At 38.2% G+C, this 53,901-nt stretch overlaps 3 protein-coding genes, 1 long non-coding RNA gene and 1 other non-coding gene across 9 annotated transcripts; 2 read left to right on the top strand and 3 right to left on the bottom strand.

Annotated features, from left to right (window-relative positions):
• The first annotated feature begins 281 nt into the window (after positions 1-281).
• On the top strand, positions 282-9,033 carry LOC131320729 (uncharacterized). Of its 4 annotated transcripts, none has more exons than XM_058351557.1 (13): positions 282-502; positions 646-760; positions 1,046-1,135; positions 1,615-1,692; positions 2,459-2,533; positions 3,077-3,129; positions 3,903-4,053; positions 4,668-4,778; positions 5,929-6,055; positions 6,188-6,285; positions 7,646-7,784; positions 8,511-8,563; positions 8,654-9,033. In XM_058351557.1, exons 1-13 carry the CDS (start codon positions 399-401, stop codon positions 8,732-8,734), a joined length of 1,275 nt encoding a protein of 424 aa, XP_058207540.1. In that variant the 5' UTR covers positions 282-398; the 3' UTR covers positions 8,735-9,033. The 4 variants fall into 4 exon arrangements, with proteins under 4 accessions (XP_058207540.1, XP_058207530.1, XP_058207557.1 ...); XM_058351547.1 differs by having other exon boundaries at positions 309-502; positions 1,043-1,135; XM_058351574.1 differs by having other exon boundaries at positions 358-525.
• Positions 6,916-7,639, bottom strand: LOC131320748 (uncharacterized). Its single transcript, XR_009198332.1, has 2 exons — positions 7,292-7,639; positions 6,916-7,174 (listed from the first exon to the last, which is right to left on the bottom strand). It is a non-coding gene; the product is annotated as an uncharacterized LOC131320748 (long non-coding RNA).
• Positions 9,034-9,825: 792 nt separating the features above from the next.
• LOC131320720 (FT-interacting protein 4) lies at positions 9,826-15,074 on the bottom strand. The gene is made up of 2 exons (XM_058351534.1): positions 14,325-15,074; positions 9,826-12,422 (listed from the first exon to the last, which is right to left on the bottom strand). The coding sequence occupies exons 1-2, from the start codon at positions 14,923-14,925 to the stop codon at positions 10,003-10,005; spliced, it is 3,021 nt and encodes a 1,006-aa protein (XP_058207517.1). The 5' UTR covers positions 14,926-15,074; the 3' UTR covers positions 9,826-10,002.
• An 8,819-nt stretch (positions 15,075-23,893) lies between these two features.
• Positions 23,894-24,001, bottom strand: LOC131308734 (small nucleolar RNA snoR100). Its single transcript, XR_009194556.1, has one exon. It is a non-coding gene; the product is annotated as a small nucleolar RNA snoR100 (small nucleolar RNA).
• A 9,902-nt stretch (positions 24,002-33,903) lies between these two features.
• LOC131320710 (myosin-6-like) lies at positions 33,904-51,457 on the top strand. Of its 2 annotated transcripts, none has more exons than XM_058351521.1 (39): positions 33,904-34,383; positions 35,193-35,321; positions 35,448-35,591; positions 35,671-35,816; positions 35,913-36,069; positions 36,216-36,274; positions 36,379-36,538; positions 37,323-37,472; positions 37,571-37,707; positions 37,807-37,953; positions 38,062-38,163; positions 38,782-38,839; positions 38,920-39,021; positions 40,536-40,573; positions 40,721-40,847; positions 40,966-41,136; positions 41,228-41,359; positions 41,484-41,593; positions 41,745-41,805; positions 43,187-43,364; positions 43,481-43,686; positions 43,827-43,946; positions 44,389-44,487; positions 44,881-45,093; positions 45,221-45,360; positions 45,487-45,601; positions 45,765-45,809; positions 45,896-45,979; positions 46,092-46,262; positions 47,236-47,391; positions 47,514-47,702; positions 49,031-49,159; positions 49,245-49,315; positions 49,401-49,500; positions 49,812-49,868; positions 50,061-50,117; positions 50,345-50,425; positions 50,531-50,613; positions 50,839-51,457. In XM_058351521.1, the coding sequence occupies exons 1-39, from the start codon at positions 34,381-34,383 to the stop codon at positions 50,951-50,953; spliced, it is 4,542 nt and encodes a 1,513-aa protein (XP_058207504.1). In that variant the 5' UTR covers positions 33,904-34,380; the 3' UTR covers positions 50,954-51,457. The 2 variants fall into 2 exon arrangements, with proteins under 2 accessions (XP_058207504.1, XP_058207496.1); XM_058351513.1 differs by having other exon boundaries at positions 45,487-45,607.
• The last annotated feature ends 2,444 nt before the right edge of the window (positions 51,458-53,901 follow it).

Raw genomic sequence — 53,901 nt, 5'->3', positions numbered from 1 at the left:
GAGTTTTACTCAAAACCTTTACTCAAATTTTTGGAGGCAAATTTCACACCTTTAAATTTACAATATTGTTATTAATGAAATTTTTACTCAAATTTGTAATACATATTTATGCTTGGGTTTGAGTTTGTCCACACAATACCAAATGAAACTTTTACTCATATTTTTATTCAAATTTGAGTAGTGAAGAGGCCGAAAGGGTTCCTTTGGGGTAACTTTTCAAAGACTTTTTTTGCACTAGCTTTCGATTGTTTTCTAAGAATTTGAGTACGATATTGCCATCTGTGTGTTTGTGTGTGGTCAAAATTGGGAAAAGGCAATCCTTCTCCCTCTCTCTCTCTCTCTCTCTCTCTCACTCTCTTGTTTGGCATCCAAGACAAAGAGTCACCGTGCCTCCAAAAATGTCTCCTCTCTGTTCACCTCCCACCGCAATCACTCCAAACTCTCCAGTCTCTCTCTACTCTCGCTCCAATTTACTATCTCTCTTCGCCTCCTCCACTACCAGGTCACTTCATCCACCACTCTAACGTACGATGCTAGCTTTTACTCGTCGTTCATTCAATTTCTCTTTCTTTTCATCCTTATATTACTATTGTCCAATATTTGTAATGACAGAATTTATATGCACACAAATCCATTATCATGTAGGAATAAGACTGATAATAGTTGGAGAAATTTCAAGGCGAAAATGTCGTCTCCTTCCACTCAGGCTCCCTCCGATTCCTCCCCACCGCTTCCTCCTCTCCCTGAAAATCCCACCGTCGTACGTTATAAACTCCCTCCGTCCCATTTTGATAGTCTTGAAAAAGTGCAATTTTTGATATAAAAAAATAAAAGTATTTCTGTGCATAACTAATCGAGATCTTTAATTCAGTGCAAAGAGACTTGAAAAATCATGTACGGAAGTCTGAAAATTTCATCTTTTTCGCAGAGAACTATCATTTGGTGACGGAGGAAGTATGTGGATATATACGTATATAGTATATGTATATATGTTTTGTATGTATATACGGAAGTGTGTTTGATTGAGTGTTTTGTATGTTAGCAGCTAGGATGTGGAGGATTGACAATGGACTTGTTAGCAGCAGTGGAAGCTTATCCAAAGCCAGATGACAAGATCAGAAGCACTAGCTTGAAGGTAATTAAACTCTTTACGCCTTGAAACTAAAAAAGAAAAACTGGTTCTTTACTTAACTGTGTATGGTCTGTTTCCCCTCAATTTAACATCATGAAGATTATTGTCTTTGAATCTTTGTATTGAATCTCATTTCTTGAATCTTACTTCACTACGCAAAATGCCCACGAACTGAATTCCCCTGAATTGGAATTGAATTGCTTTTTCCAGTCAAGTTGAAATTTTGAAGGGATCAAAGTCTTTTCTCTTTTTTTGTTCCTCCTGTTTTTGTACAGAAATTTGAAGGCAGTTATGGTTGTATTTATGAACTAGCTTACGTAATCGCGGTGCTTGTTCATTACAAACTTTGTGACAAAATGATATGCTTGTTTAAAGGTTTAATTTTCTTGTACCTTAAAGTAGAATTGCGTTCACACTCACTCTGGAGAGGAGTACCCCGAAGGGATTTAATAGTATTATTATGGTGTTTTTGAGAATTGCAGATTCAGGGAGGTGGGAATGTAGGGAATGCTTTGACCTGCGCGGCTCGTCTGGGCTTGAACCCAAGGCTAATTTCGAAGGTTTGTTAACCAAACTGCAACAATCGTAGGTTGAAAACTTAAAGCTCCTATTAGTTGGACACTTGGACGTACGTGTTATAATTAGCCTAAATTATTGCAACAATCATAGGTTGTATAAATTATTGTAACCATGTGGAATGATGTTTTGGTCTTACATTTGCATTATGATGCATCCCTTCAGATGAATGGAGGACTAAGTGCTGCTCAGAATATGTTGTGGTCCTTGTTGTTCTTCTCATTCAAATGATTTATGACATGTAAATGGGCTGCTTTCTGCAATTTAGCATCCTTCCGTGATTTCCATGTCATAACTCTGCATTAGCTAGGCCATCGAATAGGTGGTAAACACCACTTCGACCTCACTACATGTGCTATGCCTTTTTTTTCTAGAGAATGACGCCTCCACTCAGGAAGAAGGCTACCATTCGGTGCCAAAAGCATGTCTGTATGATTAGAAACCGAAACGCCTTTATTCCGAGACTCGAACGTGTACTCTTCTCTAATTGTGATATTATGCAATTACTCCATTAAAGTTTTCGTAAATTTTACGGACTGTCGTTGAAATGTCTAGAGAACAAAGGGAACAATATAACAAAACCAATACATCAGCAATTCAGCATCTAATATTAGTTTTTAAGTTATTTGTCACAGTGTCATTGCCAGATAATTTTACTCGCTGATTCCTGTTATGGGTGTAATTTCTTTTGCTAGAGTTAACACTAGGAAAAATGTATTATTGCCTTCATGCGGGAATTATTATTGCTAGATTGCAGATGATGCTCAAGGTAGAGGGATACTGAAGGAGCTAGAAGCCGATGGCATAGATACTTCTTTTCTTGTGGTAACGTGGAAATCTATGAGCCATTTGTGTTTTTTAAGCCTTTCTGTTCATGGCTTGAAACTTGTTGAACTAATCCAGTTGTGTTGTTTTACCTTTATACTGATTGAATGCTAAAGGACACCTATTCTATGGTTTAAATGTATAGCGTTTTGAAGAGAAATTGCAGAGAGATACAGTATTATTTCAATCTTGAATCTTTTCTAAGTCCCCTCCCCAAAGCCAACTAATAACGAGGCTCCCCCACTTTGCAATTAATAGCCTATTTTGCAACATATCCTATGATACTGCTTTACCTCTTCACTAGTATAGCATTTGAATCAAATGATCACATTGAACCAAATCTCATCGTACTCTTTTGCTCGCCCCTAATAACATGCTTTTCAACCATAATTTGTAATCTTATTTAGAGCTTCTGGATACACTACTTTTTCAAATGACATAAAGATATGCTACTTTTTTTCTGGGCCGTCATTGATAGCACTGCATGATCTTACTCATTTGTCTTCTTTTTGACTTTCCTGACCCACTTTTTCTTCATTCTAGGTCTCCAAGGAGGGCAATTCACCATTTACCTACGTAATCGTTGACAACCAGACGTAAGGGTCATTTTTTCCTCCATTGTTATCAGCATCAATTTGGTAGAAACAGTTTTATTCTTCGTTATTTTATTTTATTTTATTTTTAGATGCTTCGGAATAGCTGTTCTTCATTATTTCACAAGTCTTGGTCTAGTGAAAAAAATGTAAAAAAATTGTGATCATGATTCTTGCTCAGCAGCATGTTTCTTCTGATTAGCCATTCTCTATACTTTCTGTCTTTTACTTGCAATACTGTGTTTTGTACAAATCTATTTTTCCATGATTAGCAGATGTATGTGACTTGTGCATTCTTTTTCTGTTTGAATTTTCATTGAAAAACTGAAATCTGTTTTTTGGAAAATTTTATAAAGTATCTGAGGGTATCATCTCTTCTATCCAGTCGAAGATCACTCTTTTAAATACTTTGATGTCTTGTTTTGATTGAGACTTTTGGAGATTCAGTACCACCACCACACTACCATCCCCCACACAAGCTCCGTAATAGTCAAAAAGGTGTGCCTATGACATCCCACAACTCTATGCCAACATTTATCAGTTATACATCCCTTTGGTACACTTTTGTAGCATGACAATCAGTTTTGTTTTTCCTCTGCCACTAAACCAGCAGGAGGCGGGAAACTGGATGAAGTTGTGGTTTGCTTTGTCAGCAATTTCCTTGATGTTTTTACTCTATAGCCTTCAGTAAACTTTTTACGTTTGGTTTGCAATCTTCAGCCATCCAGCAAGGCTGGGTTTTATGTTGGATACTAAACCTGCAATGGCCTTTACAGGAAAACTCGCACTTGTATTCACACTCCAGGATTCCCTCCAATGATACCTGATGACATTTCCAAATCAAGTTTGTTTTCTGCACTGGATGGAGTGAGACTCGCCTATTTTGATGCAAGATTGCCCGCAACTGCTTTAGTTTTTGGACATGAGGTAATTATCTTTTTCTTTTTTTTCTCTTTTAGTAGTTTGGGAAAAGGGTGAATTTTTTCTTAAAATTGATTATTGTAGATGAAGTAAACTGAGCTTGCCAATCCATTCTCACTTTGCTAACAGGTTGTAGTTATAGAGTGTGCATGTGATTGACTTCTACGCAATGATACAAGCTGATTAGGCATGCATAATCATTGTGTTTTATTTTTTTCTTTTTGGCCTCAGCAAAAGAAACCTTTTATTCATCAGAGGAGTTTTTTTTTTTCCCTTCCTTTTCTGATGTAAAGAGGAAGGAGAATGCGTCACTCACAGAGATACAAAACATACAAAGAAGAAGTGCAAAAAGAAACATCTAGTTGGTATTAGCTTTGGAACACAATCCATCACCCAGAATAAGTAGCCTAAGGGGGCTAGAAGTTACCTTGGAAGTGCTGATGCATCCTGACCCCTCTTTCTCATTTGTTTCTTATCCCTGCAGTTTATTTCTCATTTGTTTTCTTGAGTTATGTATTTTGGATGCAATGGGCAACAAGTATTAGTACAAACAAAGTGATAGCATTTTTTTAGTTGCTAAAGAAAAAGTTAACAGCATCTCTTCAGCTCTTCCAATCCAGGCAAGGCGCAGGAGTATACCGATCTTAATTGATGCAGAAAAAAAGAGAGAAGGCTTGGACGATCTACTCCATTTATCAGACTATATCGTCTGCGCGGCAAAATTTCCGCAGGCAAGCAAGCTGAACCATTCTAATAAACTGCTGCCTGTTCAACCATGAATTTTCGAAAATATCATATTGCAAGGATCTGCCTTTGTTTTCTTCACATAGATATCTAGTACTTCAGACTAAACACTCTAATTTTCTTTTCTGATTTCACAACAGTAAAATGATGTATAATCGGAACATCCAGCATGTTAAAGTGAATTAACTGAAAATCGCGGTCTACAAGCTCGTTACTAGAGTACAGTTTTCCGTATCAAAATGAAAACACACCTACTTATGGTCTCACTGTTAATCTTCCTTGGTTTATGTCTTCAACTAGTGCTGTTAAAGGCGATGAGCCTTGATGGAAGTAATGGGAAGGATACTATGGACTATCTGATTCTATCTTTTTCTATATTCTCCCCTTCTAGGTGATTATCCCTGTATGATAGACTATTGATGTCGTGTCCCTAGGCACTTGTTAGAATATACAAAAAGCTCTTCACCCTGGATACAAGTCTTCCTGTTGGGCTATGTATAAATGGTCACCTATCAAGAATTTGGGCAATCGCGACATAGTCTGTGGTATCCCAATATTTGGGCATTTGGTTGGTATGTAACCGAAGTTTGGGCAATCATGAATTAGTATGGAACCTATTACAATCCAAATTGCATGTCAGAATTTAGCATTGCAAAAACATTTACAAGAGGATGTTAGATGTGCAAATATGGTTTGCCGCATATTGATTATTACAGTCGATCACCTTCGTTTAGTTTTTATTCTCTCAGTGTTTTAACTTTCGACTTGGGTGCATGCGCACTATTTTTGGCTTCATATCCTGCAGAAGATGCATATATAGTCCCAGGTAGACTGTCGCAGAAATAGGATATGTTCAACCCATGGCAGACAACAATTAAAAAACCATGCATAATTACAGTTTGCTATCCTATCGAAGCTGTTCTCTTTTTTTTATTTATTTAAATCCTTGGATATGCCATCATCAAAACATAAGAAATTGTGCATATTGATTATTTCTGCCAATTATCCTTTTCTCTCAAATATGAGGTGAAATTGGTCTTCCTACATTTCTATCCCACACTATTGGTACAACTAAGCTCTGCTCAATTCCAATCTTTTATCTAAAATTGGACATTTTTGTCTGTCATTGCCTAGCAGGCATGGACTGAGGCATCATCTGTTCCGAGTGCACTTTTGTCGATGCTTTTGAAGCTGCCAAATGTTAAGTTTGTAATTGTGACCTTAGGCGGAGATGGTTGCATAATGCTTCAGAGAATTGTAACTGGTTTGTATATGGTTCCCTCTTATTGTACGTTTAGAAGTGAAAATTTGAAAGCATGGACCTGAACTAGGGAAGAACTATCTCTATACTTGCTTTGTTTTCACAGCTTCTAACATGGAACTCTACCACTGGCAGAGGGTGATCAGTCTGAAGAAATGGACATTGACAATTTATTAGAATCGTTGAATCAAAGAAAGGACAGTAACACAGCCATCCCCACATGTATTTCATCGGTAATCCCTTTCTTCCAAGAGGGTAACCTTCTTTCTTGTTTGTATACATCAACTGCATGGGCAAATTGCCATTGACTAATAATTTGAGAGAAATACTATGCTTGATGCTTGCCCTTAAAATACAGTAATGGGAAGTATAACCAATTGCCTGGATCCCCTACTCCTCTAACCCTACAGAGATGCAGCCTTTTGGGTAGGGAATAATTGGAGTAGGAGAGGATATGTTGGTTTCCCTGCTGTCTGTACGATTCCCAGTAAGGTCACTACTATACGAGCCGTTGATGCTTGAGGGTTCTAGATTTAGACTCTTTGTCACCGTGAACCAGTATCAAAGATCAACCCAAACTGTCATTACTTCTCTTTCTGCAGGTGTGTTGTAATTTTCTATGAATCAATCATCTGTGTATTTGTATTTATGAAACCAAAAGTTTTTTGTTTAGGTACAAGAGTGCGTTACATACAGCTGTACATACACATAGAAAAGGGATTTTGAAAACAAAGTTGCCAATCTACTCTTCGGAGGGATATCATGTGTTGAATAATTGCACAATATATGCTAGAAAATCTGCTCTGATGGCCCTACAAAATCAGTTCATGGATCCACTTTTACTAAGGGGGGAAGAGGTGGGGGCGGGGTCTAGTAGGGTCCTAGGAGAGGACAGAGGCGGGATCCAGGGAGGGGACTCCAGAAGCACTTTCCAATAACTGACCTGATCATGCATAAGCATATTCGTGCTTGGGTGGGCATAGCTAGAACTCGATTGTCTCCGAATAATGCCACTTATACCTAGTGCATCCCCAACTCCACTTACAGTCTCCGAACCATCAATTGGGATAACCTTGCTCCCAGATTACCGTAAATGCTGAAGTATATGGTCACTGAAAAACCCTTGTAGTTATTTTGATGTGAAGTTAAGAGATCGAAGAAGATTGTTTAGGAAAATCTATTGCATTCGTATCTGTGACAACTATTTGAATTTGAGGAAGGAATGCAATGAAAGAACACTCAGTGTCCTGGATTTAGTTTGCATAATCATCCTTGGACTTTTTCAAGCGATTATTGACTCAGAATTCACGTCAATTTAGTTTTAAAGGCTATCTTGAAGATTGGCGGGAAGCTTTTTGTCATTTCCAAACCCAGCCTGGATGACAGAGCAATATTGAACAATGGCAAAACTTTTTCTCGCTGTTTTACAAAAGGAATTTGTAGTTATAATCTATTAACATATAAAGCAAGAAGGAGAACATGGTTTCATGAGATTGTCTCTTACATTACCCGTACGAGCCGTACAGCATTGATGGTGTTAAAGTACGATCATAATTTGACGGTTTTCTTTTATTTCTGATTTGAATCCCCCAGGCAGAGACAAAATTGAGGGCTAATGGCATAGGGACAGTGCCTGGGCGGTTGTTTATTGGAACAGCCGAAAAGATACCACCTTCAGAACTTGTCGATACAACCGGTGCTGGAGATGCCTTTATTGGAGCCATTCTTTATGGTACGTGAAACATATAATATGACGTCCTCTTTTATGCCTTCTGCAGTTGTCTTCTTTGAAATGAGGTCGTCTTCTTTTTGGTCAAACGGAATAGGAAATGACGTCTTCAGCTCTTCCTGCTTTCTCAAATTCTTCATGTGACAGTCCATTATTGTATGCGCTGGTGAATTGTGGCATTCCATTAATATATGCTCTGGTGAAGCAGTCTTGTTTTCTTTCAGAAATCATTGGTTGCGATAAACTAAGAGAGAATTTCATGTTCTATATTAGGTTTATCTTGAATGATTGTTGGCACTAATTTTTTGATTACATGGAAACACCTTCGACCAAGAGGAAAGGAAGTGGTTCTGCCCATTCTGTTTTTTGCCGTGTCCTAAATTTCGGGCACACTAACTTTGATTTAGTTCTTGACCAATTGAGTTTACGTTTCCATGACGGTGATGTTCTTAAGGGTTTGGCATCACAAATTAAGGATATGCTTTGTTTGGTTTTTCTGGAAACCAATGAGTGAACTCACTTGAGAAGCACAAAGGATTTGCAGAACCACAGTACAAATGAGCTTATATCAAATGGTTCTCAATTTTCTGTCTGCAAGTAGTTTTTGGGTTGTCTTGTTTATAGTATCGTAGGATATCAGGTTACTTTCCACCATCGGATTCAATATTTTTAATTACAGCCATTTTCCCACGAAAGGGACTGATACTTGTTTCTGCATTTTATCTGTAGCTATTTGCGCTGGCATGCAACCAGAAAAAATGCTGCCATTTGCCACCCAAGTGGTTAGTAATTGTTCAATCCAAGTATTTGAAGTGACAAAGTTAAATGTGAAGAGCAAGAAAGCTTATTCACAATTTTGTGGTTGATTGCAGGCAGCTGCTAGTTGTAGAGCATTAGGAGCTCGAACTGGTCTTCCTCATCGCACAGATCCACGACTGGCCCCTTTTTTATGACAAACGTCCTGAGTAATGAGCCGGGCCACTGGTGCAACTTGGGAGAGAAATGGCATCAGGTTCTATAACTTGGTGCTTTTTTTTCTTCTCATTCGTCTGTAGTAGGATCTCGTGTTGTGTTCTTGACGGAGGATGGTGGTGGAATGGTCAATCCTATGTTGGATTTTCAACGTCCTCTTTGTTAGTGTACATACTGGAGTATATGTATCCATTGGTTTTGATCCAGTCCTCATCAAGAAATTTCTGTTGTATTTTCCACCCTCAATTAAATGTTTATTTTTCACTTTAGGAGTCTGAAATCTCTCTCTCTCTCTCTCTCTCTCTCTCTCTCTCTCTCTCTCTCTCTCTCTCTCTCTCTCTCTCTCTCTCTCTCTCTCTCTCTCTCTCTCTCCAAAAAGGTAAGAATCCTGCCTCCTTCAATCCTCCATTCTGAAACCTTCTGCAAGACATTTTTTTGCACGTTATTGTTATCCTATGAGTCATTGTTTGTAAGAGCTGTTCCTTCTTAAATTGAAAAGTACAGTTCATAAAGGGAGAAGATTTGTCATTTCTTTTTTTGTTAACGCCACTTCCCTGCAAGTATTTGCACCAAAAATACACTTGCAGGGAAGTGACGTTAATAAAAAAGAAAATAGCAAAATCAATAGCCTTCATAAAACCATTTGCCACTGTATTATCGGCAAACTTGAGACGTGTGTCAAGTGATAATTTAACTTTTTTTTCTTCGAGCTAACATGAGGACTGAAGAGTAGGAGTGTGCACGGATCGAGTTGGATTTGGCCCCAGCTACGCCGGAATTTTCTTATGCCGATGTTTCAATACACCCCCTAGCCATTGGATCATGAAGGAATTCCGAACACACAACTCTCAAAGACATCATCCAATTAATTGCTACGAGTGAATCGAAAAATACATGAATAACGGAGTATTTGTTGCCTACTGAGCCCCTGTTTCGGTAAGTTTTTTATTTTATTCTTAAGTATTTATTTTTTATTTTATGAGACATTATTCTTTCACAATACTTATTGTAGTTAGTAGAACGCATCCTGATTATTTGACAACTACGTAATTAGAAACTATAGAGGGCTGGATTCCACAACACTAGGGGGAAACATAAAAGATATTCAAAAGAAGTATCCTAGACATAGATTACAAGACTGAATTGAGGCAAACCACAACAAAAACATTAAAGGGCATCCAAAACTACCAACAAAAAAAAGGTACCTCCTGAGTCCCTAACTATTCAAACCCTAAATTGTAACTAAGCCCTACAACATGCTGTCAGCCTTGGTGGGCAGCCTCTTGAAAAATGTCACCACTTTAGAAGGCAGCTTGCTCCTGAACTTAGGTGGCCTCAGGAAATACAAACCCCAGAGTGCAATTACCCACCTGATAGGCACCAAATAGAACCCAAATGCAGCAACAATGCAAAGGATCACAAACAGAAACGTCGCCCGAGGATCGCGCCAACTCAGCAGCGCCTGGAACCTCTCGCCCTGTGTCGCCATGTCACCGATCACCGTCTGAATCCTCCCCGCCACGCTCCTCAGCCTGTCATACCTCATCCGAACGATCTCCGCGCTCCGGCTAGTGGGAAACGAGTCGAATTCCTCGTCCAGCTCGTCTGGGTGGACCCCCTCCGCGTACGATAGTCTTGTATCCATGTGAGGCGGGTTCCTAGGTCGTGATTTAAACCGCCAAATCCCAGCTAAAGCCATGAAAATCAACACGAACGGGATTATGATCTCCGGAACAAAAACAAGAATGACGAAACAAATCACAAACAAGGCTGAATAAACCGGTTTTTGCCAACTCTGAATAGCCTCCACAAACCTCCCAATGGCAAACACACTAGATAGAACATTCATGAGCCGGAAAAAGTTAGCCTTGCTTTTCCTCATACTCCACATGTGAGAGTCGTGATCGAGCATGTATTCCACCACCTCCCGCCCCAATGGTGGCTCAGCTCGACTGAGCCTTGCCGCCACCACGTTCATCGCTTGGTGCCTCAAGTTGTCCAATTGGTTCACCGACAAGGGATGGACATAATTCATCTTGGGTAGCAACGGCCTTGCATAACTATGAAGCACATTCATCATATTAGCACACGAGAAACGCACCGCCAAATGAAGCTCCCCCATTTTCTTCACACCAGAGGCATGCAACATTAGGAGGGGATAGGAATGGGTGTAAACCCGATCAAATTCAAGGGTTGAAAGCCGGATCCTAACTTTTCCAATCCTAGAGTCTCTACCTGTGGCGTTGTTGGCACTTTTGTCAACCCTTGAATTATCAAACACCCCAATTGTTATCACAGTGCACGGGTCAAACACTTCCCAAGTGTACTGCTCATTCCATTTGGGTGACAAGCTATCAACCACGGTCCGGGTCCTGACCCATTTCTGCCCGTATTTCGCCACACAATAAGCATCAGTGGCTCCTCCTTTCCCTTCCTTCACCTTCATCGGCATCAGATTAGTAGCACCCAAAATCCCCATTTCAAGAACCCCAATATGGGGCTTCCAAAGCTGTTTCGCAGTGGGCCTAAGATCACTGCTGTACAAAGTCGATTCGTCAAGCACATGGTAACCCCCATCAAGTGAAACCCGGATATGAATCCGAGACCCGAACCTCGTCACAGATTTCACATCCGACCCATTGTTGAACTGATGGATATCCAGATTGTACCACCTGGAATTCACCGGTTTATCATCCAATCTCCTCTCAATCGATGTCACTGGAAGAAGCATTCTGCCAAGAACTTCCTCCCGGGTTGGGGCAACCCGGTCCTCAACTGAAACCAACAAGTAATCCTCAAACGGTTCTGCTACCACAAACACCAAATCCTCATTCCATAAAGGGTTAGAAAAGGTCCGGTTCGATGTTGTGGAGGCAATTCTAGTCCTCAAAACCTGATTCCCAACTTGGATTTTCACAGAAAGTTCCGGGTACTTCACCATTGACGACCCAAAAACAATATCTTGAGCTTCAATGATTGAGACCCTCAAATACCATAACTTCGGTGACAGATAAACTTTTGATTTAATAGAACATAGCCCATCAAAATGCACATTGGCTGCTTTTGAATGCCAAGCTTCAGCAAAAGCTTCATCTGCCTGAGTCCCGAACCAAATCGAAACCATAACCTCTCCCCCCTTCGATTTCTCCCCTTTCTTATCCTCCATTCTGTACCATTGCGGAGCCAACTGACTATCGGGTGGAACCCGTTTCGGAACCTCATTTAAATCAAACCAAACGCGGCCCAAGTCGTCATCTTTATTATTCTCCTTCACAAAGATCTCCACTATCGATGATTGTACGGAGTCTTTCGAAAAGGCGAAAACTTGGTCCCATTGAGGATGATTTGAACCGACTCTTTTCGTGATTCCTCTATAGTTCCCCAATTTCACCTCCGCCACCAGTTCACCGCCACCGAACACCGAGATATCGCGGGCTTTAACCACACGGATATAGAGATACTGCATTTGCTCCACAAGGTCATAGGTTGAGTCCTTGTTTGAGGGACCCCCGCCGAGGTGGGGACTTGTTTCCTTCAGGGAAAACTCGGTTGACCCAGTTGAGAAAACACCGAGGCCACCACCGGCTGAGCCACGCATGATGCCGCCGCCACCAGCGGTGGGGATAACAGGACCATGGCCACTGGTGATGATAACAGGCTTGATATCACCTGAAGAGATGGGAGCAGAATTTAGAGAAACATATAGTGCTTGTTAACAAAATTTCGGTAAGAGACTATGGACAACAAAATTGATTTCTACCAATATTATAGTGCTACATACACAACAATCCAAACACAACACCATCCCAACTCCTCATATACATGTGGAGCCCACACACACACAACAATCCAAACACAACACCATCAACAACCACACATACATGTGGGGCCCAGTTGTGTGCGCTTAGACCCCACATGTATGTGAGGGTTTTGGATGATGTTATGTTTGGATTGTTGTGTACCTTCCAAAGAGACTGTTCACTATACAAAATGAGAATTTAAAGAGAACCCATATTTATTTATTTTTAAAAATCAAACTCTTTCCATGGAAAGCTACTAGATATGAACAAATTTGTTAATTTTTCTATTTATTATTTCAGTTCTAAGAAATTATTTATGGGACGAGGGGTACTAATTACTGCAAAAACATCTCCAGGAACAAAATATGGACAGAGCCTATAGCAGTTGCTGAAGCTAAAAAAAAAAAAAAGCACAAAAATCAAACTTCATAGAACTTTTTAATTTTTGGGTTTTCTCGTTTTCTTTTCAACGTATCTTTTACCCATAAGCGAAAAGTAAAAAATTTGTGTCGAAAGATTAGCGCTGTGATTAAATAAGACAGAAAAACCATTTTCAAAGCTACCCTTTAAAATGACAACTATTAACAGCAAGCAGAAGCTTAAAAAGCACAAAAATCAACCTTCATAAATGGAGTATTAATTTTTGGGGGTTTTCCATTTAAATTTCAACTTATACAAAAATCACTATGTTTGACTCTAGAGTCGCAACAAATAAACAGTGTGGTCCCCGCTAAGTGGGTTGCCCGACCCGACCTCAAGCCTGGTTGTCCAGTCACTGTTTAACCACAAAAATATATACGCCCTCCATCCCATAATGTTTGTCCGGTGAGGACGTAAAAATAATATATTTTTTGTAAAAAAAATTTAAATTTTTTTCAACAATTTACTAGATATCGATGAGTTCTTTTAATTTACGAAAAAAGTTTGGATTTTTTCTCGAAAGAAATGCATTATTTTTAAGTCTTCATTTTGCGGACCGGACAAAATATTTTGAGACGGATGAAGTATATAAAAATATAATACAAGTCGAAGATCCGAGTTCGAATGGCATGGAGTCGTAGACAAGGGAAGGGTTTTATGTTCCCTCTTGCTAGTTTTGGCAGGGGCTTTTTGGGTTCCCAGATTTTTTTTTTTCTCATGGCGGGGTTTGACCAAACTCGAGGGGTTTATCCCGGGCTGGCTCTGCAAACGAACATCGTGTCCTTTAATGACAGTAACAAACCGAAACAGTCGAGGTTCGTCCCTTTGACGAGACCGGGGAATAGTCGAGGCACGTATAAGTGTAAGTACGCAGGCCGGACACCCTGACGGTCAAACCAAAACAAATACTAACAGAAACAGACTCAAACAGTAGATGGAGTACCAAAAAAACCCATTTTTTTTACAGTCCTGCTACGAGCAGGGACAGACAACAAATGCGGTTGGTCCTATTTAGATCCAGAGCGCAGGAACAAATGCGTTTGGTCCCATTTAGATCCCGAAAAAATCTAAAAAAATATTCATAAATTTTTGAATATTATTTTATGAGGCCCTGTAAAAAATCAGCTCCAGTGGATATCGGTACTTATCCAAAAGTAATACTTACCGATATCCACTGAAACTGATTTTTTACAGGACCTCATAAAATAATATTCAAAAATTTATGAATATTTTTTTAAATTTTTTCGGGATCCAAATGGGGCCAAACGCGTTTGTCCCTGCGAATTGTCCCTGCTCTTTGTTTTTTTTGTTTTTTTTACCCAAGGGGAAAAAAAAAATTTACTGTACCTACCTGGGTTTTGCTCTCCTTGTTTGAGAATCTGCTGATTCAGATTCTGATTGCCCATTTTACCCTCCATCCCCAAATGATGCTGGTTGCTCACCCCCATCCCCTTCTTGCTCTTCTTCGCCGAGAAAACCAGGTTACTACTACTCACCCCCCCACCATTATTCCCCATCAAAACCTCCTTCACCACCTCCTCCCTGCTCGACAGATACAGCTTCAAGCTCAGCTCCCCCCTCACGTGCGAGAACAAGCTCCTCTTGTCCAGCCCGAACAGCTGCGCCGGCGCCGCCTCCTCCCCTTCCCTCCCCACGCTCGACCCCGGCACCCTCACCTTGCCCAGGAAGTTCCGGCTGTTGCTCGACCTCCGCTCGTTGAACACGTTGGCCTCTATGGTCCGGTAAGGGAGGTCCTCGGCGGAGTTTATGTGGAACACCAGCTTCTCGTTCCAGATGGGGTTCAGGTCCTTGTACTTGACCTGGGTGCGCTGTCTCTGGTTCTCGAACTCGATTTCGACGAACGGGGAGGAGGAGCCCTCCCCGTCTTTCTGCATCAGGTTGTGGGCCGCCACCACCTCCACCACCAGCTTTTCTTTGCCGGTGGTGTTCATGGCTGAGAAAGAGAGAGAGGACAGGGGAATGTGGTTTGAGAACAGGGGAAGAGAGGGGAAATGGAGACAAACGGGTTGCTCGAGAGAGATGCAGAGCAGCAGAGAGTGGTCAAACAGATGAGAGAGAGAGAGAGAGTACACTACTGCTACAGAACAGTGAATGTTGAATATACGGGGAGAGGACTTTGGATTTGGATTTTTCCCCCTTTTGAAAGGAAAAATTACATTTGTAGTCAAGTAGTTTTAGTGGGTTTTGACTTGGTACACGTGGTTTTAATTTCATCACTTTGAACAATGTTGAACTCCCAATTTTATTTCAATGTGTGCATCTGGAGCTGAACTAGGAGGCCCTACGGCGTGTAGTGCTGTCGATCCGACTGCCCATTTCAGTACGGACAGGTCAAGTTTAATCCGAGCTCCTAAAAATTTGAACCGTCCATTGTTAGAATTAAAATCCAAGTCATTCATTGCCAAAATGGATGGATCGGTCATTGTACACGTTGTAAGGTAAGAGTTCCCTATGGCATGCCCAAGTCCACTGAATTCATGAAGATAATTAGCTATTGTAAAGTTAAAATCAAAGACATGCAAAACAGTCTTATCTCCCTAATAATAAGTCTAATCTCCTCGAATTTTAAACTTTTTTTATCGTAAGAAAACGAAAGATTATTGAAATGGTTGTGGTACCAAACCCACACCAACCGCCTCTAAGATTGTCTTTCCATCATCTTCGTTAATGTTTCAAAAGAAAATGAGAGTAAAATTATCAGGACTAAAACAACAATGTAGGTGCAGGTGAAAATAGAAGGATTAATAATTCATCTTTTTCGCCATAGGGCTAGTCTTCTTGTGAAATTTGATCATGTGATTCGTACGTGTTGTTTCTTCCCCAAACGTGTGAACTATATTGGGAAGGATATGAAAAATTAGGATTTCAATTGATAAATTTTAGAATTGCAGGAACCACTGTAAAACCATTATGAAACTACAGGGACCGTGGTGGAATTTGGCGTTTAGAAACACAGAGCGGTCCGCGGATTTTGGCGTTTAGAAACGCAAAGCGGTCCACGGATAGAGAGAGAGGGATAGAGAGAGAGGGACAGAGAGGAGAGAGAAGGAGATATGGATGGATTAAATGGGGATTAGTATAAATGATAATTAATGCGCAATTAATTCTCTGCGCGTGTGCTTCACGTAACAATTATGGTGCTATAATCCATTTGCCGAATTTAATTATGCGGCCCCTTCTTTAGATTTTACCGACATGTAAGTAAATGTGACAGAATCTGAGTTTTTGTTCGCTTCTAAAATAGTATTTAATTAATGTTGATTTGTCGGGAAACGGTAATGTCAAACCGATTTTTGTTAATACGGAGTATTAAAATTTTCACTGCATAAGAGCTTCGTACCTTGCACAGTACAAAAAAAATTATGTATAAAGATTTTGACATTAACAAAAACAACAATGACATTAACATTTTTTCAATTTGTTTATGTAAGCAAAAATAAACTCAAGCATATACTTGCAATTCGTTGAATTTTTTACAAATGAATTGCAAAAGTAAACTTCGATTTTACAAAAATAAACTTAAGTTTGAACAAACTACTCTACGATCCGTTTTGCTTGTGATATTTTAAGAAGTTAAGATTGTTGGATCGTTCAACTTTAATTTACAACGGGTTAAATTCCTCTTAGTAATGGTCTCGGACAACTTACTAATTTTCGAGTGATTATGTGGCACCCCTGGGGTAGGGTGAGTGGGTGCCCAACTCCTTCCTCACCACACATTTCGGTGGCTCTATACACTTTTATTGTTAACTTCACACAAATATGTGCTCAGGACGAAAATTATGCTCCCCTACCATAACCCACAGGCATTAAATAATTTTTCATATTTTTCACAATGAAATAATATTTTCCAGGAAAATACTCTCTGAAGGCTCGTACATAACCACATTAATTGTCGAGGGTACTTGTCAAAGAGAAATTACTAGACATCTGATTATCAAAGAAAAGATTAGTCTAATATCCGTTCAAAGAATGTAAGATAATAGGTAAAACTTGTATTAATATCCAATAGAAATGTATGTACTCCATCCGTCTCATTTTTATTGTTCATTATTCCTTTTGTTATTTTTGTGTCTATTGCGTATATTTTTCAATTTATAATATTTTCGTGATTTGACATCTTTGTATTATAGAACAAATTTAAATATATCAAATAAGATATATATTACATATTTTTTAAGATTTATATTAGAAGATATAAGTGATTAAAAATTGATACGAACATCAAAAAGAGACAATGAAAATGGGACAGAAGGAGTAATAATATTCGTCAGATTTGCAATACTATTATTCGAATTTGTTAGCAAGGCCGATAAAAAGAAAATTACTAACAATAACAACCGTGCTACTTGCACATACCTTCTTACACAGATTTTGCACATATATTTTTATGGGGCCCATATCGGGTCCCATTAATATGATCCGAACCGCTCATTATTTTTAAAAAATTTTTTAACAGTATTTGTAAAAAATCAACTCGATAAGATATTGGTAAGGGTTTTTTCAGAAATAGCAGAGCGAATCAAGCTGTTTCACCCTATTATTTCTGAAAAACCCCTTACCGATATCTTATCGAGTTAATTTTTTACAAAAACTCTAAAAAAATTATTTTAAAAATAATAAGCGGTTCAGATCATATTAGTGAAATCTGAGATGGGCCTCATAAAAATATATGTGTAAATTTTTTGTAAAAATGCATGTGTCCTTAGATTTATTGAAACACTAATTGACCAAAATAATTAGTGGAGGAGTACTACTGTAAAGTAAATTGCTACTCACCCCTGACACACGCCCCCCCTTCCACCCCCCCCCCCCGGCCCCCCGGCCCCACCTCTGTTTCCCGAACTACCCTCCCGCTCTCTCTCTCTCTCCCTTTTCTTTTTTTCTTCCCTTACAGTTTCTTTTTTTTTTTTTCCTTTTTTTTTCAGTTTGGTTTTTTTTTTTCATTTTATTTCCTTTTCTTTCTTTCCGGTTTGATTGTTTTTCTCTTTAATAATAGTTTCAAGTCTAATTCTAGGCTTTGTAAAGTAATTAAGAGAAAAAAAGTGTTTCAATTGATCATGTTTATACGACTGCTTTTTTTATTTTTTTTGTCCTTTATAGATTAAAAAATATAGTTACGAAAATAAGTGTTACAATTTTCAATTCGTTTGAACCAGTGTAAAGATGTTATTTTTCTGATCATTTCATCCTAAATGGTTGTAATAAATTTTTGGCTTCAAGGTCTTTCAATGGATACCCTAAGAGAGTCTTGAAACTAAATAATGAGTCTTAGGGTGTTTGTTGAAAGACCTTAAACCAAAAAATTCATTATGACCATTTAAAATAAAAATATATATAAACGATATTTGCTCTGATTTAACTGAATTGAAAATTAAAGTACTTAATTCTTGAATTATATTTTTAAATATACAAAGGGTGTATTTATAGAAATTAAATAAATAAGCTATAAGTAATTAAATTAAAAAATTAATTAAAAATTAGGGGGGATCCGAGGGCTCTACTGTTCCCATTGGCACAGTAGCTCCTACGAAGCCCCTGAAACGTTTCCGTTTTAGTTTAAAAAAAATAGAAACCAGCCATTTGCAATCCTATGAAGTAAAAACGTGATTTGAAGTAACATACTACAGAATCAGTTAAGAGGATCTATGCTAAATAATGGTTAACAAATTTATTAAATTGTACTATAGTTAAAAAAATAATCCTAAATATAATATTTGTATTCTGGATTAATACGTCGTTTGCAAAATACATTTCATAATTAGTTCTCGAACACTAATTGTAATCTTAATGAATTTTTTGCTTCATGACCTTTCAACGAGCACCCTAAGACTCATTATTTAGTTTCAGGACTCTTTTAGGGTTAGGATGTTCATTGAAAGGCTTTGGAGCCAAAAATTTATTACGACAATTTATGATGAAATGATCAAAAAAATAACATCTTTGCACTGGTTTAAACGGATTGAAAATTGAAACACTTATTTTCGTAACTATATTTTTGAATCTATAAATGACAAAAAAAAGAAAAATAAAACAGTCGTATAAATATGATCAATTGAAACACTTTTTTTCTTTTAATTATTTTACAAAGTCTAGAATTAGACTTGAACCTATTATTAAAGAGAAAAAAAATCAAACCGGAAAAAAAGAAAAGGAAATAAAATGAAAAAAAAAATCAAACTGAAAAGAAAAGGGAAAAAAAAAATTGTAAGGAAAGAAAGAAAGAAAAGAAAGGAACAGAGAGAGAGAGAGAGAGAGGGCGGGGGAGGGTAGTTCGGGAAAACCGAGGTGGGGCCGGGGGAGGGGGGGGGGGGGAATACCAGCTCTCTACTGTAAATCCCATCTAGCGTGCAAATATTGGGATTGGGACATGTACGGTCGGGGTGTAGCGTGGGAGGTTGGATTTTGACAGGAGCTTTGCTTTGGGGCAAGGAGCGCGTGCAGAATCTCTTCAGAGTATCAGAGGAGAGAGAGAGAGAGAGAGAGAGAGAGAGACTCGAAGTCCGAGGTCGAAGTGGAGAGAGCTGTGTTTTCCTTTCTTCTTTGTTCTGGTTTTGAGAATGTTTTTGGCATTCGCACAACCGAGGCGCGTGAATTGCGGACTAGCTTGTGGGGTTGCGAGCTGGACCCCACTGTTCTTTATGGATACTATTTCCTTCCTTCCTTCCGAGTAAATGCGAGTATTATTAGGAGTTAATTGATTTCTATATTCTTTTTTTAGCAACTTTTTTTTTTATCTTTATTTATTTGAATTTACTATTTTGCCTTTGAGGCTCCGTTCCGAAAACCAAAATAAGTTTTTATTTTATAAGAAGGTAATTTCAAGCTAAAAAATTATGGTCTTATTAAAATCTAAAAATATGCAATTTGATCTTGTTTGGAAGATCTCGATGAAATATTTTATACAATACAAAAAAATTTGAAAAATTATTTTTCATTTTCTTTATTTTTGAGTTTGAAAATGTAAAATCAACTGCTTATTTTTTAAGAACGTTTCTGGAACGGGGCCTGAATGTGTAAAGAAGTGTATTTGACTATTTTACACCTTTTTATACATTCAAGGGCAAAATAGTAAATTTAAATGGATAAAGACAAAAAATAATATGAATGGCTACCGATCCCGTGTGGGGTCCACTCCGGGTCCCGCACGAATGATCCAAGCTGCTCAATAATTTTTTTAAAAAAAACTGAGTGGGCCATCTGAGAAATAAGCTCAATCCGATGGGTGTACGTGCTCGATCCGAGCTGTTCCAAAATCAGATGATCCAAGCCGTTCCAAAATAAAAGTTTGGAACGAGCACGTACATACATCGGATTGAGCTTATTTCTCATGTTGCCCACTCGGTTTTTTTTTTAAATTATTGAGCGGCTCGGATCATTCGTGCGGGGCCCCGAGTGAACCCCACACGCAGTCGGTGGCCGGGGGTCGGTGATTGTAGCACTGCTGTATTATTAGAGTTCAAGAAAAAAGAAAGTGGGTGTCCTTTACTACAAATTTGCTAAACTTAAACAATTTATCTTCCAACTACGGAACTAAAAGTGGTATAAAATGCTCGAAGGGGGATGCTCTTATTCAGTGTTGAATAACTCCCACGCTCCGTTCCGGAAACTTTTTTAAAAAATAAGTACTTATTTTGAAATTTCTTATTAAAAAATAACAAGTGTTATTCCACAAAATCGAAATAAAAAGTTTCTTTCACATTTTCAAACTCAAAAATAATGTAAATGAAAAAAAAAATTTGAAAATTTTCTACACTGTATAAAAAATCTCAATGAGATCTATCAAATAAGATCCATAGTGATAAGAAAATTATTTGCGTAAACACATGATTTTTGAGCTTGAAGTTGCTTTATACGAAAAATAAGACTGTTGCTATGAGAATGAGCGCCGGCAGAGGGAAATCGTACTGACGGCCGCGCCGGGCCGTCTCCGGCCACCAGACGGCGGATCTGAGCCGTCCAAAAATTCTAAAAAAAAAAACCGAGGAGGCCCTAAGCGGGAATTAATGGCATCCGAGGTGTGTAGGGTGCTTGATCCCAGCACCCCTTTTTCGTATATATGATTTCACACAAAAAAGGGGTGCTTGGATCAAACACCCTACACACCTCGGATGCCGTTGATTCTCACAAAAGCCCCCTCGGTTTTTTTTTTAGAGTTTTTGGACGGCTCGGATCGGCCTGCCGGTGGCCGAAGACGGCCCGGCGTGGCCATCGGTACGATTTCCCTCCCCGGCCGGTCGATACCTATATAAATTCTTCCAAAATAAATATCAACTTTCTTATTTTCCGGAACAAGGCTTCTTATTAGACAAAAAATAAGTTTTTATTTCGGTTCTGGAACTGGCCCTTAATATTCGCCTAACACTCATCATAAAAAATGACTTGAAAAGTAGGGTTTTTTTTTTTTTTTTTAAAGGATGTCAGTTTGACAATCATCGTATTCTTAGATCATGGGAGAGAGCGATAGAGAATTTGCTTCCTTTTTTTTTTTTAGTGATATTTCTTCACACGTTGGACATGACAATTGAACTATAGTTGCTAACTATCAAAGATTTTACCGAATGAGTGATCCAACAATAGCCAATAAATACCCAAAATTCGATACCCAATGTTAAATTCATTCGTGATTTACTATAAAACAGCAGGGCCCAAAACTGCAGTGTACAATTCCTGCACAAGAGGGGATAAGCCATTTTTGTGTAGTAGTAATAGTATTTGTTTTTAAATTTTCCGTTTGACCCAAAAAAAAATAGTATTTGTTTTTTACACTTTTTTTTTCTTCCAATATTGTATGCGTCAGCGGGTTAATAGGATATTAGAGCCCGTTCCAGAAACGAAATAAGAACTTATTTTTTGTGTAATAAGAAGGCTTGTTCTTGAAAATAAGAAGGCTGCTACTTATTTTGGAAGAATTTATATAGGTACCGACCGACCAGGGAGGGAAATCATACCGGCAGCCGCGCCCGGCCGTCTCCGGCCATCCGAGGTGTGTAGGGTGCTTGATCTGAGCACCCATTTTCCGTGTATATATGATCAAGCACCCTACAAGGAAAAAGAGTGCTCGGATCAAGCACCCTACACACCTCGGATGCCGTTGATTCTCGCGAAGGCCCCCTCGTTTTTTTTATAGAATTTTTGGACGGCTCGGATCGGCCGTTCGGTGGCCGGATACGGCCCGGCGTGGCCGCCGGTACGATTTCCCTCCGCCGGCGCCCATTATCATAGCAACAGTCTTATTTTTTGTATGAGGCAACTTCAAACTCAAAAATTATATGTTTACGCAAATAATTTTCCTATCACTATGAATCTTGTTTGATAGATCTCATTGACATCTTTAATACGATGCAAAAAAAATTGAACTTTTTTTTTTCATTTGCATTATTTTTGAATTTAAAAATGTGAAAGAAACTTTTTATTTGAATTTTGTGGAATGACCCTTCTTGTTTTTGAATGAGAAATGACAAAATAAGTACTTATTTTTTAAGAAGGTTTCTGGAACGGAGCCTTAGTATGTTAGTCAAAAGGGGATTTAAAGGCTGTCTATAGCCCTGAACCCCAAATTCGCCTCCCGTGGGGCTTGAATAGGAATGGCAAGGGGCGGGGCGGGTTTTGCACACCCCGACCTGAAAAGTTAGCCCCTCCCCAAACCCGGACCGGGTAATTTATGGGTACCTCAGCCCTGCCCCCACTTATTTTTTTTCAATTGAGAAAATGTCATAGATTCTAAAATAAGTGGGTACAAACAATAAAAGTTTTAGAGGTAATGCCAAAATTATTTTTATTGGTGTCAAAACTTTAATGTATAAAAAAATTGTACATTCTACATGGTACAAACCTTTTGTGCATTAGAATTTTGACACTAACAAAAACAGTTTTGGTATTATCATTTTCATATGAAATAACTATTACTACTATAATTTAACCAAAATCTATTATCTAAAATTAAAATGGAAGAAATAGTTAGAGCCATGCTATTCGCAAGCAAGATTTGCAGAGAATCATGTAAGGAAAAATGCGTTTGAGCAGTTTCGCCTCAACGAATTTAAAAGTAATACTTACCGATATTCGTTGGAGCTGATTTTTTTACAGGATTTCATAAAATAATATTTAAAAATTTATGAAAATTTTTCTCAATTTTTATGAGATCCAAAATGAGCTCAAATACATTTTCTTTGTATAGTTTCCTACCAATCTTTCTTGTGATTAGAATTTCTGCCGTCGTCCCTTGACCTCCAAAAATATAATAAAAATCCGCCACGATCGTAACGGAACGGGTTGAATTGCCATTTCTAGCCGCTTTGAACCTCTTTGCCTCCGCTGTGGAGGGAAACTTCAATAGGAAGTGTTTATCTTGTACTGTACTTGGGGGACTGCGACATACATAAGACAGACAGACAGACAGACAGACAGACAGGCGACCTCTGTTGTTGTGCAGGTTCGGGCAGGTGTGGGACCCCCAACACGGCCTTTTAAATTGGAGTTGTAGTAGAATATTTCTTTTTTTTAACGTTATTCCCATTCTTTTAGGCGCGTGTCTCTATTCGTGGCTCCTCCCGAGTCCCATCGCAAACACCAAATCGAGGAGGCCGAGGGGGAATAGTATACTACTAATAAAAAGACCCGCCCGCTCACGAGTATAGGCTGTATAGCCCATAAGTCAAGGCTACGGCCCAATAGTTTCTCCCTTCATTGCCCTTTTGGGTTCCAACAGGCGTGTTCTGCCATGACCAAAAAGAAGGGGGGCCTGGGCCTGATACAACAACAACAACATAATATAACTCATCTAGTCCTCAATTATTGGAGGTATGGACTGAGATGATTGGAGTCAGACTTAACCTTTGTCAATACCATTAAAACAGTGGCCCCCCTAAACCTCCAAGAATTGAGGAGCTACAAGGACGTTTTGTTGTAAAATCATGCCCGCAAATCAAAGTCAAATGACATCAGAGATAACAGACCTAGAGGCTCAAATCAATTTATGTGCACATTACAATACTTTCTTTATTGATAGTTTAGAACATCGGTATGCACAAAATAAAAAAAAAGAATGCATAGGCTTTAAAACTCTTTTCGGGTTTGTTCGTTTGGGGTCTCAAAATTTCTGCGCATGATTTTCAATAAATTTTCTTATTCTATCTCTCATCATTCATTACTTTTAAAAACCTTTCTCAAAATCCAAAACGAGTAGTGTCGACTCAAAACTTGAAATAAAAAACTAGTACTGTTGTGTTTCTACTAAACTAAAACACTTGGTACATTTTTTTTACAATTTTTAATGTAGTATAACAAAAATGCTAGAGGCACATCGGTGTGGCACACCTCAGCCACATCTCTCTCACATACTGGAACAGACCCCACCTGTATGTGAGAGGAATGTGGCTGAGGTGTGTTTTTTTGGTCTATTGACATACGTAGTACTATACAGAGTATTTTCTGTTAAAAAAAAAAAGACATACATTTTCTTTGGACAAGACAAATCCTAACTTACTAGTTTAGGAGAAAGGGGATGAGACTACTCTCGAGTTTGAACCTTCACTTGATGCAAGGAGTACGAGACGAAAACAACTAACTTCCACTCTATTAATGATATAACTTTGAAAAATGATTTTTACACCCTCTCTTTAATCATTTACACACCTTTTTTTTCATTTCTTCTGCATACACTTTTTTACATGCGAGGGACGATATGAGAATTTAGGGCTTGTTTGGACAAAAAAATCATTGGCTTTCCCGCAAAAAATAAGCCAAACAAATCCACATAAAAACAAAAATAAGCCAATAAGCCACTTTTTTCGTCTTTATTCAAAAAATATTGGATTTCGATCAAATTTTTATATTTTTTAGATTTCTCTCGTCATGAAGATGCAATAATTCCTAAAAAAAATGAGAATAAATCAAGTGATACGAAAAAAAATTTGAATAATGACGAAAAATAAGCCACTTTGGCTTATTTGTTCGAACACCCCAAAGTTCCAGGTAATCATCGTAGATATGCATGCTTGGAAATGGGTTTCAATAAGATCCCGTTTCGAAATGATAAATAAGTACTTATTTTTCGATCACTATGGATCTTGTTTGATAGATCTCATTGAGATATTTTATATAGTGCAAAAAAAAATTGAAAAATTATTTTTCATTTACATTATTTTTGAGTTTAAAAATGTGAAATAAGTATTTATTTTTTAAGAAGGTGTTCTGAAAGGGGCCTAAGAGCCGCGTCAAAAGGCGGTTGTTAATTTTTGCGGCTCGAAATTGACAAGCTAAACCTCCCTTTCGATTGGCCGCTCAGAGGGCGGTTGCCGGGAATTCCGGCGGCCATCAAAATGATTTTTCGGCTGCGGCCTTCACCTGCTCTCACAGCCCGTGTCAGACTTATCACCACTTGCAATTAAAGGCAATGGTTGTGAGTCTTGTGACCCCACCATTCCCAAGTAATTACTCCATCATTCCCATTTTTCTCCATTCCAAAAGTTTGCTGTCTATGTCTGCCAAAGAAATCAATTAGGCCCGTTTCAGAAATTTTTTTAAAAAATAAATAATTTATTTTATATATTTAAACTTAAAAATAAAATAAATAAATAATAATTTTTTAATTTTTTTTACATTGTATAAAAAATTTCATCAAAATCTTTCAAACAAGATCCATATTGCATATTTTTAAATTTCAATAAATTTATAATTTTTTAAGGAAAATTCTAAAATCAGCCCAATGGGCTGACAATAATGAATGTGTGAATGTGTATTAAAGGGTGTATAAAGTACACAGAAATACGTGTTTTCCTTGTCTTTTAGTGTGTTTATTGTCAGCCCAGTGGGCTGACAATAGCAAGACCGATTTTTTAATTTAAAATTGCCATCATAAAAAATAAATTTTTTTTTTAAGTTCCGGAACGGAGCCGGCTGGGAGACTACCTAAACAAGAGAAAATGGAAGGATGAATCCATTGTGCACGAGCACGAATCAAATTTTTTCCTTTTTATTAAAAAAAGAAAAGTGCCCAGCTAAGCTTGCGACTCTTACGAGAATCTCAACCAAGTTTGGAGAGCTGATGATCTTTCATGGGTTGAAAAGAGTTGATTTCACCTTTTCAAATCGAAAACCTTGAGAGAAAGTAAAATACTACTCCAGTAAGTAAGTAGGGCTGCAAACGAGTCAAGTCGAGCTTTACAGTATTTAAGCTTGTTTATTAATTTTTTAACGAACCCGAGCTCGAGCTTAGTAAAAACTTAATGAGTCGAGCCCGAGCCGAGCGGGCCTTAGCTTGACTCAAACTCGAGCTTGTTCACGAACTAACGAAAAATTTATATATATATATATATATATATATATATATATATATATATATATATATATCCTCACATAGGCCTAATACAACCAAAAATATTTTAATTGTGAAGGTATATATCTTTCATTTTCCTATGGAGCGGGGGTGCACTGGTGTGCGTGTGCTCTCGCCTCCTTTTGTTGACTGAAAAGTAAAAACGAAAAGAACAAATTAAGAAATAACAATAAAAATCATAAACTAAGTATATATACCTGGCTCATGAGCCAACTCGAGCCGAGCTTATCCTAACTCGAGCTCGGCTCATTTACAAAACGAACTGAAAAAATCGACTCGAGCTCGTTCGTTTAACTTCTGCGCCGAGCTTGAACGAGTCACTAACGAGCCGAGCGGCTCGGCTCGTTTGCAGGCCTACTAGTCTCATGTCTTGATAACCACGCAGTAGCAGTAATAATAACGGGACAAAACTCTTCTTTTGGTCGGAAATTGACAAGCTGAGCAGACCGAAAGCACGCTTTAACTGTTGAGAAAAACGGTTGTTAAATTTCTTTTGTGGAGGCAAGCATTCTAAAAATCTCTTTGGTTCAAACGCAAATCACTTTGGATATCCCGTGATAAAACTAAAGCTCGGAAGTCTCAAACGCAAATCACTTTGGCTATAAACACGGTCTCTGCATCACAATTAAAATGTAATCTTCGTCGAAGAATTTCCAAGAGGTTTTTTTTTCCCCTGCTGAAAATTTGATTATTTTTCAAATTTTTTGGGTGGAAGTAAAAAAAAAAAAAAAACTTATATAATTCATCTCATCGAGACGAATAAATAATTCAAAACAGAACGGAACCTTAATAAATGAACCAGGTTCGGCTCGTTTGCACCCCTAGCCCTCCGGATGTAGATTCCAAATGAAACCTGGTGAGCCCAATCCCTTTTGCGAATTGTTCAGTTGTGAAAGTCCAAAGGGCTGCTCACGTCAAACCAGCGACTTCCTTTTTACATAGGCCCATCTAATTGTACTGATTATAAGAGTCCAAAGTTCTTTCCCTTTTAGACCAACCAAAAACAAAAACCCCAAAACGGGCCAACCAAAGAAAAGCCCAATGCCAATCACCTTTCCTCGGCTTTTGGAGACGTACTTTCCCTCTTCCGCACCCCCCCGGGCCCCCCTCTCTCTCTCTCTTCTTTTGTTTTTTTCCCACTCGATAAATATCTAGTCTATTCCTAAGTGTACGTAGAAGGGATACCGTAAGCCCCAATCGGCATATGGGTTAGACGAGTCCAAAAAGTATCAATCATCACACCAAGTACTCGCGCTCCTAACGAGAATCAAATTATCACCTTTCATATGGAAGAGGCGAGAAAATGTCATTGGACTACAAATTGTCGGCTCACTTTTTCTCTCACTTACGTCAACACGTGAACTCCTTTTCTTTTTTCTTTTTTTGGGTACATTCCTTTTCTTTTCTTTTTTTTTGTGTGTGTAGTTGATCTTGAACACACGTGAACTCCATTCGTTTTAGATTCCCGTCTGTTACGGCGGTGTTACGGACAAAATGTTTTCCATGCATCCAACGCCCGGGATTGCACCGAACAACTCTCCTCGGATCTCAACCGTCGATATTGATCCCGTGAGACGTGCCTCTTCTAAACATTGCTTCCAAATATCCCGACGACTATGCGCCACGTAAGCAAGCAGGTTTTATTTAAGATTTATTTTTTCTTTTGAGCAAAATTGATCCTGTGACTCACCTCACATGGGAACTTTTGTACTTTTTTTTTTTTTTTTGGATCTTGGGAAAATTTGTACTTGCTCCTGGATAAGTACTCCCCGCTAGAGTGGGGGATCCCACAGAGCCTAGCTATAGATCCACCATTGGTATAGATTTGACTCATTTTGGAGTCTCAGACTAATGATGTGGGTCGTTTAATTGTCTTAAACGTTATTTCAAGATTTTTTGCAAAAAAAAAATTTAGCTTGATCAATTTTTGTTCCGGAATTCTCGAAGATAAACATTGAATGAATAATCCTTGCTGATATTCGAATGAGGTAATTTTTTAGAAAATGACTATTAGAAGCATATTTTGAACGGCTGATTTACGGTTATGACAATGTCTCATTTTTAGAAATTTTCTACCCTAGATATAGATGTTCTCATTCAGCTGGTTTGAGTTGCTCCGCTGATGTTAAGGAATAAACAAAAATAAATAAATAATTATTAGTGAATTTCATTTTTCAAGTAAATTTCCACGTATGCCCCGTGGAGCCAATAAAGACGAGTTCACGTTATGTATAGACGATATTTTCGGCATTTTTAGTCCATAAATACCCACTATGGAAAACAACTCATTTTTCTTATGTTTGTTGTCGAAATAGTATTTTTGATAATTGCCATTGACGTCTATGGACGGATGAGAAAAATATTATATGCACTAAACCTAAAATAATGATGAGACTTACCAAGTAGTCAAGCCTCCTATATGAGATGGTGGGTTACAAAATGGGAGGCGGGGGGCTGCTGCCCCGGCTTTTCGGGCCCGCTCCGGTCTCGCTCCGATGATTTGAAACGTTCACTTTATATAACTCGTCGAGTAGAATAACTATGTAAAAAATCAGCTTAATTGGATATCATTAAATGCCTGATCGGAATCTTTTTATCTTAAAAAGAATGAATCCGAAACACTGAATCAAATCCATTGTAACCCATAGACCGAGAGTTATATGGGCTCCGATCAGTCACTTAATGATATTCAATTAAGTTGATTTTTTGCATAGTTATTCTACTCGACGAGCTCTACAAAATGAACGTTTCAGATCATCGGAGCGAGACCGGAGCGGGCCCGGAAAGCCGGGACAGCAGCACGCTGCTGCCCCCTTGGGGCAGCAGCCCCCCGCCTCCGTTACAAAATAGGAGTAATACCTAACCCAAAAGGAAATATTGAAATGATTTTAGATGATGAAATTATGTGACAGGAAATGGTCAGATGAATAAGAACCATTGACACGTTCTAAAGAAGTGGTCAAGCCACTGCTTGTTTGGCTGCAAATTGTAGTAAAAAAAAATTAACCGTACGTGTTTCTTACTTCTAACTTTTAGTGAAAATCGGACGACAGCAACATCTGAAAGTAGGTAAAATAATATTATTTTATTTTTGGTCTTGCTATTGTCAGCTCACTGGGCTGACGATAAGCACATTAGAAGACAAAGAAAATATGTATTTATGTTATTTTTTATACTCTTTAATACACATTCACACAATTATTATTATCAGCCCATTGAGCAAATTTTAGAAATTTCTCTTATTTTATACACTTAAAAAGCACCAGTTAAGAGACAATTCTACCACTGGTACAAATTTCCGGGACGCAGGGGCTTTGCTGTGCCTCCTAGCATAGTACCCCCTACCCACACCCAAATTTTGAAGGAAAATTTTTTTTTGGCCTGCCTATTTGTAATATTATGGAGCAGAAACGTGATTATAAGAGCCTTAGAGATAAAATTTAATTATGTCTCTTTAGAATAATATGATCTTCACACCGGTTCAAACGGATTGAAAATTGGAGTAGATAATTTTTCAACTGTATTTTTAATATATAAACAGCCTACAAAAATTAAGTGCTCCAATTTTTAATCCGTTTGAATAAATGCGAATATCTTATTATTCTAAACATATTATTCTAAAAAGACATAATTAACTTTTGCATTTAAGGCTCTAATAATCATATTTATGTTCCACAGGATCCTAAATAAAGAGCAGATTATGAGAGTTCTAGAGACAAAAGTTAATTATGATCATTTTGAATAATATGTTCAGAATAATAAGATATTCGCACTTGTTCAAACGGGTTAAAAATTGGAGCACTTAATTTTTGTAGGCTGTTTATATATTAAAAATACAGTTAAAAAATTATTTGCTCCAATTTTCAATTCGTTTGAACCAGTGTGAAGTCTTATTATTCTGATCATATCATTCTAAAGAGATATAATTAAATTTTATTTCTAAGACTTTTATAATTACATTTTCTGCTCTATTTGATTGCAAATAGGAAGGCTAAAATATTTTTTCCTTCAAAACAATACCGTTTTGGGTGTGGGTAGGAGGTACTATGCCATGAGGCACAGCAGAGCCCCGCGTCCAAATTTCCAACAATTGCCATTGACTTCCAATTTGCATATAATCCGACTACAAAAAATTAAATAAAATGCCCATTGTCACAGATCTCGTATATAATATTACTCCTATTTTGCCTCTAGTTACACCAAATAAGCAAGGGGAATGCTTCTTCCGTAGGTCAATTACTCTAGCGCCACAGTTCGACATCTCAAAAATATCTCTTACGCACCATGATCGTCTCTTGACCACGCAATGACCTTCCAAGAATGGGCGATAATGGACGCCGAGTCCCTACAGTGCCCAAAAAGGACTGGAAACTGCAGTCCCTCAAAACGACGTCATTTTGGGGGCAAGTTACACTCGGCCAAGGCAGGAGGAGGAAGAGTGAAAAACGTGAGGGGGAGAAAAATTATACAATGCTTTTGCCTTTTCCAATTCTTGTAAGCCCGCATCTTTTTTTATCCTTAAATCTCTCTCTCCCCCAAACGCATGCATTTCCCTGAAACCCAATCACCAAACCCACAAAAATCCATCTGTTTTCTCATTCCCCTCTGTTCCTCTTTTAATTTCTCAACTCCCAAGTTTCAAGAATGGCATCTAAGAAACGGAGTGAAAAACCCATTCTCTCAATCTCTCTCTCTCTCTCTCTCTCTCTTTGCAAATCATGTGCAGTATCAACAAAATAACCTCACAAAACATCCAATCATATAATTACAAATTCTTCCAACAATCAATCTAGACTACTCTTTGACCGATCAAATGTGGACGATTCAGTTTTTTTTGGATGAATTTGTTCCTTATTCCTATGTTCTAACTTGATGTAGCCAAAAATAGACGAAAATCGTTTTCAAGGTCTTAAAAATGGACACAATTGGTGAACTATTTTCTGGAGGGGGGAGCTTTGAGAGAATAATGGAGAAAGAAAGAAAGAGGAAGCGGGTTTGGGAGAGAGATTGATTGTTGGGAACACAAAATAAGATGCGGGCTTATAAGAATTGATGGAGGCAAAAGCACTGAATAATTTTCCTCCCCCTCAGGTTCTCCACTTTTCCTTCTCTTGCCTTGGCCCCGTGTAACTTGCCCCCAAAACAACGTCGTTTTGGGAGGCTGCAGTTTCCAGCCCTTTTTGGACACTGCAGGGACTCGGCGTCCGAGCGATAATACCCTCTTGGCCTTGGATTCCTTTTGTCCATATTGTCTGTTCCTGTTCAAAATCACGGTCCGTTTCCTGCCAAGTCTTTGGCGCTCTTGGGATAGGAGCAGTCTTCTTCTTCTTTATGAATTGGCATAAAGATTTGCAAAATAGTAGAGTATGTGATAGGACTTTTGATTGACGAGTGGAATATCCCACCCTACAAGCTAGCTAGGGACTTTCCAGATTGAAATAGGAAGAAACCGACCCTCCTTCTAACGTGCTGGGGTCATATTAAGGTACAATAATAATAGTAAGTTTTTTATTTTATTTTATTTTATTTGCAATGTTATACTATACATCATTGGAAATTAGCCGAAAAATTAGTAAGTTAATGCACATGAGGTTCATAAATTATTCATAATTCTGAATCTCAAACACCTAAAACAGACTCGAACTCTGATCTCTTTTGTGAGAGAGCTAAGAGATAACCGTTTAGCTACAATCTTTGATTTAATAAGGCGAGGGGGGCCACGAAGTCGCTTTTAGATTAGTAAATTCGCTTAAAAGCCAACAGGTCCAATCCGCCAGGATAATTACCCGTATTGCCCTCTTCTTGTATACTGTTCTTTTGTTATACATAATTACCTGTATTGCCCTCTTCTTGTATACATATACTCTTCTTCTTCTTCTTTTTTTGTACAAAGGAAATTAGGAAAGTACCCATATACTTTTGTTATTCCATTAAAAAGCCAACAGGTCCAGTCCAATTCTCCATTGTCAAGGAGCTCAGTTTTTTTTCTTCGTGCCTGCCCCACGAATGAAAGTCGGAAAGGGAAGTTTAGAGTTTTTTTTTGTTTTTTTTTATTTTATCTGCGTTGAGTTTAGAGTTAGGTTGCGTTATTTTAAACTTAACTTAAAATGGGTTGGGTTGTCATTATTTGAATTTTTTTCGCATTTATTAATTTTACGCCAAACTTTTGTGGATTATTATTTCGTCTCGGCGAGAGAAATCGGAAAAGTAACTTACTTTTTCTTTTTGTCGTCGTTTATGTAAAATTGTGAGATTATTCTTTCACGTGTAAAAAAGGTCTAATTAAAAAAATACTACGTGGAAGATGGTTGTGTATTAGTAATTTTCTAGGACAAAGCTCCGTTCCGGAACGTAAAATAAGTACTTATTTTTTAAGAAGACAATTTCAAGCTAAAAAATAATGTGTTTACGCAAATAATTTTCCTATCAATATGGATCTTATTTAATAAATCTCATCAAGATCTATAATACGGTGCGAAAAAAATTAAAAAATTATTTTTTTATTTACATTATTTTTAAGTTTAAAAATAAAAAATAAACTGTTTATTTTTTAAGAAGGTTTCTGGAACGGGGCCTAGAATTGGCCTAAACTTTAACGTTTTAAGGAAACTTTAGCCCAAAGGGGGAAACTTTATTTACCGGCAATAAAAGAAACGATGCCGTACGGGGCTCCAGTTAATAAATAAGCTGGGCCCGCCCATTACCGCGCTCGCCTTTCAAATGGGTCGATTCAGGACAACGTTAAAAAAAAAAGAGGACAACGTTGTCCGAATTTTAGCTGAGCTGTAAACGCGCGTTCAGACTCCCTCAGTAATTACGCCTAATAAACGAGGGCACTCTCGGAATCTAACTTCATTTAACAGAGCGTTTAAAATTAAGTACTACGAGTGGTTTTCTTTAATTTTACTACTCCTTAATACTACAATTTTCTTCAATTAACCAAAAGCTTAATCACATATTGTCCCCTTGGACTATCACACATTTTCAAATTACCCCTAACCAACAAGGCCTTACACTTGACCACCCTAATCTTTGGCCACTTAACGACCGTAAAATATCATCGAATAAATTTTAAATATTAATTTTCTCCAAATACAACGAGAATATCGAGAATGATATACATAGGACTGTATATTTATCAAAACAAGGGACTAGACATTTGTATAATTTTTTATTGAACTCTATTTGATATCTTGATAGATGATGCAATGCTATAGAGATGATGTTAATGAAAATACAATAGAGGGATGGGGATGAATGAGAAAAGATGCCTCACGCAAAGATTTGGTCTTTGATTTTATTAGACATGTAAAGTTATATGCATATTATTTTGGGCATTTAAACGCAGTTTGAGCTACATTATGGGCTTTTTGATGGTTGTCGCAAGAATGAAAACTAATAAAGGGTCAAGTTGCAAGAATTATGTAGTTTAAGACGGTCAAGTGTCATAACTATTTTTAGTTAAGGAAGCAATTTGAAAAAGTGTAATAGTTCAGGGGGCAAGATGCAATTAAGCCTTAATTGAACAAGTGGCGAGCATGTGAATGAGGATACAATTAACTTTGACTACCGGCCTAAACACGGCAGAAGAAGGGGAGAAGAAAACACAAAGAAAAACCCAAAACAAGTAAAAACGCTGCCAGAAAAAGAAAAGAAAATCCTCCTAGATCTTTGGTTTTAGCAGAAGCTAAAAAGGGTTTCTTCAGTTTTCTTTCCATATCTCTTCCCACCGATTTCTCAGCCGAAAATCGGACTGTTGAAGGGTCCAAAAGCTTATTGCGGCTTCTGGGTTTTCTTGGGTGTTTTTGCTTCTTGAAGACGTTTTCTGAAAAGTAGAAGTTGTACCGAAGACAACCCAGGAGGAAAAAGTTCGTTTCGGTTGTTGGGTTTGATCTTGAACGGAGGTTCAAGAGAAGTGGGCCCAAGAAGAGGAAAGGAATTGCAAATTAGGAAAATCAGTGTGTACTTGGATCTCTGGTGGCTGAGCTGTTCTTGGCTTTGAAAGAATCGGAAGCCGAGGTTTCCGATTCGGATTAAGCCAATCAAGATGGTATGGGATTACAACGTTATACATTTTTGGTGGTGAATTTTTTTCAGTCTTGGTCTCGCCAATGTGCTTGAGTTGTTGTTATGTTTCTGTTTATTTCTGATCTGTTCTGATTGGATTAAAAAGACTTTGGAATTTGGGTTGTTTTAAGATTTGTAGTATGTCATGTACTAGTAGACAGTCCATACAAATATTGTAGTGTAGACTCAAATCTGATGATTGATTTACAAATGCAGCTTGTTATATTCACGAATTGTGACATGGTTTTGATGACTAGGTCAAACACTTGTAATGAACTACCTTAAATTCTAACAATGAGCAGCTCAAGCTAATTAGTTACGTGTTCCGCTCCCTTTCCCATTTGTTCATGGATTAAATAACCTCTTTTTGATCCCGGCTATGGTTGCAATGTCAAGCCACAAATAGTTGAAGAAACTAGCTTGTTATTCGTCTTAGATTTGTCACCTGTATTCTATGGGAAGTAAATAAAGCTATGCTTAAGAGACTTCAATGCAAGTTATTAATTGTTTTGTATTCTCATGTTATTTGTGCTCAAGTGTCAAAACCTCCCATTTTTCGTTTCTTGTTCTGTTCCACCTCCCTCCTGATCCTTTTACATCTCTAGAGTACAGGTCCTTAAACTGCTTCCATTGACGTGGTTTTGTTTACCTACTAATATGATGCATTCCTTTTGTTTATCTTGTGACTGATGCTTTGGCATCTCGTAGTCATCATGTTGTTTTGTTCCTCATTTTTCCGCGAAGTTTAATGGGTTATGGTTGGTTTAATTGCTGTGTCTCTTGGTTTTGTAGGCTAGCTCAGTCAGTTTAGGCAATGGATCTCTTGTTTGGGTGGAGGATCTTGATGCAGCTTGGATAGATGGGGAAATTGTTGAAGTCAAAGGTGAAGAGATCAGGGTTCTTTGTACTTCAGGGAAGACAGTAAGTGTTCTCCACCTCTTTTGTGTATGGACATCTATTGTTTAGAAATGCGCAACGTTCTGTTGTTTCCGCTTCCCTCTTTTTTGCTTGCTTGTTTGTTGGTTGATGTTAAGTTTTAAATTGCAGGTTGTTGTCAAGGCTTCTAATGTCTATCCCAAGGATTCTGAAGCACCACCATGTGGAGTTGATGATATGACAAAGCTGGCCTATTTGCACGAACCAGGAGTTCTACAAAATTTAAAATCCAGATATGATATAAATGAAATATATGTAAGTCTGCTTAATTTTTTTTGCATAACACTAGCATTTACTCCCAGATGGAGGCTAATTGACATAATGGTGTCCCCAGACGTACACAGGAAGTATTTTAATCGCTGTGAACCCTTTTAGAAGATTACCACATTTGTATGATAGCCATATGATGGCACAGTATAAGGGGGCAGCTTTTGGTGAACTGAGTCCGCATCCTTTTGCTGTTGCAGATGCTGCATACAGGTACTCTTAACACAATCTCTGCTTTCGACTATAAGTTGAAATGTTGAACCTCTTCAGTTCAGCTCGTGACGTAACTGATTATTTCTGTGGGTGCAGACAGATGATTAATGAGGGAATAAGTCAGTCAATTTTGGTTAGTGGTGAAAGTGGTGCTGGTAAAACAGAAAGCACGAAGCAGCTTATGCGCTATCTGGCTTACATGGGAGGAAGAGCTGCAGCTGAGGGAAGGACTGTTGAGCAGAAAGTCCTGGAGGTAATAATTCATTTTGTTCCGTGTATCCGACTAGCTGATTGGAGAATTTGAAAACTCAAATTTTCTATTATGCACTTCCCAGCATGAGTTTTTTTTCAGTTAGCCTATCACAATTTTCTTCTTGGTCTATTCCCACACCTTTGCAGTCCAATCCTGTTCTAGAAGCATTTGGTAATGCAAAAACCGTCAGAAACAATAACTCAAGGTGGGGAAGTCTTTTCAGTAAATTATCTTTTCAATTTCGGGCAAGCTTTGTCATATCTCTGTGTTCCTGTGTATGTCTTTATCTGCATGCTTTGAATATTGCAGTCGTTTTGGTAAGTTTGTGGAGATTCAATTTGACAAGAATGGAAGGATTTCTGGAGCTGCTATCAGAACTTATCTGCTTGAGAGATCTCGTGTTTGCCAAGTGTCTGATCCTGAGAGAAATTACCATTGTTTCTACATGCTTTGTGCTGCACCACCGGAGGTTAGAGATCTCTGCTTCAACAAGAGTTAATTCATGCCTTATATTCCACTGTGTCCGTAAAGTATTTCAGTTTCCAAATATACATGCATTTGTTTACCCCTGGTTCGACTTTTTGTTTTAGAGCAACTGCTTCTTTTTTTTTTATACAAAAACGCAATACAGAAAATCTGTAGCCATCCACAATGTTAAGGAATGCATTCTGATGATAATGTCTATATGACTATATCTATATCCCCTTCTTCTTCATCCCTTTCTTGTCTACTTTTTTGATATTCTGTTTAGAATATTTAGTATCCCAATGTTGGTCTCACATTGGTTAGAAGAAGTTTCAATGAAATATAATGGACCAGCCCTACTACTGAACAACTCGGGCTTAAGCACTTTGGGCCATGTCATTAGGCTCCCACAAATTATTGGGCCAGTAAAGGGTGGGTCGTTACAGAGTATAGCTGGGACTTTTGCTGAAATTCAGGGATGATTTTACATGTTGCCCTTGACATACTTATACCTAGTGAGTTTTTAGAGAGTCCTTGGAAGATTTTGAATCCTAAAAGTAATACAAATTTTTAAAAGCAAGGGGTACAGTAAGAAGACTCTGCTGAGAAGAGAGATGAAATTCAAGACCCATACTTCTCTATACAGAACATTTTGGTTGTGAACAAAAAATGGAAGAATCGCGTCCTTTTATAACTTGCAGCATGTGGGTCACTGGTTTTGGCTCTTGTAATTGTCTATATTTGTATTTTCTTATTTCAAGAGGAATTGTCCTTTTCTCTTCTGCCAGGATATTAAAAGATACAAAATGGCAAATCCAAGATCATTTCATTATCTAAATCAAACAAATTGCTACGAGTTAGATGGGATTGATGATGCTAAAGATTACATCGCAACAAGGAGTGCGATGGATGTCGTTGGAATAAGTCCTGAGGAGCAGGTATAGTTGTTGGAAGTTATTTCACACAACCAATGCAAATTGTTTTGTGTATTGAATAGACCGACTAAATTTTCTTGCGATTTCTTGTTCCTTTGCAGGATGGAATTTTTCGAGTTGTGGCTGCAATTCTGCATTTGGGAAATATTGATTTTGTGAAGGGGAAGGAAATGGACTCGTCTATGCCCAAAGATGAAAAATCTTGGTTCCATCTGAGAACTGCTGCAGAGTTGTTCATGTAAACGATTCACTTAATCTATGCATGCACACACACGAAAAGTGTATCCTCAAAACGCTATGTTTAAAATGTGAATTTCTAAGTGAAAGTTTTGTTCAGGTGTGATCCGAAAGCCTTAGAGGATTCCCTTTGCAAACGCGTAATTGTAACTCGCGATGAAACCATCACGAAATGGCTGGATCCAGAAGCAGCAGCTGTCAGTAGAGATGCATTGGCGAAAGTTGTTTACTCAAGGCTGTTTGACTGGTATGCTTAACTGTCAAGTTTGTTCGGAATTGACCTTGCACATGGTTTATGTAAAGTAGTAAATCTGGTTTTTAGTTTCTCTTCGTAAATGGCTGCTTGTTTCTGCAGGCTTGTGGATAAGATTAATTGTTCAATTGGTCAAGACCCAAACTCAAAGTCTCTAATTGGAGTGTTGGATATCTATGGATTTGAGAGTTTCAAGACAAACAGGTGCTTAACTGGTACGCCTTTGTTTTCATTGATGAACAGGAATTGAAAACTAACAGTGAAATGGGTAAAATTGTCATGTAAGGTGAAAGGAAATCGTACTTAAAGGGTAAGCGGTGGGGTCATGTTCTATCTTTTTATTCACAGATAAGCAGAAATGTTGAAGGCCTCCTGGTTGTCTGTAGACTGTAATAAAGAAGTCACTTATTTCTTATTTGCCAACAGTGTACACATATTACGCATTTGATGATTTTACGAGCCAAAGTTTCTGCGATTAGTTCATTTTAACATTTACAAACCCCAGATGGATGTGAGATTGAAAATGAATTTTCCCCAATTTCTTCTATCTTTGGCCGCTGATTGAGTTTATGCATAGGTTGAAGATTGTGACCTTCTAATGTGGAATAATTGAGCGTAAGAAGTTGTGGCCATCTGGTTCATGATAGTTTTCCCTTTGGATAATTATTAATGCATAACTCTATAGAAAGCGAGAATTGTTAAGCATGGCAGCTATATAGAACTCCAGAAACCAGAAAATCCAGATTTTGTTCACCTAAATGCTTTGCTGAAGCTGCGTGTTGGACCATTTCTCTCATGTTTTGCCTTTGTGGGCTTGTGCAGCTTTGAGCAATTTTGCATCAATTTAACAAATGAGAAGCTTCAGCAACACTTCAATCAGGTTTTTGTTGGCTTCATTTTAACAGTTTCTAAATATATGTGTTGGACGTCTTTATGATCTATGGGTATCTTGTTGGACAGCACGTTTTCAAAATGGAGCAAGAAGAATATACCAAAGAAGAAATTAATTGGAGCTACATCGAATTCATTGATAACCAAGACGTCTTAGACCTCATTGAAAAGGTCCGTGGTATCTGCCTCCTCTGAAGATTTTGATTGGCATCTCATAATTTTTTTTCCAGTCACGACTGTTTCCATTAGGGCATAAATTACTGCTTTTCATTCCATAGACAAGCATCCAAAATGCTATTGCCGTAAATAGACTTCCTTTTCTCCAATATGATTCCAGTGTTCCATCCATTATTTGTTCCTTCGTTTTCAGTTTTTATATGTACATCTTTATTCTCTAAGGTTTGCTATGTTCACTAAATTGATGGATTAAGTGCTACTGAATGGCATCAGTTAGATCTCACTTCATGAATGCAAGATGAGGTCGTGGAGAAAGTTGTGGGGAACTATAATCTTAAAAGTACATGAAAATCTGTATATTCTCATAGCAAGGTCCTGAGATAAAGGTTTATGGAGTTGAGTTGTGTAGTGAAATTGCGTAGAGTATTTTGTCGGAAAGCACAAAGTGGCCTGTACAAGAACTGTGTGCAAACATTTCATTCGTTTATGTATCTTTGTGTTCCCGTCCGGATGTCAGACAGGTATATTTTATGCAATCTTGATTGAGGAAAAGATACACCACAAATCCTGATTAAGAATTGGTTGACGAATTGGGAAGCAAAGTGGTCAATCTTGATGAATTCAATTTTCTTTCAAGCATAGTGGTTGTGTACTAGATGGGTTTCTTCCCCAAAATACTGATGCTTTTGAAGTGCTTATGGTGCGAATAATGTTTTTTGACGGTGCATATCTTTCCATGTTCTCATTTTATATTCAACTATTATAAGTCTGAATATTCACTCTTGAGCGTAGATATGAATTTTGTGGTTTAACCTTAAAGAGGTGTCATGGGCATTCATGCATGGTACTAGCGATTGGAAACTTATAGTGAAGATTAATAGAAAAAAACTAGGAGATTGGAATGACACCAATGCAGGTGACAGTAACGCAGAGATAGACAATGAAGTTTGAAAGTTTGTGACCATGCTTTTGGTTTAAGATAAAATGGGAAGGTTAAGAAGTACAATTTGAATCTACTAAATAATAATCCATCTGTCCCACAATATTGGTCCCTTTTGGGGTTTCCAACTTTTTTAAGGGGAAAGCATTAAATGCATGTCTCCTTTCAAAATGAGCATTGATTTCCACTACTACCCCTGGAGTCTCACTTAGCAGCTTATTTATGAAGGGTAAATTTTAGAAATCTACACTTTCTTAGTTGACTTTTCAAATAGGACTAATATTTTGGGACATCCCAAAATGGAATAGAGTACCAACATTATGGGACGGTGAGTACTTGTTATGATTTCTGTTTGCTTGTTGGTGTGGTGGACCAAAAGTGGAGAGAGACTTGATCATTCATGTGGACTTTCATCTTTAGGCTTCACTCAAGTGTTTCATTGTTTATGATTGTTTTTCGTTTGTGGTTCGTTGCTGGTAACTTCCTTTCGAATCTGGGTATTATGATTAGGCAGGTCATTTGATATTTTTTGCTTTTCTAAGATGTTATTTCTTTTTCTAATGTTCAGAAACCTGGTGGCATAATATCTCTTCTGGATGAAGCTTGGTAAGTGGTGTACTGCTGTAAGATTTTTCTTTGGTTTCACATAAGTAATGACTTAACTTCCATATAATTTATGTCATTTAACCATTACATGTTTACATTTGATGGTTCTCCTTGTGAGATTGATGACGGGGTTCGTTTTTCTTGCAGTATGTTCCCAAGATCAACTTATGAAACCTTTGCCAACAAGCTGTACCAGACATTCACAAACCACAAACGTTTCACTAAGCCAAAGTTATCACGGTCTGATTTCACTATTTGTCACTATGCTGGGGATGTAAGTCTATTTTTTTGCGTTATGATATATTCAGCTCTAGACTAGACACCTTTGAACAAGAATTGGCAACACCTTTTGAGATTAATTTGATGGATAAACATTTGAACTTATCCTTTAGGTTACCTACCAAACGGAATTGTTTCTGGACAAAAACAAAGATTATGTTATTGCCGAACATCAAGCGCTCCTGAATGATTCCAAATGTTCCTTCGTGTCGGGTTTGTTTCCACCTTCAACTGAGGAGTCCTCTAAGCAATCAAAGTTCTCTTCAATAGGTGCACGGTTCAAGGTCTGATGGCTCTCTTTCTCTCTTTGTGAATTGTCTATCTTTTTTGGTTTAACACGATGACTTAATGAAGTTCCTCTTGTACTTGTTGCAGCAACAATTACAAGCGTTGCTTGAAACTCTTAGTTCAAGTGAACCTCATTATATTCGGTGTGTGAAGCCCAATAATCTTCTTAAGCCAGCTATTTTTGAGAATAGCAATGTTCTACAACAACTACGCTGTGGGGTAAGGAGGGCTCCTTTTTACATGATTGTGTTGGGAATGAAGCTGTCGTCTCTCTCTCTCTCTCTCTCTCTCTCTCTCTCTCTCTCTCTCTTTATGTCAGTTGCTGGTATGTGTCTTCTTTTAGGGGGTCATGGAGGCAATCCGGATAAGTTGCGCGGGTTATCCTACAAGAAAACCTTTCCTTGAATTTGTAGATCGATTTGGTATCCTTGCACCTGAAGTTTTGGACGGAAGGTAGTTTGATTGGCTTTTGATAGTTTCTTTCTAGTATTTCTTAATCATATAAGATCTTTTGTCATTTGTATAATGTGTTGATGTAGATAAGTATACAGGTTTAGACAAACTGTTACCGTTCCTGATGAATATTACACTTAATTTATGATAGTACGGATGAGGTTGCTGCTTGCAAAAGGCTTCTTGAGAAAGTGGGAATGGAAGGGTATCAGGTAATGATATTTTTCATAATTTGGGCAAAATCTGGTTCTGAAACGGGTTTTTATTAGAACTTGCAGAGATGCAGTCAAATTTCAAATCTTATGCTCTTTCATGTTCTCTTGGTCACAAACCGATGCATGGGTTGTTGAGCATCTTTGTAGTGTCCTTTCAATTTTGCATCCATGCTAATTTGAGTTATGTAGTTGTCTATTAGTGCAGTGGTGGCTCCACGTTGAAGCTTGGGTATGCAATTGAACACCCTAGAAATTTTCTAGGGTACATTGAGTAGCATGTATTTTCATTCTACCCCTACTTTGAACACTCAACCAAACAAAGTTTGAACACTCATCAACTTGAGAGAGTCACAAATCAACTCAGATTTGAACACTTTCTTCGGCTTTAATTGGGCTCTTTGCAAGTGGGCGGTGAAATTGAACCACATGATTAATCGAGGTGCGCATAAGCTGACTAGACACCTGAGTTATCAAAAAATATTCACATTTGAACACATACTAATATTTCAGTCTGGTTAAACAGAGTTAGCGGGGATTATGATTTTTTGAACACCCTACCGAATATTTATAGAGCCGCCAATGTATTAGTGTGGTGGCTTCTATCTGTCAACTTTTTTGATGATTGTTAGGACCTACACTAGCCTACATCTACAGTGACTGGGAACTGGGATCACCCCCAACAGCTCCAGTGGGGCATGAATTCACAACCTCCACAATAGGAAAGTTGGGAGCACCTTAATGGAGCAAGGTTTGAACTCAAGACCTCCTGAAGGGAAGTCTGAGTTCTCACCACTTGGGCTTGCCCCAAGTGGTTTATCTGTCATTTCAATTCCTCAATTTTAAGGCCTTCTTTGCTGTAGAAAAATCCCTAGATAACTGTTTTTTCATAATGTTTAAGGTAGTGTTACGATAATCTTGCTTTAGGCATAACAATATTCATTTAGCTCCAGTTGCTATGTAACCTCAATCAATTAATGCAAACTCAGATATTGGGGTTTCTATGAGATAAAGAATTTTGCAGTAACTTTGTGCAAATAATGCCGAAGGTTGGGTCAACCCCCACCCACCCCCACCCACCCGCACACAATAATCCATTAAATCAATGCTAAGCTGGTGTACTTTCACTCTTAACTTTGAAGGGGTAGCAATACAGAATACTGTCAGTTGCAAATAAATTAGCTTGTGTACCTTCACTCTTAACTTTGAAGAGGTAGCAATACAGAATACTGCCAGTTGCAAATAAATTCCAGCATGTCTGCTTACCTGACCTTGAGTAGTAGTCACAGGCATTGCAATTTTCTGAAACAAAATTTTCCTTTTGTTGGTGTGTTTTGCTAAATCCTAGATTCTTTTAACATATTAGGCTTGTTTTTTGCAGATCGGTAAGACAAAGGTGTTTCTACGGGCTGGTCAGATGGCGGAACTGGATGCCAGAAGAACTGAGGTCTTAGGAAGATCAGCAAGCATTATTCAGAGGAAAATCCGTTCTTACATGGCCCGCAAAAGTTTCTTCTTGCTCCGTCTGTCTGCAATACGAATTCAATCAGTGTGCAGAGGTATTACAGTGTGTCAGATATGTCATTTCATCTAGACCTTTTAAGTTTTCTTATAGTCCTATCTGCTGGAATTTATAACTTATATTTCCTTTGTTTTCTCCTTTGGTTGATTGCAGGAGAACTTGCTCGTCAAGTTTATGAGAACATGAGGAGAGAAGCTTCTTGCCTGAGAATTCAAAGAGATTATCGTATGCATCTTGCAAGGAAAGTGTACAATGAGTTGTGCTACTCTGCTGTTTCTATTCAGACTGGTATGCGTGGGATGACTGCTCGTAATGAGCTTCGCTTCAGAAGGCAGACAAAGGCTGCTATTATTATTCAGGTGAACTTGAGAGTGTGGGAAAATCATTACTTATTACTAGTAATATAGTTTGTAGATCTGGCATGCATTTCCCTATTCACTAGCTCTGTTGAACTTCCTGTTTTATGTTGAATTTACAATGTCACTATTTATTACTCCAGAGTCACTGTCGCAAGTACTTGGCTTGGTTGCACTATATGAAATTGAAGAAAGCTGCAATCACCACACAGTGTGCATGGAGGGGAAAAGTTGCTAGAAGTGAACTGCGGAAGCTTAAGATGGTATTTTTTTTCGTGTCATCCCCCTTTGTTCTCTGTTTGATTTTTGGAAATGTTTTTTGACTGTCTATTGTGATTTTTTAAAACCTTTTTGAACTATCTTCACTACTTGCTGTAGGCCTGTAGCATCATAGGAACATATGACAGGAAAAAAACATGAATTTTGTGACCAATAATTCCTGTGTCTCTAGTTAGAGTTGAAAAGCAAGGTTGTTTCATGCAATCTGTAGTGAGACTCTAGATTTGTTGCCTCCAAAGGTACTCCTGCCTCTGTTTTTAAGACGACTGAATTTAGTTTTTTCATTATACCTATAGTTTCCCTGCAGATGTGCAGAGGTGAGTAAAGAGGACAAGAAATAGTGGCTGACATATTGCCTGCTTGTTACTGTTCTGTCTGTCTTGGATATTTCTCATGTAATTGATTCATTCCTCGTATGTAATACAGGCTGCAAGGGAAACCGGTGCTCTCCAAGCTGCCAAAAACAAACTTGAGAAGCAAGTTGAAGAACTAACATGGCGATTGCAGCTGGAGAAACGCATGAGAGTAAGTATTTCTGTTTTCATGATTATTGCACAGATGCAGCTGTTCCCTGTGAAGTTCTCTATCATTGTTTCCTATCTTATTTCCATGTGTTTGGTATCAAAGGATACCTTAAATAGACATTTCATGCCTCTGAAAGGTTGTTAAACGGGGATGAGGATGTTAAAAAGAATACGAGGGAGAGATAAAGTAAGGCGATTACCTGGTGGTACTGTTGTCAGTTTGAGGTTCTATTTAGAGAAGAACACAAATAATCCTCAAAAGACAAAGGATGAGAATGGATAGTCATTCGCCATGACTATGCTATTTGCTTCTTGGATTGTCATTGCGATGAATTCTGCTATGTTCCTGATATTTTTTTTCCCTTATAGTCACATTCATGCTTTACTTCTGTAGGCTGACGTGGAAGAAGCCAAAACCCAAGAAAATGCAAAATTGCAATCTGCTTTGCAAGAGATGCAACTCCAGTTCAAAGAAACTAAAGAAACTCTTATGAAGGAACGTGAGGCTTCCAAAAAGGCAGCGGAGCAAATCCCTGTCATACAGGAGGTTCCAGTCGTTGACCATTCATTGATGGATAAGATTACTGCTGAAAATGAGAAACTTAAGGTAAAGAGGCCAGATTGCAGCTTTTTTTGAGTTGTTATTTTGTGTACTAGTTTGATGACACTTACACTTTTGAGGTACGGGCATCATATTTTATGGTTTTGTTTGCCACTTTCTCGGGATTATGCAGGCCTTGGTTAGTTCCTTAGAGAAGAAAATCGATGAAACAGAGAAAAAATATGAGGAGACGAACAAACTTAGTGAGGAGAGATTGAAGCAGGCTTTGGAGGCAGAATCAAAGATAATTCATCTGAAGACTAATATGCAAAGGTGTGCGAGACACTAGTGTCTTTTAGAATAACTGTTGACGTCTTGATGACATTGGACTGTTCTGCATGCTCGCTGGTCATTTTTTCTTCAGTATGTTGTTGCATAATTGTTTTTATACATTCACAGGCTTGAAGAAAAAATGTTCGAGATGGAATCTGAGGGCCAAATTCTTCGGCAGCAATCTTTGCTTAGCACACCTGCTACACGCTCGTCAGCACTTCCACCAACTCCACCTACCAAAGTAAGTGTATGTGGTAGAAATGATAGGGATCTAGCAAAAATTTCTTGTAGATGTTTTTGATATCCTCTGTTGGCCCCCAGGTCCGCACCAAGGGGAAAAAAAGATCTCCGATCCATTCTTCTTTTTTAAATTAATCGTTTTTTTCAATGTTTACTTTTTGCAGAACTTGGAGAATGGTTACAATTCCAATGAAGAGAATAGAGCCAATGTAATATGTTCTTTCCCAAATTTTTGAGTTCCATTTTATCTCTGTATTCTTGCATTTGTGATTGTGGAAAAGATTTGTTTATGCAGGAACCACAAAGTGTCACACCTGCTAAGAAGTATGGAACAGAATCCGATAGCAAGTTTAGAAGATCCATCCTTGATCGTCAGCATGTATGTTCCGACCCAGATAGATATCTGCTTCATTTTTCATGTTTTTATTCTTATGTTTTGCCTTTGCTTTGTTGACTGACTTTGACATCTGCGGGCTTCAAAATTGCTGCAGGAGAGTGTTGATGCACTTATCAACTGCATTATGAAGGATGTTGGGTTCAGCCAAGGCAAGCCTGTTGCAGCATTTACCATTTACAAATGCCTTCTCCATTGGAAATCTTTTGAGGCGGAAAGGACTAGCGTGTTTGATCGTCTCATTCAGATGTTTGGTTCAGCTATTGAGGTAATTGGATCCCATTTTCTCTGGGTCTGGTTTTTAATGGATTTGATCATCGTAGCTACGTTATTACAATTAGTATCCATGTTGGCGGGTTGATATGGAAGATGATTATCTATTTCAACATTGGGGTTGACGATGGAATTGGAAACCAGTGTAAAGTGGTCCAAATGCCTCCGTAAGAAGAGGGAGGCGATCAGAGGAATGCATTAGCCACTGATATGGCTGGATATTGAGCTTATTAAAATCCAGCTATATGTAGATCTTTGTCCATATTTGGAACGAATTATAACTGATACTCTTTCTTGTTCACCTGTGCTCCTCTTACTAAAATTTAACATGGCTTAAGGAGGTTCTAAAGACAGAGTATAGGTATGCAGCGCTTGTATGTCGTGGTGGCAATCATGTCAGTGTATTCATCGTTGACTACCAATTTGGGTTGATCAATTTCTAGATTGGTTTGAGTTGTTCATCTCACATAGTGGTGTATAGGGCCTTTTTGTCTGCGGTCTTTTTTTTGTAGACGGCGGGCGGCATTCCCTTAATTCCTTCTTTCTAATATGATTTACTTATCAAAATAAATAAATTATTACAACAGTGACAGAACCCATGTAATCCCCAAATCAATGGGGGTATGAGCATGGAGGACTGAAGACATATATGCAAAAGGTGGCTTATACCTCCAAAAATTGAGGAACTCAAGGATATTACACCGTGAAACCATCCCCCCAAATCAAAGCCGGAAGGCATCAGAGAGGATAGGCCTAGAGACCCTATTTGATTTCTGTGCTCATTACCTTGTTTATTCAAAATCTAGAGCATTCGATTTGGGTTGATTAATGTTAAATTTTCATGGGGTATCAAAGGTGTTGTTGCTTCCAAATACATTATCTTCCATATTTTTCGTTATTTGCTGTTGTAATAACAATTTATTACCTGTTCAAAAGCTGAAGTATAACAAAAACTTACCTCATTACAGGATCAAGAGGACAATGAACACATGGCATACTGGCTATCAAATACCTCTTCATTGTTGTTTTTGCTCCAAAGTAGTTTAAAAGGTGCTGGTTCATCTGGGGCATCTTCACATCGAAAGCCACCTGCTCCTACGTCACTGTTTGGAAGGATGACAATGGTATAAATTTTTTCATCCTTTTCTGTTGCATTATATGATGTCAGTTGTGATGTGATTTACGATGACCGAGTTCTTATAGGTCTACTCATGCTGTGTAATATGATTTACTTGGTATGTCACAGGGATTTCGGTCTTCTCCCTCTTCTGCGAGTCTTGCTGCACCTCCACTTGAAATAGTACGCCAAGTTGATGCCAAATACCCAGCTCTGCTTTTCAAGCAACAGCTCACAGCTTATGTGGAGAAAATCTATGGAATCGTTCGAGACAACTTGAAGAAAGAGTTGGCATCACTGCTTTCCTTGTGTATTCAGGTATGTGGAACTTCAATTTGCATAAGCTACAACACCTCCGTCTCTGGAAAATTTGAATGTCCGTCTCTTGAAATTTGCAATTTTTTTGATGATAGCTGTTGGACAGCTGATACTAACTGTTGGAAGAACAACTTCTGTGTAACATTACACTAGACTTATTTATCAAAGATTTTTTCTCTGGATGTGTGGTAAGACTAGACGAGACAGGATTAGAAATGAAACGGTTCGTGAGATGGTAGGTGTAGCACCCATAGAAGAGAAGTTGAGGGAAAATACACTAAGGTGGTTTGGGCATGTCTACCATAGACTAGGAGATGCAGTAATTAAGAGAGTGGATAGGATAGCTTTGGGTAGCAATGCTACGGGGAGGGGTAGACCTAAATTGACATTAGATGCTGTGGTGCACAATGATATGAGTATAGTAGGTTTGTGTGAACAAGTGGCCCTTGACAGAGCTCAATGGAGGAAAAAGATTCATGTAGCCGACCCCAAGTGATTGGGACACAAGGCTCGGTTTGGTTTGGTTATATGTTTGTGCGTGCATGTGCGTGCGTGCGTGCGTGTATGAATGAATGTGCAAAGAAAATTAAACCTTGAGCTCTGTAGTTTTAGAACGTAGTGATAGGTGAGGTTCGGATTAGAGTGACCGACAAGCTATCTTTTCTCTGCTTCTAGTATTACGGAGAGGAAGAGGTCTTGCTTTGTGAACAGTTGATGGCAAACGAGCTCAACTCATAGCATTTTGCTAATATTGAACTCATTGAAGCAACTTAGACATAAATGGAATGCCACCTTCTTGATCAATGTGTCTACGTTGTTTATGTTTGAGTTAGTTTCCATTTTGGGCCCTACTCCATCGAAGTTTATGATTTGGTTTATTTTTTTGTTCACAAAATTGGAAGCTTCTCTGGAGACAGTTTTTTCCATCTCATGAGCATATGTCTGTAGAATCTCACCGTTTTCAAATCCGTTTTGTGTTTTCTGGAGGTTGACATTTTAGTGCTATAAATTATGACAAGACTGAGAGCTTTTCGGGCTTTAATTGAATGAAATTATGAATCTGGTCCATGGATCTCAGTTTCTCTCTGCCTCATTAAACCAATCACTCTAGTCTTCTACTTGTGCACAGTCTGCAACTGCTATGTTGATTGATAATGGTGACCGATGACCATGCCATAGTGCTGGGAATGTTATATTATTTGATTCGTGCATGCAGTAAATGATTGTTTCGTGTCGATCAGCCAATTAGAATATAAAGCAGAACAAATTTTCTGTTTACCAGTTAAGCTTGTACGTGGGCTCTGTAATTTATGATATTGACTCTTTAGGCACCAAGAACATCCAAGGGAAGTGCCCTAAGATCTGGGAGGTCCTTTGGCAAAGATTCCCCTGCAAATCACTGGCAGAGCATTATTGAATGTCTCAACTCGCTTCTCTGTACATTGAAAGAAAATTTTGTAAGGACCTTGCTTATACCATGTGTTAATTTTCTTCTCTTTTATATAAAATCCTAAAAATGCTTATGTGTTTGTTGGTTTTCAGGTTCCTCCGGTTCTTGTTCAAAAGATCTATAGTCAGACATTTTCGTATATTAATGTCCAACTCTTCAATAGGTAACTTAATGTTTTCTGTAGTGGAATTATTCGTCATCCTTCCGTGATGCTTTAGTGATGTATGCAAAATTCATCGTTTTTGCAGCCTTCTTCTACGTCGCGAGTGTTGTACTTTCAGCAATGGGGAATATGTCAAAGCTGGGTTGGCAGAATTGGAGCTTTGGTGCTGCCAGGCAAAAGATGAGGTACGTACTCTATCTATCAGGTATTCAGATCAATGCATAATTGCTTTCTGCATCTTTTTGCATTACTTAAGTCCCATTTGATTGGCCTAACTATTAAGGAATGGATTATAGTCCCACTAGACTAAAGTAAGAGAATTTCCAATACCACAATTCCAAGGTATTGTAATCCCACGACCATTTGTTGGATACAAATGCTGGTTATGCGGTCCTATAGGACATTTTATTGAAGCACGTCTAATCCGGTCCTTAACATCTTTGGTACAACTACTCGATTTTCTGTTTTTGGAGCCTGAAATGTCCTTGGATTGCAGTATGCAGGGTCAGCTTGGGATGAGCTTAAGCACATCAGACAAGCTGTTGGGTTCTTGGTATGTTCATCACATTTAAAGTTGAAGCGTTATTATCACTATAGTAACTCTTCTTTTCCGTCTGAGATAGTCGCAGTTTTCCTCCCACCGTTTCTTTTTTCTCTTCGAAATGATTCTTGTATTGTATGTCGCTCCTTCCCACAATGTAAGCACTGCATTATTAGCTCATTTTATCCTGCTCTTGTGCCACAGGTTATACATCAGAAGTATAGAATTTCCTACGATGAAATTACCAACGATCTTTGCCCTGTAAGTCTCAGTCCCTCCCTCTCACCACACATGAAAATGTGGAGATATTAAAAGAAGCAAAGCAATAGCATTAGAATTATAGAAAAAAAACCCGTGGGTGATTCTTCTTGATTTACTTGTTTACATAGAGTTCGCATTGGAACTTAATAACATGCAGTACCTGTATGAGCAGTTGCTTTTTGAAAAATGGGCATTTGTCGTTTAACTTGGTTTCTTGGTTTCTTCAGATTTTGAGTGTCCAGCAACTATATAGAATATGCACATTGTACTGGGATGACAACTATAACACTCGAAGTGTATCTCCAGATGTAAGTACTTCATGGAAAAATTCCTGTTCACCAGAAGTTCGTAGAGTTTGTCTTCTTCTCGGCTGAATATGGCCGCTAAGCAATTTGTTTGTTGAATCTGCACAGGTCATTTCAAGCATGAGGGTACTAATGACAGAAGACTCGAACAGTGCTGTCAGCAGTTCCTTTTTGTTGGATGACAATTCCAGGTAAAAGTTCATCCTCTTTTTACATAACCATTCCTTCTTATCAAACCAACAGTAGCTGAAACTGTTGCGAAATCTGGCCTACAGAAATCTAACCCACAGTTCTTTTCCTCTCTGCTTTGTTCTTGCTTGTTTCCTTTTTATTATCGTCGTACATTTACGTCATTGACAAAAATACAGACGTAATAGAATAACAAAACACTGACCAGTTGATGCTTCTGATGACAGCATTCCGTTTTCGGTTGACGACCTCTCAAAGTCATTGCAAGAGAAGGACTTTTCTGATGTCAAAGCCGCCACGGAACTTATTGAGAATCCTGCCTTCCAGTTTTTAGATGAGTGAGGCTCAGGAATTTCAAGCATGGTTTCTCCTATTCTGCTGTAATAGGCGCGCCGGTTAATTACAACTACTTGGAAAAGTACATGGTGTTTGTAAATCCATTTGTTTGTTATTTTAATTTTCCTCATAGTGTTTCTCTATTGATTCATTTTTCTCCACATCCCTGCCCATTTTGTAAAATTAGTTTTTGCATTTAGATTTGTACAATATCTATAGTAAAACTGGCAGAGGATTATATCTTTTCCATCATGGGGAACCTGGGGAAGTTCCTCTTTTTTCCCCTCTTTTTCTGGGAATTGTTTGATTCTTCTTCCAATAGGGGGCATCATTGTTTTTAGAGAGTTCAGGAGAAATTTTTTTCTACTCCTATGATAGTGATTTGGTGATCTTACAGTTTTGTTATCTTTTCAAGCAAACAGATCATATGAAACATGTATTTATTTGGTGATTGTGTTTTTGTACTCGGATCCCTCGTAATGGAATTTATCGATTGAACATGTTGATTAACAACCTTTGCCAGTGATTTTCATTCGCGTGTTTTTTTTTTTTTTGGATACGCCTTTTGGGTTCTTTAACAAGCTAAAATTTCAGGGAAAATTCTCAAAATTAAGTCATGATTTTCGTATGAGAAGTCATGAGTTTGAATCTCACTGGTTGGACTGATGATTCCGCTGGCTAAATTTGGGTTTAGGCTCCGTAATGAGCTTCTTAAACGTACTTGTAATGGGAGACTCTGTATCAACAAATCAGTCGGAACCTTGGACACCCTCATCAGAATGAAAAGAATAAAAAGGAAATCAGAGGGGACTACAACATCGCAGCTGTTATTTCTGGCGAATTTTTATTGTCTTTTTTTTATTTTTTATTTTTTTTCGGATCGTCTGAGTACTTTGTTGTATTTTCAGGACCAGTGAGTCCTTTCTAATGTTTTCATTTCCTCAGAAACACAATTAAATATCTAGTGCACCAATATTGACCTTGTCCCTATAACAAATGCCAAAAGGGCTAGTACCCCAATGGTATTTTTTGGTCCTTTTTTTGTGAGAGGCCAGGGTTCAAGCTCCGTCAGGAGCGTTTGTGGTTTAGGGCTATGGACAGTCCTTGGACTAACTTACTAACTACTCCCTTAACTCCGGCTGATGTAGACCGGTTGGCAAAAAAGGGAAAAAAAAGAAAGTCAATGAACAAGTGTGAACTTCTTGGGCAGTGAAGCCCGTGTGAAATCCACATGGGACTAACCTCGGTACCATCAAAGCAAAAGCTCATGCACCACTAGAGAGGTGTTCAGCTGGGTTTTGGGACCATAAGCCCATAAGATACTGGACCACCCTCGTTGTTCAAACCTGGACAACTGTGATGCTACATATCTGATCAATTCCGAGCCGTCTGATTGACCCGTCGGCTAAAACCCGTCGACAGAGGTTTCACAGCTGGCCCCAAGTAAGTCAAAATGTCGATTCAAAGCTTTACAAATGTGGTACCTCATGTGTGATCACTTCCCGACCATCCGATATGCTTACCGGATTAACACGGCCGACATAGGTCGCACATAGGGCGATTGTCAAAATATGGGTTTAGCATTCACACGAATAGGATATCTATCAGGAGTCAGGACCTAAAGCCGGCAGTGATTGATGACTCCGTGTTGCAGTTGCCAGATCACACTAAGCCATTGGAAGTGCACACGGATGCATCAGACTATGCCTCGTGGGTGTCGATTTGGGCCAATGTTGTAGGCCCATGAGTGTGTCTAAGTGAGTCCTATGTACATCTGTTATTGGTCCATATCTCTATGGTTTAGGTCCCCTTCCTAGATCCCCATTGGCATCAATCAATCAATCTCTCTCTCATGGTGGAGTATCATGGCACAGGACGTTGGAGCACCAGGTGACAATGGTGTCCCAATGACAGAGAGTAATTTTTTGGCTATATGTGGCTACATGTCGCAATTCATGAGATTTTCTGCTTTCGTTTTGTTTTTCCTGACATGATTGCAATTGTAACAGTTTAATGAGCATATCAGGCCATTATCTACTCCTGAAATCCTATTAATGAAAAAATCCGAATACCAATGTTTTGTTGTATTTTCGATCATTCTCTCCACTTATTATCCGTACTATTTTTCAAAACAAAAATTCAAAAACCAATCCAAACAAGGCATAAATGAAGAGAAAATCTCGAGACATATAGTACGAAATTTCAAGTGATGCAATGACAATAAATACACCAAATTTTAGACACAGATTCTTTTCGGTGCAGAAAATTTGAGCTCCATTATCTTATGGGATTATCATCACTTATCAATTTTGCATATCTTCACGGTTCATGATAGATGCTCCAGTAGCAAGTACTTTGTTTTTTCTTTTTTCTCTTAATTTTGAAAAATTATTCAACCCATCGTCACGTTTTGCTTCAGGCTTCTTCATTCTACTAACATTGTATTATTAACAATGAAGTATTGACTTTATTATTAATTCCAACCAACATATTAAAGATTTTAAAAGCATATAATCTATTTCCATCATTGAAGCATATATTTATCTTCTGCACATGTCAGTTTTTGGTTATATCTCATCTAAACCTAAATTGGATCCCAATCCTTTTTTTTCTTTTTTCTTTTTTTTTTATACTAATAATTATGCAGCCCCAAATATTCCCAATCATATTCCAGAACGGCTATTCATGTGGTCCCTCTCTCTCTCTCTCTCTCTCTCTCTCTCTCTCTCTCTCTCTCTCTCTCTCTCTCTCTCTCATATTCTCATAATGTTCCGTGATCATGTTCTAGTCTGATGTATGGGCTAGATTAGATACATGTGAGATACTATAAGTACCGTTAATATAGTTATAAGGGTTGAATATCAAAGTATGCATTATCATGTAGAAGAAGATAATCTAAAACCATGTTGAAGAATCAGAATATGGCTTAATTATTAGTTTGTGATCTTTGACTA

This window comes from Rhododendron vialii, chromosome 1a (genome assembly GCF_030253575.1).
Source record: "Rhododendron vialii isolate Sample 1 chromosome 1a, ASM3025357v1".
NCBI lineage: Eukaryota > Viridiplantae > Streptophyta > Magnoliopsida > Ericales > Ericaceae > Rhododendron > Rhododendron vialii.
The sequence above is the reverse complement of the archived record's forward strand: the minus strand, read 5'-3'. Positions and strand labels throughout refer to the sequence as shown.

What these genes read in the sequence shown, in the direction of transcription:
- LOC131320729 (XM_058351547.1), top strand. Translation starts at nt 399, where the DNA reads ATGTCTCCTCTCTGTTCACCTCCCACCGCAATCACTCCAAACTCTCCA. An exon ending in TTCGCCTCCTCCACTACCAG is followed by an intron (nt 503 to 645) that starts GTCACTTCATCC and finishes ATTATCATGTAG; the next exon opens with GAATAAGACTGATAATAGTT. An exon ending in TCCCTGAAAATCCCACCGTC is followed by an intron (nt 761 to 1,042) that starts GTACGTTATAAA and finishes TTTGTATGTTAG; the next exon opens with CAGCTAGGATGTGGAGGATT.
- LOC131320720 (XM_058351534.1), bottom strand. Translation starts at nt 14,925, where the DNA reads ATGAACACCACCGGCAAAGAAAAGCTGGTGGTGGAGGTGGTGGCGGCC. An exon ending in ACAAGGAGAGCAAAACCCAG is followed by an intron (nt 12,423 to 14,324) that starts GTAGGTACAGTA and finishes CCATCTCTTCAG; the next exon opens with GTGATATCAAGCCTGTTATC.
- LOC131320710 (XM_058351513.1), top strand. An exon ending in TTGAGCAGAAAGTCCTGGAG is followed by an intron (nt 36,070 to 36,215) that starts GTAATAATTCAT and finishes ACACCTTTGCAG; the next exon opens with TCCAATCCTGTTCTAGAAGC. An exon ending in GAGAGTTTCAAGACAAACAG is followed by an intron (nt 38,164 to 38,781) that starts GTGCTTAACTGG and finishes GGGCTTGTGCAG; the next exon opens with CTTTGAGCAATTTTGCATCA.